The sequence below is a fragment of the Dendronephthya gigantea genome, unplaced genomic scaffold, assembly GCF_004324835.1.
Source record: "Dendronephthya gigantea isolate DGI-Jeju-01 unplaced genomic scaffold, DenGig_1.0 000003F, whole genome shotgun sequence".
Lineage (NCBI taxonomy): Eukaryota > Metazoa > Cnidaria > Anthozoa > Malacalcyonacea > Nephtheidae > Dendronephthya > Dendronephthya gigantea.
In genome coordinates this window covers 240091-292500 of record NW_021163013.1, presented here as the reverse complement: position 1 = coordinate 292500, position 52410 = coordinate 240091, and the positions used below count along the sequence as shown (strand labels likewise).

The 52410-nt window shown below is 35.4% G+C and overlaps 1 protein-coding gene and 2 long non-coding RNA genes across 3 annotated transcripts in view; 1 reads left to right on the top strand and 2 right to left on the bottom strand.

The window, feature by feature from the left end:
* Window positions 1–9852, bottom strand: part of LOC114541914 — a 16336-nt gene extending 6484 nt beyond the window's left edge. Inside the window, exon 1 of the long non-coding RNA XR_003689399.1 lies at window positions 9798–9852. This is a non-coding gene — a long non-coding RNA (uncharacterized LOC114541914). The remainder of the gene's footprint in view (window positions 1–9797) is intronic.
* Window positions 9853–17567: 7715 nt separating this feature from the next.
* Window positions 17568–18938, top strand: LOC114539104. The gene is made up of 5 exons (XM_028559869.1): window positions 17568–17639; window positions 18047–18269; window positions 18348–18434; window positions 18524–18724; window positions 18793–18938. Exons 2-5 carry the CDS (start codon window positions 18074–18076, stop codon window positions 18936–18938), a joined length of 630 nt encoding a protein of 209 aa, XP_028415670.1. The 5' UTR covers window positions 17568–17639; window positions 18047–18073.
* Window positions 18939–34616: 15678 nt separating this feature from the next.
* On the bottom strand, window positions 34617–36281 carry LOC114542520. Its single transcript, XR_003689672.1, has 3 exons — window positions 36189–36281; window positions 35163–35969; window positions 34617–34902 (listed from the first exon to the last, which is right to left on the bottom strand). It is a non-coding gene; the product is annotated as an uncharacterized LOC114542520 (long non-coding RNA).
* Window positions 36282–52410: the final 16129 nt, after the last annotated feature.

The window sequence follows — 52410 nt, the reverse complement described above, 5'->3', positions numbered from 1 at the left end:
TTTGGTGCTATTTTGACTCCAATTTTAGAGTTGTATTAACTCCTCGGTGGAGTAACGAGGTCTAACGCATTATATATTCATAATGGAGATTTGAAAACAAGGAGTGAAGATTGGTGATGCACATCGCGTTAATGATAGTTTTTTATTGAAATTGAACAAAATTTTGTATTGAAATCATTTACTACATCAGAATACGTGATGAAAAGAATGCCTCGGATAGTTGTGGTAAGTTTATAACGATAAATGTCATAGAATCAACCGTTAGATAGCGAAATACATGGTCGATCGGCTGGAATAAAGCATTACTACCGATCATTATATATCGAATTATAATGACCAAAACGTCAATGTTTATAACGATAAAGGAGCATATACGTTGCTTAAACATTATCTCACATTACTCTAACATCTAAATCACAAAAAATTTCGAAATCACATTTTCAACAGACTGTATAAAATAGCTCACTTGATATATTATCATAGAAATATGAATTGCCCAAGTTTACATTTTATTTGGTACTTTAAAACATGATTTATTCATGAATTATTCAGTAAAAACTATGTTTAAAAAGTACCAGAAATGGGTTTTATAATATTACAAGGTCCCACATTACATGGTTATTTTAGGGTGATCCTGGATATAAAAATAAAGAAGATTCATTACAAAATAATTAATAAAAAAACAGGAAAATCTTTGGTATTTGATTTATTATTGAATAAACAAGCATGCTTGGATTTCTTGCACATTAATTGTCTGAAAGTTGGTTGATATTTGAGTGTAATGCTCAAATGCATTAGCTATTTAAGTACTATAAAAATTTGATTGCTCCATTTTTGGATAAGTTTTAACATATAAGAGAGTTAAGTGGCATTTAAAACCTTGATGATATCTTTTATGCTACAAATTTTTAAGTAATCCATCTCTCAAAACTGACCCTTAAACATGTTGTATATATATAATTAACAAGCTATATTCTCATCAGGCTATAAATACAATTTTTTGTTCATATTATTTGTCAAAGAACCATGCATTGAACAGTGCAGATCATGTGAATCAAGCATGGAACAGTGCAGATAATTTAGAGCCATAATTATACATAATATGTATTGCAAGGCTAATTAATCTATGATTTGATGTTGCTGGTTATTTTGCATAAATGTTATTGAGGTCTACAAGTGGGACATTGGAAAAGACAAATAAATTAATTGTTTTTCATATATGAAAATTTAACTTTCATGAGCCATCAAGAATGTTAATTCAAAAGGTCAAATATTTTAAAATTGATTTCTGATTAAACTGAAAAAGTAAGTGTTTTGTTAGGTACAACAGAGTATGCTCATAAATTAATAAAGTACAAAACATTAGTGATAGTGTCTTAACATTAACTTTCCTTTCAAATTTTGGCAGTTGATTTTAAAATCAAGAAAAAATGACTCAACTAATCAAGAAAAAGAAAACCTCATGATGTGAGTTGAATTGCCAGGGATACCTATGCTAAGACTTCAGGTCTTTATATAGCTCAGTGGCCGGGTCTTTCTTGTCGAAATATTTGCAAAGTACACACGAAGCCCTCGCTCGCTCCGTGAAAAGTGCTCATTCTCGGTACTATTCATTCGAAAATGGTAAACTCAATAGAGGACTACCAACTGTGGATGCGTAAAGCTGGATTTGGCGACTACTGCGAGCTATTTCAAGGTAAATATTTAAAGTTATTCTTGCATTTAGTTTTCCCGCCTTTTCATTGTGTTAACTTGGCCTGCAAAAAAAGACAAATTTATTGCAAGATTCCGTTAGTTTGATTCTAAAACGTTTTTCAAATAGTTGTTTCTATAATTTTTGATGCTGGTCGATTTATTTTTTCCTGTGGGGCTGTTGGGAAAATAGTTTTTCAGTCGCAAAAATGACACGGAAGTGTTTTTGTATTTCTGATCAGGATGAATACATGATGTCGCGAGCCTCCGATATTTACCTTAAAAGTTCCTGGGATATTTAAATAGTCTATAACAATTCGCATTCGTATCTTTAGAAGCAGTATAAGGACTGAGGTCCACAATGCCCGGTAGAGGGTAGAAGAAGCAGTGCCAATGTTAATGGGAAACTCAAAGACAAAGTGGGTTGAAGGATTATTAAAATTTCTCAAGATTTGGGATGCATTTCAATTCCAGAAAGCCCTAACCTAGCAAAACGATGTTGAAAACAACTCTAAAAAAAACTGTTCAATTTTCAATGGACGAAGCAACTTATCCTGATAACACTGGAGGCAGCAAATCTAGGCATGTGGAATATTTTTTTCGTATTTTTTTTATATTAGCTAAGCCTAAATTACTTGAAATTATTCCTTCCTTATACTCACATGCTTCTGCTTATTTGTTTGAGTATGTTTGCATTTTGGATCACGTAGAACATGTAGATTTTGCAGGTCTGTTGAACAATGTGCTCTAGTGTATGCATACACAGCACACTACTCAAATTTACACTCATATACATGCAATTTTTCTATTTGTTCGTAGAATGAAGAGTCGTTTCGTGCAATTGGCACAACAGAAAACCTCCGCAAATTTTACTACGAGGCAAATTGTAAAAGAAGAAACGTGGATCAGAATTGCTTACAGCCAGATCATCATCTTGGTTGAGTGAGTCTTAGCTTAGTAGAACTGAACAGCAAGTGCCCTAATGACTATACCATTGTGTTTCATGCGTGCATGCATGCTACTCAACCTAAAAACGTTTTCTTTAATTTTTGTGGGTAGCCTGCGCATGCGCGGCTAACCACTATGTAGTCAAAAAAGTGTCCGGATGTATGTTTCTGTGTGGGTGCCACATCTTCGGCAATCGTCGGATATACGAAAGATGACGAACGGTACGTTCTACTTCCGGAAAATTTCGTTGTTTTTGAAGGACGGAAGCAACCGAAGTTATATTTAATACGTTTGTCAAATTCTAAAGCGAAGTTGAGTACTTTAAAGACGAAAAAGCGGTGATCGGTGAGCGTTAATTGAATCTACAACTACAAAGTTACACTAATAGAAAATGAATAAAACATTACCTTATTCGGCAAATGGTAGTAACAAGTTGCCCTGTTTTATAACTTATAATGCAATATTTCACCTGTCAATTTCTTGCTTGTGGACATGCAGCTATTAAACCAAATACATTACCTTATTGCAAATGGTAGTAACAAGTTGCCCTGTTTTATAAATCATAATTCGGCAAATAGTAGTAACAAGTTGCCCTGCTTTATAAATTATAATTCAATATTTCACCTGTCAATTTCTTGCTTGTGGACATGCAGCTATTAAACCAAATGCATTATCTTAATGCAAATGGTAGTAACAAGTTGCCCTGTTTTATAAATTATAATTCGGCAAATGGTAGTAACAAGTTGCCCTGTTTTATAAATTATAATGCAATATTTCACCTGTCAATTTCTTGCTTGTGAAAATGCAGCTATTAAACCAAATACATTACCTTATTGCAAATGGTAGTAACAAGTTGCCCTGTTTTATAAATTATAATGCAATATTTCACTTGTCAATTTCTTGCTTGTGGACATGCGGCTATTAAACCAAATGCTTTGGAGTTAAAAAAACAAAACTGTTAACAAAAGTGCATTTCAACTGATCAAAAATCTTTAAAATATTGTTCAGATACATAGATAAGTCCTGAAAGATTGTTAATTTGAAACGTTTGAAACAATTTTGGACTCTTTGTTATGTGACTGTAAAATGATCTGGCAAATCAAGTAGTTTATCCTCAAAGAAATCTTTGTTAAGATCTTTATCCTTCTGAACTAAGCTTTATGTTATCAGACAATGTGTGCCACCATCCTGGAACCTCACTCTCTTTTTTTGTTCTGTTCACCTATTCTGCTTAAAAAAATTCATTTCCTATCTCTTGTAAAAATGCTTTTATATATGTTTTGATCTGTCGTAAAATGTATTTAATACAATAAAATATTATGTATAGATTGTGTAATAAATCGACTTTGTTATAACTGTATTCAACCAGCTAACTATAGGGCGTTTATTCCGTTGTCTATGTCATTAGAACATAAGACTAGAAAATAATATTTTATTGCATCAGTTGATATTTACTCGCCACTATAGCAGCTTTATCGCATTAATAATGTTTTACAGGCTACCCACATGTACGCATTGCGTACCTATTTTTTGCAAATGTGCATGTGTATTAAAATGTAAATAAAAAGTATTAAAGAACTATAGTATAGAAGCAATTCCTTTAATGCGTAGTTAACTAGCTGTACTCAAACGGAAACGTAATTGATCTCATGTGTTCAATGTTATAGTAATAAAATTATATAATAACGATATTTGTGCTGCTTGTTTGTTGATTCGGTATTATTAAGGTTTTTCACTATATAGGTGGAGATGGAAATCTTCGATGGAACGGATTTTTTCGCTCAATCCTCTTTTCAATTGTGAAATTAAACCGAAGCAGATTCACCTGATAGATCACAATTGAAAAGAAAATCAAGCGAAAAATGTCTTTCCATCGAAGTAATTTACCTTTAGGTGAGCTTTTAAAAATTTACAATTAATTATTTTAAAACCTGTGTCTTTTAATCCCTTATTGGTATTAAGTAAATTTAACACCCTAAACGGCCGGGATTAAATTTTTAATACCCAACCGGTTCATTTTAACACCCAAATAGGTGTCATTTTAATCACAAAATCGGGGTTAAATCTTAATACCTATGGGGGGATCACTTTAACCCCAAAAAAAGCTTATTTTAGACTTTGTAACCCCTATATGTGTAATATCTATAATTGCTTTTATAAACCTTGAACTAGCCTATATAATGATATTATCTTCTCACATGCACTGGAAATAGCTACATTTATAATAGCGAAAAAACCTCAGGGGCCGGTTGTATAAAACTCTCAACTACATTTTAAATAGTTAAATCGTAGTTAACAAGAAAATACATTATTCTGATTGTCCAATTCTGCCAGTAATTATAGTTAAAAGTTAACTACCTTTTTATACAACCGGCCCAAGGATTTTGGGGCCTATTGACCCAAGTGATTATTTTAAAATGATATTTTTCTGGCAATGCAAGATAGCAAATCACAATGCAGCGGCATCATGTCTTCGATAATACTTTATTAAAAGATCCTCGACAGACATGCACATATTTTGAAACGAGAACCGCTAGATAAAAATTATGTTGTAATCAGTGATATATAGGGATCTCACTTTGGTATTCGACCCATTTTGCTTGCCTTCGATACATAGAATAATAGAATATACTTTTATGTGTAGTTTTATACGATTAACTTTACAAAGGTTCTGACTGTCGTATAGAAATATTTAATATTCACGTCTATATAGCGGAAACGTTTGAGTGGTTAGCTGAAACCTGTTTACGTCTGTAATAAATCATACTTATTTAAACGTTCAATTCACGGCTCTACAAAAACGTGTTTACGGCCCTACCAAAACGTTTTTACAGCTCTACCAAAATGTTTTCACTATATCGGTCAAAACGTTTTCACGGATCTCAAATCTATTCAGCCCGGCTAAAGTTCGAAAGACGCAAGGCAGAAAATCCGGTATTTCCGGATAATCCAAAAAATATCAAGCGTACTAGAAATACATGCATGCAGCAACCCCTCGCCATTTCAAACGAAGCAAAATATTTCCTGAGCTAGCCAGACCTAACCTTCAATATTACGAAATATCCTAAATGTAAAGCCGATAGCTGATGTTTCAAATTTTTCAGAAACAAACACAGTTGTAAAGGTGAAGTGAAATCACCCGTTTTCCTGCTGCTTTCCGTTGCATTAAGTTATAGACTTTCACAGTTTAAGTGAGAGTTAATACTTCACTATTACACTATAGCTAAACCTTCAAAACATCAAAACAGCACAAATAATATAAATAACTAAGCAGTGAGCGTCGAATGTTGTTTTTCGATTATTAAATTCATGCAGTGATTGCAGTCGACTCTATCAACTTTAAAGCGATATTTGTTATATTAAAACTCCGAATTACACTTTTAAGAACTCTTTTTGAAGTTAAAACGATAATGTAAAGCCTTAAATAGTCGGTTACGTCTTCGCAAAACCGAGCAAAACGACATACTGTACCAAGGTCATAAAATGTATTCGTACAGCAAACACAAAATAAACTTCGAAATAAACAAAATAGACTCCTACCATTTCAAGGATTATAAACGAGTTGTTCCTTTTCACCGCTAATTCTTCCAGTTCTGATAATATTTTAAACTCTTCCCAGTGTTTTATCTGTTATTTGATTCCACATTTCATATTGTGTTTTCGAAACATTTTTAAAAAAATTGTTTGCAAAATACAATTTTGACACAAATGATAGCGATATTATCTTTATTGAACGACGTTACGATGCTAAAACGTGCATCATTTTCAAGTTATGATAATTACATTTAAATTGCGTTGATTTTAAACGGTTCATGTCACGTTAGTATATATTGCGCGAGCATGCTTAAGATCATGCAGTTGATTAGATAAATTATATTAATTACATAAATTAGATCTAAATTTTGTCATTCTTAAATTATATATATATACGTATATACGAACACACACAAAAACATACATATATACAGAAACTAAACATTTCCAGATTAAGTATAAAGTTTAGAACGAATAGAGTCCGATTGAGTGTTCAAAGATGGTGATAGTTCCTTAATATGCAACATCTCGAAAAGAAGGCAGTCATACTTTCCTTGGCATTTCCGAAGAATTGAAAAGCAACTCTCAAGTTTTCGACGTATCTTCACCATGACATTCGCTTACATGTTTCCCGATTACCGACGGTAGCCAACATAATCTGCATCGCACAGATCACATTTATATCTATATACAACGCGCTGTTGATTTACAATTGGTGGTTTTACCATAGGCAGCCCAGACTTTGACTTGCGCGTGTGATACTCGCGCGCGTGTCGCGCTTACGTTGTTTACTTCGTCTATATATTATGACAAGGTAGGAAAGAGTTTATCAAAATATGACAGATATACCTTCGTAAATGTATAATTATCTAAAAAATTGCTTGAAGAAACGCCACAAAAACTACAACCTAATAATCACCGATGATTAAACTACATTATCCTGCAGTTTCCATGTTTTTAAACAACATCTAAAGCCTTCAAATTAGCGAAATAAAACAGGAATTCATACGGAATTTTGAGAAAACTATCCGAGGGTCACTCCGCCTAAGGAAACGTCATCTTTTTTGAAATATTAGCTAAACGCTCATTGGCTTACCTGCAGGACTACCAATGAGAACCAATGAGCGTTTAGCTAATATTTCAAAAAAGATGACGTTTCCTTAGGCGGAGTGACCCTCGGATAGTTTTCTCAAAATTCCGTATGAATTCCTGTTTTATTTCGCTAATTTGAAGGCTTTAGATGTTGTTTAAAAACATGGAAACTGCAGGATAATGTAGTTTAATCATCGGTGATTATTAGGTTGTAGTTTTTGTGGCGTTTCTTCAAGCAATTTTTTAGATAATTATACATTTACGAAGGTATATCTGTCATATTTTGATAAACTCTTTCCTACCTTGTCATAATATATAGACGAAGTAAACAACATAAGCGCGACACGCGCGCGAGTATTACACGCGCAAGTCTAAGTCTGGGCTGCCTATGGTTTTACTTCACGGACTTTTGACTCATCCTTAAGCTTTCTACTCTTAAAAATGGGCTTTAATAACACAAGCGGTCACAAGCGAACACAAGCGGTCGGTAATCGGGAAACATGTAAGCGAATGTCATGGTGAAGATACGTCGAGAATTGAGAGTTGCTTTTCAATTCTTCGGAAATGCCAAGGAAAGTATGACTGCCTTCTTTTCGAGATGTTGCATATTAAGGAACTATCACCATCTTTGAACACTCAATCGGACTCTATTCGTTCTAAACTTTATACTTAATCTGGAAATGTTTAGTTTCTGTATATATGTATGTTTTTGTGTGTGTTCGTATATACGTATATATATAATTTTAGTAGACTAAGAATGACAAAATTTAGATCTAATTTATGTAATTAATATAATTTATCTAATCAACTGCATGATCTTAAGCATGCTCGCGCATATATACTAACGTGACATGAACCGTTTAAAATCAACGCAATTTAAATGTAATTATCATAACTTGAAAATGATGCACGTTTTAGCATCGAAACGTCGTTCAATAAAGATAATATCGCTATCATTTGTGTCAAAATTGTATTCAAAGAGATTTTTGATAAAGAGTTTGCAAAATGACAGTTAAATTGCTGCCGTTTTTCACTGAAACACAAACGTTTCGTCTTAGCCAATCAGCAAGTTGCTAATTACCAGTCGTCACTCGTTCAAATTTTGCGCGTGCGCACAAGTACCATGACCATTGAACGGCCATGGTCCAAATTTAGGCGACTTTGGATTCCGCTATGTTCTCCCGGGTCCCGAGTGTAATTCCTAATCTCCGGGCGGAAATAGTACCGTCGCACGGTGCTCCGCACCGGCTCACATCCGCTGAGAGCGGTTAAACACACCCCTTACAAAAATGTTCTATAGAATATCCCATTAAAATCCTCTACTGAATATCCTATAGACTAGGTTACCTGCAAGGTAGGATTGCTGCGGGCATTAAAAAAAATTGAACCAAATATTATATAAGAACAGGATTGGCAAAACTGTACAATTGTTAAAAAAATATTACAAAAGCGTTGAAATTTGTGAAATATGTGTCACACGATCACGTCGCAACTAATTTAACAAAGGACGTGTTAAGGTGAAATTTTTCTTGCAACTTGGAATTCTGCTTGTAATCAGTACAGTAAGTCAATATGAAAATATGCCATATGGATTGGAAAATATCAACGCAAAACACGTGCTTTGGCATTCTACATTTCTCAAGAGTAGAACTCTAAAGTGAACAAAATAAGAATGTAAGTGACTCCTTTTGCAGGGCAATCCACCTTTGATGTATTCGGCGACCCTTCAGCATCGTCGTCGTGCCTTAAATAGTTCAAAGAATTGCTATACTCGTTTGCTGTATTTTCGTATATGGCAGATTGCCCAGACCCACTGCGACGATGAAACACGAGGCTCAATGACAAAGATGTAAAAATAAACTTCGATAATCAAACTAAACTGTGGTCTAACAATAAGATAAAATAGGAAATACTATTAAGCGCAGAGGTGCAAATGAAATCGAAGATATAATCAGTTCCTTCAAAGAATTGCTACTCATTTACTATATTTACATGCGGCAAGCGACAACGAAACACGAGCCGCAATAACAAATATGTAAAACATAACACCTGGATTTTTAATTTTAAACACAAAATTGCAGCTTTTCCTGAGCTTTTTACCCCTAGTAAACCTCACACTAAATTAAGCGCAGTACCGTAGTGCAAATGAAACCGAGAATACAAACAGTTTAATAGTTAAAATAAATGAAATTCGAATACGGCAGACTGCCCAGGCACACTATGACGATGAAACACGAGGCGCAATGACAAAGATGAAGAAATAAACTTGGATTATCAACACTGAGTCAAAATAAGTCCAAACAGGCAAAACAATCAACAATATACTTAAAATACGATTTGATAGTCAATACTGTATATCGCGCGTCGTACGATATGCTAAACGAAAAATCTAGACATCAATGCGCGAATATTTATATTGTGAATCAAAACAAATTACAGTAGAAATCAGGCAAAACGACAAGCAAAGGTCAACCTTATAATAAATGAAAACAAAGGCGAATGAAAAACAGAATGTATGTTAAATCTGGTACCTCTTCCAGACTTGGACGTTTGACTTTTAATCATATCGGTATTTAATCCATATCACTGAAACGTGAGATTAATTTGTGCACAACTGCGCATACAAACAGGCCTGATACAACTGCGTCACTGCGCACAACCACAATGCAACGCAACCCTAAAAATTTACTTTTCACTGCCTACTACCAGCCTCGTACCCAGGCGCTTTATTGGAAAACATAAAGGCTGCATTCAGCGTAATATAGAGATCTGTGGCTAAAATGTGCAAGCGCGCAGGGGTGCTTGGGGAGGACGCGACGGGAGAACGAAGCGCCTGGCAGAATACGCAGATTTCCGTCTCCTTTTTTGCAAAAAGTGAGAAATGCGTGAAGGCTACAATATGTAGATATATTTTGAAGAAGAATTGAACCTGCGATCAAAATTATGGATGATTTGGAACGATCGTTTCAAAAACTATCATTTGAAGGTAGCTTTATACTGAATTTTTTTTATTTTACGACTATTTTGACAAATCTCGTTTCGTAAACAGTGTATGAGTATACTCCTCTGTGTTACTATGCAGTCGCGCAGTATTTAACACTATTTAAATTCGTCTTAATTTCCTTACAAAAGTATCGTCAAGCTCGGAGGAGGAAAGGTATACGTTTGGTATCGAAGAATCAAGAATTGAGTGTTAGAGGCGAGTGCTTAGTTGCCTTGAGATTTAAATATTTCCACTATTGATATTAATTAAACAATAATACATTTTTATTTTCATTCTATATCAAATATGGTATCAAGTTGCAATTTATATGCGTGTTACTAGTGATATACAATAACAAACTCCAGGTCAGATTGTTACCAGCACCCCACAGAAAGAGGAAGGAAAAGAATCATTTCAGCAGGGAAACATGCTTTAACCCCAATGCTTGGAGTTTGTGTGAATTTAACAATAAACATAAGTACATATTATATATCAAGACTCGATTGTCAGAAATTGGGACTGTTATTCATAAATTATACATATTTATGCTCTTCATAGGTAGTGGAAGATATAAATCACCAAATTTATGCTCTGAACTAGAAAGGTTGTTGGACTAATGACTATTGTGAAGACTCCAGTGTCCATGAAAAACAGACATTATTAATGAGTTTACATGGCATTCTGATAATAAAAATAATACTTTGACTCGGGAATTAAAGAAATTTTCCCACATTCTACAAAAAAGAAAATAGTTGTTGGATGTGAAAATATTTATCTCCTTTTGAGAGTATAATGTAGTAAATAGGACTATGGAATATAATTTATACATGTATTATAGTAATTTCTTGGATTTGCTTTGTAGTACACCAGTTGAATTTCATGTACAGTACAGTATACCAAAGAGTGTTGGTGTTGTAAAGGAATATTAATGAATAACTCTCTACATAGGTTTCAATAGTTAATTTTTCTTAACATTTTATACAGTTATTTACACTAATTTGTTAATAAAACCACATGGTAGTAAACCATAATATTTCTGTAATGCAGAATGATAATATTTCTGTAATGCAGAATGAACTTAATGTAATGGAAAATGGCTTAGATGAACAGAATCAACTGCTGCTATTACTGCATTAGATGATGGAAACATTGAACTGGCTAATGAGCTTTGCAAAAGACCATAATGTGAAATTGCAACAATTTTTCAAATTAAACTCAGCATGATAAAAACGTACCAGGTCAAAGTCAAAATTCTTAGTGTTTCTGGAGGTGTTAAAATAACAGATTCCCAAGAAAAACAAATTAATAAAGAAGTCAAACAGATGGAAGAAATGTGCAACCTAAATCTGATGTAAATCATTGCATATTCGAGTAGATTCTCTTCTTTCAGCGCTCGTAAATAACTGTTTGTGCCTTAATATTCAGAAATGATGAATAATACAACGCAGTGACAATTTTTGCACAAAATCTTTCCCAAATGTACCGCCCGGTGATAGGGTGTACGGCAATTTGCTCATTTGCATCTATGAATATGAATAAGTCGTCCGCCGGCGCCATATTTGTTGCATATTCTGCCAGGCCCTTCATTTGTCGCGTCCTCCCCAAGCACCCCTGCGCGCTCGCACATTTTAGCCACAGATCTCTATATTACGCTGAATGCAGCCTTTATGTTTTCGAATAAAGCGCCTGGGTACGAGGCTGGCCTACTACGCCAAAACAGCTGGGCATTTTGTTGTCGCTGTCTAAAAATTGCAGGCGCATTTCTTCAAGAAGAATTTTAATTCTTCGAACGCCATTGAAAAACATGTATTTTGAGGAGCTTTTTCTCCTTTTTTACTGGTTTGTTCATGGAAATAAAAGGGTGTATTCAAAGATTACGTCCTCGTGCTTGCATACAAGGGTATAACGACATTCTCGCGTAAATATTTGCGAAGGATTTTTATTTGCAAATGGGCGACAAGTTGAAGTATTTCACTCATTGTCAAAGTTTCAGGACCAGGTTACAGCAGTATGCAAACAACGAATTAACCCTATTTTACTCTTGACAGAAGCTGACATATTGTTGTTTCCGCAGGTGTGTTCATTAATCTATTTGTCCCTTCTCACGCGAAATAATAAGTACCTTAACATTCATTTTTCTATAGAAATAACACCTTTTCTTCTTTCGATTTCGTGAAAACTGACCTTTGCCTTCAGTTATAAAGTATATTTTATGAAAGTTAAATCATGTTTTGTTTTATTGAAACATTAGCCACTCATGGGAAAAATGCTCTAGATGTTGTAATTTCACAAACCACTTATGCTCTGAAAATGCCATGTTGTAACATACTTACGAACTTCCTTCTGTATGAGTTTGTTATGATGTAAAAATTGCTGCAAAAGTGATTTTAATATGTCCAAGTATTGGTTGTTATGAATTATGAAAAGTCCTATTGATTTGGTAAGTTTTAAGAATCTAACCGCAAACTTTAATATGGGCATGCTTGCTTTGTGAAATTATGTGATGATGTGGCACATATATAAAAATATTTTAAAATTTTTACCAGTGCCTCTCTCCGAAACATGGCTTAAAACTATCCATATTGTTCAAACTTCATAAAAAAGTTAGTGGGCATGCTGAGAAAAATGCGCACAATACTTATTTTTGTCTGTAAACAAACATATAAATTAGCCTGTGGGATATGTTACTTCCTATTTCTGATCATTTAACTAGAGTATAATAAAATTATTTGAGCAAAAATTTAGTATAACATTGCTTGCATCAAAATACAATAATGGGGAATCTTTAGAACCTTTCATTTTCCTAAGGGAGGTGGAAATATATATGTTTGAGCTCAATTTGGCCTGAGACTGTTGCTATAGCTGTCCATATTTCACTTTATTTTATAAAAATTATTAAATAAATGATGTAGAGGAGTCGAGATTGTTTGCATAGCACAGTTGTATATATTTTATAAATTGATTAATATGGAAAGATCAACATCTGATAAAATGAACATAACTATTTTGGTTTCAATACTCTCATGCCATAGTTCCAATGTGAAAATTCTGTTGCCTTTTTTAAGTTAATGTCCAGCTGAAAGCTGACAAATGACTGAAGCTTCCTGCAATAAATGCTTCCTTAACTGCTAACTAACCAACGACGACCACATTGTGAGTGAAATTCTTAATTCCCACACGAAAGTGACGAACAAAGTTGTGAGTGTGACAAACCAACATATTGTTTGCTAATTTAGATCATCGGATGCTTTCTCAATGCCATGTTTTGTACCACAAGATACAACAAAACCAGCAGTTACACGTACATGATATTCTTCTTTTCGTAAAGTGCCGAATTTTTTCTTTTACTGCAAAAGATATTCAACTATCTTCACTCCTATCAGCCGCCATTATTTAATTATACGATGTGCGTGGATGCCAAGTTCGCGCATGCTCCGTACAAAATGCCCAGCTGTTCTACGCCAATTAGACTGCTGCTACGCTCGCTCGCTTCAGGCTCGCTCGCTCCGCATCAAATATTCTAAGGGATTTTGGAACCTATTCTATGAAACTTTCTACAACATGTTCTATAGCACCTTTAATGGAATATTCTATAACATATGCCATGTTTATAGAATATTCAATAGAATATCCTTCAGAACATTCATTAGAATGTTCTATAGAATACTGGTATTCTATGGAACATTCTAACACATATTCTATGACATCCTATATGAAATGTTCCATAAAATATGTTCAATCTATGGAATATTCCATTAATGATCCTGTTGAATATGTGATAAAATGTTCCATAGAATATGTATTCTATAGTATATTTTATAGGATAATCTATTAAATATGCTATTGGATGATAAATGGTATATTCAATATTCGTCCACGTTTTGACTTTGAAATATATCACTTTATAACATCATAATCAAAACTTCTTTCTGGCAAGAGTGAGACATACAAACAAATAAAATGTTCCCAATATGTAACAAATTTATTTACTTAAAGTTCAATTGATGCAAAGATTTAATGAAAATGCCTTGCTTAAATTACATATAAATAAATCTATAGATTAAAGAAATTGAAATACATATATTATACAACAAAGAATAAAAAACAAGTCCTATAAGTGTCCATATAACTTTAATCTGCATGTGGAACTCTAGTTCTGGTAAATCTGTCAAATAATCATTTTGTTTCGTAGATAAAACAACTGCAGCCGGTTGTTTGAAGGCTGTTTATCTTAAATGGTGGCTTAAGTGAAAATTATATACATTTCACACATTTTGAGGGGGATTCAATTGAAATATTATGGACTAAGTAATTGAAAACAATATGGTGTCACTCAAATTGAAATATTTTAGCTTGGTTTTTATGAATGTATAAATTTAATCAATATTTTCTAGATAAAATTATTACCATACTGCAGTTTTCCCACCAAATAAAATGACTGTGCAAAAAAATAGCAAAAATTTAACTAGGCTATAATATTATACTAAATATATTTACATGTACAGAACATGTAAATAGTAGAAAATGGAATGTCATATAGTTACTGATGTCCAGATGCTTTCATCTTGGCTTTCTCAACTTGCACAATATTATTAATCTTTGGTGCCATAACTTGTCATATGTCAACCTCTTTTCCCCCAAACCTTTTTGCACCATACTTTAGACACAGCTAGAAAAAGTAAAACTCATTAATAACTTAACCAAGATATGTATATAAGATATATTAACTTGGACCAGACATAATTACTAACAATTATACTGCTTACCATATATACTCTTAACTTTCTCGGCATTGCATAAACAAAATCTTTTACATTTAATTAAATTGCTTTAATAGAGCTCCATTTTGACCTTTGGTTAGTGTGATGTTTGGACATAAGGAAATCTGTAAATTTTAACAATAAATACACAATTAGGTTTACACTTGAGACCTAGCTTATATTTAATTCACTTTTAATGATATATAAAATTTATCTAGAGCTAGTTGGAATGGCTCTATTTATAGTGGCATAAATAAAAGGTGTAAATAAAATGTTCAAATAAAACGTTTAATCTAAAGGTGAATAAAAATTTATAAGATTAATAATGGTATAGAGAACATATGTTGCCGATACAAACATATAGCATTTATAGCATATACAAAACACACTCACCACTGAATTCCAATACTTTAGCTACACATGTTGTTGTAGATGGGTCAATGAACTTTTGATTATTTTCTTAACTTTAGAAATTTCTCATTGCCATGGCACTTCTTTCTCGCGATCATAGTCACCTTTCAGGCATTCACAAAATTATCCATATCTTCTGATTTTTCTCGCATAATACAGCGCGTTATGATTCCTCTTTGACAAATTCAAAGAATGCGTATTTTATGTTAAAATACGAAAGAAAAACGCACTAAATTCTACCAGTATCAGTTATAAAACGTTGAATAAACGGATGACAAACTACATACAAAGACGCGCTCAAAATTTGAAAATAATGCGTGGCGGTTAAACAAGTCCCACATAACTTTGCGGGCTTGTTTGGCCCAACGCCCGCCATCTTACCTGCGAACGGGCATATATTATGAAACAGATATGAGATATGTCATATGTGTGAAATATCCGTGATTTGTCCTTACAAAACGAATGATTTCTGCTGAGAATTTTAACTTTAAGACTTAAAAAGTATGTCGAGAGAACCTTACAAAAATTGCGAATATGATTCTCGACCAACGAATAGTGTACTAAAAATATTATATTTTAAATTGCATGAAGGTCACATTCTGTATAACATATATTCTATAGAATATTGTGTACAGCATGTTCTATAGAATATATTATTGGATATTTAATGTGAATGTGCAATAGAATATTCTATAGGATCTCTAAATTCTATAGAATATGGCAATGGAATATGCTATAGAATAAGAAGTCCTATAGAATATTCTATGGGATTTAGAATATGCTATAGCATATTCTATAGGATTCTATAGAACATTTTGTAGCTAAAAGTTTATTTTCTAGGTAGATATAACAGACAAAACGACATCCAGAGTTAAAATAATTCATAAACAATTCAATGTGGTGAATTCATATAATTATATAATTGTTTGCAATATTTTGGCAAACATTGTGTTTCACAATTCGCGCAACAAATCTCTTCTAAAAGATTTTCCCAGCAAGTTAATTGTCGATCGATAATTCTAAAACAACTTAATTTGTGACTTTGGAAAGTACCGAAATATTTTGAACTTTGAAGACTATTAAAGTGCCCAGTCATAAAATTGGAATTTAAATTTTTTAAATCTATGGTTGAAATGAGTTAGTAAGTTCTAAAACAGATTTGAATTTGCATCTTTAGTTTTCAAGTTACTGCCGTCTAAGCATCGAAATTTGCAAACGGGAAAACCTTAAAACCGCGCAAAAGAGACTGGCGCGAAACACTGCGTTTGACGTCACAATAGGGACTCGTTCAATTTGACTATTTAGAAGCTCTATTGCGTTCAACTCGACTATTTAGAATCAAACAGCGCAAAGAGGACACGCGATCTAAAAATGCCGAATAGATGTGTAGTAGGAGGTTGTTCGAATGTCACTGATAAAGAAAAGGGCATTTCGCTTCATTTTATACCTTTCGCTGGAGACGAAAGGCCCGAAGCAAGAAAGAGGCGCAAACAGTGGGTTGACTTCGTGCGCATAAAGCGAGCAAAATGGAATCCAACACAGAACTCGACTACTCGAGTATTTGTTCGGAACATTTTGCTAAAGAGGTCTTTACAGAGATGTTCTCCAAACTCTCCGGTAAAAAAGCGCGGTTGGCTTCGGACGAAATTGGAGTCGTCGCGATTCCGAAATATACAACTTCTTCTGAAGACAAACCTTTGTCTGCGAGGTCAAAGAGAATGGTTAGTAGTTTTCAGTTTTTGCTTTCTAATACTGATTTTACTTTTTACTATAAAATTCACTGTTTCTATTGCTTAATGTATAAAGTGACGAATGTATATGAAAATAGGTTGTGAAAGAAGCTATTTCAACGCATTCAACCGATGCTGGTAGCAGTAACGCAACAGATGTAAATCAGCCAGAACAAATTGAGTTGACATTAGAACACGAAAGGAGTGCTAACTTAGCAGATGAAAATTTGCTAGTGGAATCTAAAAAAGATGTGAGTGATTATAGTTAAACAGCTAAATAATGTTGTGTTATGCATGGTAGTGACTAAACTCAGTAATATATATAGCGCACTGATGCTTTTTAATATTTCTTGAAGAATAACATGTCGACCCAAACAAGTGGTTGTTTTGGCTGTGCGTATTTGGTGAAAGAAAGACGAAAAACGTGGAACAAGTACATTACGCTGAAAGAAAAGTACGATGCTATGATAAAGGAAAAACGTTCTAAAGGTATATCCACGTTTGATTTTAAAATTATGTTTTGTTGGCACCGCAGGGAAAACCCATGACACGTTTCAAATTTCCAGCTTAATATCGGTATTTCATAATGTCACTGTCGAGACTCTATAAGTCTGTAAGAAATGGTCAACTTGAAGGGTTTTTTCGCGAAACACTTTGAAAAGATATAAAGTCAGCATATAAGATTTAGCTGTGAAAACAAGCCAGAGGCATGCGTGATTCAAGGCATGCGTGATTTAAGGCATGCGTTATTCAATTACTGCTATATATAACACCTTGTACAAATACCTGCACCCACGCAGGTCAGGGAAACCTCAAATAAAATGGCAAACCACAGTTCAAAAGTGGCAAAGTACAGCGAATTTTATGTGCGCGTCACAAATCTCTCATTTATTTAGGTATTCAATGCAGTATACTTTTAGACAATGACGACCAACATAAAGGCAAAATATCAAGAACAGCAACTATGTTTGACTCTGAGCCTGAAACCGGCGGTGATGACACTGATACAACGGGAGACGAAACCACATGCACAGAAGATGAAAAACAGGAAACAGGAAATGACGCTCTTCATTCCGAAGAGGATATGGAATCTGACCAAGAGAGCGATGCTAAAAATAGGTAATGTCTTAGGCACGTAATCACGAATTGTTCGGTTTATTCAGAATAGTATACATAAAAATCAATTTTCTTTTGTAGGGATTCCCTTGGCAGTGAAAATTTCATACCCAAAGTTTAAAGACGGTCAGGCCACTGTGAGAGATGTCAAAAAAAACCAAAATTTTGGTATATTACATCACACTATATTGAAAGTTGTTCCAAAGAATTGCTATATTTTGATGATTATTATTATATGAATTATTTTTCTTACTTAGAATACGTTGACGACATCTACCAAACATTTGTTCGGGCGTATTCACAAAAACAACTTGCAGAAGCATGCGTTGCACTAGATGCCATGACACCAGAACCGATGAACACCATGTTCGAAAATAAAGAAGAGAGAATGTTGGCTGTGGAAAAACAAAAGGCTAGAAGAAGCCTTGTTGTTGAAAACGTACCATCAACAACACCAAGTAGGTGCATTTAAAACACTATGCATTATAGGAAAGTAAGCTTATTTGTAATTAGTATATTTTTTTAGTTTCAGTAGTTCTTGCACAAGAAGAGGCTGCAAAAATTGCTAAGTCAGCTAAAAGAGCTCCTCCGAGATGCGCAGTTTGCAAGAACCCGATGAAAGGGCACAAAAAGATAAAAGACTGCCCGAAAAATCAGAAGCCGTCCCAGTAGCAATCCACCTTTCCGACGGTCAAACACTTATCAAAAACACGTGATCATATGACAAAAATTCGGACAAACACATGGTCGGACATACTATAGTTTATATGGAGTGTCAGGATCACATTGCGTTTTAAAGCTCTTTATATGTCTCAAAATGTAGAGGAAATACGATTTCGGCCGTTTCTTACCTTACGATAGTGTTGTCTAACGCTCACGATTCGAAAATGGTTAGCAAAATGACATTGAACGAGCTAAAAACATACCTTCGCGAGCGCGGTGTTAGCGTCACTTAAAACCCGCGTTGGTATATAAATGTTGCAATAAACAACAATAGTAACTCCGAATAAAGTAAGCATTTTCATTCAACGTTTCGACTTTATTTAGTCATCATCAGGAATGATTAATTTACATGTGCATGCGTTGTATATACTATATGTAATCACTCGCCATCCGTCATTAAAAACCGGAGCTCAATCATGGCACAAAGGCATCCAAACAACTATCGGTTTTCTCTTGAACAATATCAAATTACATATAGTATATACTATATGTAATCACTCGCCATCCGTCATCAAAAACCGGAGCTTAATCATGGCACAAAGGCATCCAAACAACTATCGGTTTTCTCTTGAACAATATCAAATTACATATAGTGTATACTATATTATACAACGCATGCACATGTAAATTAATCATTCCTGATGATGACTAAATAAAGTCGAAACGTTGAATGAAAATGCTTACTTTATTCGGAGTTACTATTGTTGTTTATTGCAATATTTATATACCAACGCGGGTTTTAAGTGACGCTAACACCGCGCTCGCGAAGGTATGTTTTTAGCTCGTTCAATGTCATTTTGCTAACCTTTTTCGAATCGTGAGCGTTAGAAAACACTATTGTAAGGTAAGAAACGGCCGAAATCGTATTTCCTCTACATTTTGAGACATATAAAGAGCTTTAAAACGCAATGTGATCCTGACACTCCATATAAACTATAGTATGTCCGACCATGTGTTTGTCCGAATTTTTGTCATTTGATCACGTGTTTTTGATTAGTGTTTGACCGTCGGAAAGGTGGATTGAAACCGTGCCATTAGTTTAATTGTCATTCACATCTTGTAGATTATTCTTATTTTCAATTTATCATGTTCCAATAATTTAATAATAAGAAATAAGTTTCCAAACTCTTGTTTCCAGATCATGTTCCGATTCGAGATGGTTTACGAGAGAAAAAAAAACTAATGTTACAACTACATTCTCTGTTTCACCTCAAAAAAGAGGAAATGCGCGTCACCCAGTCTATATCCGCTCTATATATACGTTGCTAGATAAAATTTCCATTCTGATTTTCGTTAGCACATGCATGAAGCTTCAACGCACACATCCGTATATAAAATTGGTCTTTATTTTTATAATAGTTTAAATAAAGTTATACTTAAGAACTGTCTTCCTCTACAAATCCAATGTTAATGTTGAACTATCTCACAGTAAATTGATAATATATTTCAAAGTCTCACGCCTCAGACCTGGGTAAAAAGTGCAAGTTATTAAAATATTGATACTGATATTCACCACATTGAATTGTTTATGAATTATTTTAATTCTGGATGTCGTTTTGTCTGTTATATCTACCGAGAAAATAAACTTTTAGCTACATATTGTGTGTTTAACCGCTCTCAGCGGATGTGTGTCAAAGGTCATCTTGGCGCTCAAGTGGTCGTATTTCACCCTGTTTCAACGGCGCAAATTTAGAGTTCCCAAAAAAACTTTTGGCGTCATTCTAGAGGCCATGAGTTACTCTTATTGGAAAATAGAACAACTTTCCAAAAAAACATGCATCATGCTGGATTTATCGCGCTCGAAAATTGCTTAAATCGGGTGTCACAAAATGTCTGATAGGAAGATTAAATTTCAAAAACCTGTCAAAAATTCTACATTATTTCGATTGTTTTGAAAATCACAAGAAAGTGGAAGTATTTACCTACCTTTAATGTGATATATTTGGTTTGGGGAACAATGCTGTGTTTCCCCGTCACATTGCGCTGAAGCGCAGCCCTATTTTCCTACCTATTTTCTTGGTCTGAGAGCCTCTCCGCAAAAACGAGCTCCCCCCAGCCTCAATATTCGTTCAATCGATCTTAAAATTATTTTTCGTTAATAAGCGACCCATAATGATGACTTCGGTAACGGTTGATATTTACGCGGAGCCGCTCTTATCAGCGAGTGCTTTTTTGCTATTTATTATTTATAAAAACATACATAAAAACAATATTATATACCTGTCTATGGCGCCAATTTCGCTGTCTTCATTCCAAAAGTATCCATCGAGTTTTCTTGCATCTGTAAATATGAAGCACCCAAGTACAACAACGAAAACAAAGATCTAAAAGACAAAAAAAGAAAAAGAAATAAATTTTTACATTGTTTTGGAAATCAGGTTTGAAACTGTTTGGTATAACTAAGACGACCAAATAGCAGAACCATTGTCGAGAGTATCAACGAAAACTTCGATCCAATCGTTTCATCCTCAAATCCGCCGTCAAGTTTTCTCTCGGTAACAACAATATGAATAATAAACGACAATTCAATAATCAAGCGGTACCCGAGGTTCACACAGGACCAGGCAAATTTAGAATCGAGCTTGAATTCATCTAGTTTGCCCTTGTGAACACGTAGAATGGCTCGCATATATTTGGTAAATCAGGTGATAAAAAGTGCATGTTTAGTTTAAATACCTTCATCATCTCTTACGGTTCTTCAACGATCTTGCCTTTCTTCGTCAGGTATCAACTGCAATAACTTTTGATGAGAATTCGAAACAGTAGGAAATAAGAGTCGATTTATATCTTTAGCGTGCGGTGAGCTGACGTGAAGACGGCCTTGCGTCAATGCAGCTGTAACTTTAAAGCTACTCGAGTATGTTGCATTACACTGTAAATTCAAAAGGGTAGTTTTGACCCCTAGGGGTCATTTCCGTCCTTTTTCAATAGGGTAGTTTTGACTCGACTGAAGGGTTGTTTCAACTCTAAGGGTAGTTTTGACTCTATGGTGGGGTCAAAACGACTCTACAATAGAGTCTTGCTGCTCTACCAAAAGATAATGTTACTCTTCGAAGGAGCCAATTTGACTCTAATTAAGAATTTTTTAATTCTTTTATAATATAAGAAGAAATTATAGGGCAACAACAAAATTTATTTATTTGATCAATAATAAAATTCTCCTTACATGTTATTTGAGATGTTGCTTAGCAACAAAAACTTCAAAAGCCAGAAGCCAACCTCGTGCCCAGGGTCTTCTGTGTTCATGGCGAGGGGAACGGCCAACGAAGACCCTGGTCAAATTCGCAGGAATCTGCCACCTGATTGGTCAATCTCCACGAGAAGATTAATTGGCTTGTCTCTATAATATATTGTTTAAAGTCATCTTTGATGACTAAGGTCGCGGCCACACTAGCGCTTGTGCTTGAAGATTACCACCGGATTAGCGTGCTTGCGTGAACACCTTGCTAATCTCGTGTTGGAATGTAAGCCAAGCACCTCGCGGTCACACTCGAAAACGTATGCGTGCTTGCTCGTTGATGTTGACAGATAAATTATCTAATAATCTAAAGTCTATTAAAAATAACTTTGTAGATTTCATATAGGGTTTCAGTTTTAAATATTTGGCGCTCAAAATGGAGAACGAGTCCTTGCTATTGCTTTATTACCAACACCAAAGAAAGCGCGTTTCTGCTAGACGCAGATCGCTTGTTAGAAGGAGAAGACGGTTGTTTCTTGCATTGCGAAGAATCAACCAAAATATAATGTATTTTCAGTACGTCCGGACCATAACACTAGCAATAATGGCTATTGCTAGAATTGTAAGTCAAATAAATCAACGCCAATTTTGGGAGATTCCAAGACCATGACTGGGTTGGTTTGAGGTGATATTTGGAGACGAACGTCAATCCGGCTACTGGAAGCAGCATTTTCGTATGCGCAAAGAAACATTCTTACGACTGGTAGATTTTGTGACCCCAGAAATCGCCAAGGAAAACACCGTTTTTCGGGTGGCTATCCCGCCCCATAAGCGAGTCGCTATTGCGTTATGCCTACTGGCGGTTGGTTCAAGCTTTCGCGCTATTACCGCTATAGCTGCTCATTTCAATGTTGGAAAGTCGACCTGTGTCACAATCACGAAGGAATTTTGCCAAGCGCTCAAGGCATTACATCAAATTTCCCGTCAGATGTGATGAAACTACGAGAGCGTTAGCGGTATTTCAAGATAATTGCAGGTTCCCGCAAGCAGTCGGAGCAATAGATGGTACCCATATTGAAATTATTGCACCGGAGGAGCCTTTCGACTATTTCGATAGACATCATCGCTATAGTGTTATATTGCAGGCAGTCGTAGGGCAAAACCTCACGTTTTTGGACACCGCAATTGGTTATCCAGGTAGCATGCATGATGCACGAGTTCTGCGCTCGAGTGATATTTTTCAGAAGGCACAGAATGGTGAGATTTTAACGGAACCACTTGCTAGAATCAACGGAGTTCAAGTTCGGCCTTTGCTGCTTGGTGATGGTGCATACCCTCTACTACCTTGGTTAATGAAGCCTTACCCTAACGGTGCTAATCTTAATCGTTCACAACGCCGATTTAACAAGACTCTCTCTTCAGCTAGATCGACCGTTGAAAGGGCATTCGGAATCCTTAAGGCCAGATGGAGAATACTTTTGAAAAGGCTGGACAACCGATTTGAAAACATTCCAGACGTAATATTGTCATGCTGCATATTACATAATTTTTGCCAAGAGGCTGGTGAGGAGTTTGACGACGAGGAGATTTTACGAAGAATTATTCGTGTAGACAGGGAATATTTAGAAACAAGGCGGCAAGAAAACATTGTTCATAATCCAACTGCTGAACGTATTCGCTTGTTAATCGAACAGAGTTTAACCTAAATATGTCCAAGTTATGCTACGACAATCGTAGTACCATGCGTGTAATTATATAATCTATGAATTTTGAATACAATATACAATAATATTTAATAATAATAATCTTTAAGATCACTTGATAACTTTTCTAAAATTATTAGAATATAATCCATGTTCAAAATATAATTATCTTTATCAATTAAAAAATGTTTATGTTTTTTTAACAGTTCATCAAGTATCATCTATCTTTTCATAATTTCAGCCATTCTTAAAAAAAACTCCTGATCTCTTCTTCGAGACTCCTCATCCAGCTTCCTCTGATCTGCTTCAAGCTTTATGAGAAGATCTTCGCTTCGCTTTTGAGCATTCTCCATCATTTTCAACTGAGAGTTTTGCATCTCAACTAGCTTTTCAGTCAAGTCGATCATAGCACTTGCCGTGGTAATCCGACCTTTCTTAGCTTTTTTTTTGTCTTTCTTTGGCGCTTTTCGTTTGGGCCGCGGTCCAGCATTTAGAGAACTCTCCAATTCTGAATCACTCGCATCTCGCCTGTCGTACTCTTGGTCAGATTCTTCGGAATCATTGAATGACTGGTCTTGCAAAGATGAAGACGAGTCCCCAAATATGGCTTGCCCACTCTGGATTATCCCTGGCATTGTCACAACGGCCCGAGTACCGAGAACTTCGTCAAACGAGTCGAAGTATGGGCTGGTTTGGGGTGGCCTTCCAGTTGCTTTGTTATTTGTCTTTGCGTCTTTGTCAGTAAGCCTTTTTTAAGTTACGAAGCTTGTCCTTGCATTGTTTGGCGGTTTTTTGCTCCCAGCCTTGTTCACTGCCTCTACAATTTTATTCCAAGCCTCAGTCGCTCTAGAACTTTCTACCTCCTCGATCCTTTCCTTCCACTCGCTTACCAGCACACTCGTTTGCGCTTCGCCCCATTTCGATGACGATTTGGCGCCATTTCTATCGGTGTTTATTGCTGTTGATGAAGCGCCGTTTTCGTCAATATTTGTAGAAAAACTCCGTATTCTGTTCTCGTTCGAGCAGGTCGAAGGGCCATCGGAACTGTTACCAGGAGCAGACAGAGATTGTACGCGTTGCGGTGGGACAGCCGGACAGGAGCTCGAGGAAAATATGGGTAGAATGGTGGTGGTTGTGGTTGGCGCCCAAATATCCAACTGGCTTCTGGCGTCGCACGAGCAAAAGCAGAATTGCTTTCCTGCCCATCAAAAGCGTTCGGGAACAAGAACGCAGCATCGTTTCTTTCATCGAATCTGTCTGGTGTTTGCGACCTTGTGTTTGTGACCTTCAACGGGAAAACATACGTAACGATATTTCGTTGAAACGGCTAAACGAACGGATAACGCACGGTTAGAGAACGATCTGTGATAACGTTTCAACGAATCTAGAAAACGTTTTGACGAACTTAGCTAAAAATCTGAACGTCGAGAATACGAACGGATAAATAAACGTTCAATCAGAAGCGTTCGAACGATTTAGGCGATTTACGTTTATATGAAGGCTTGATGCGCGTGATATGATTGACGCCAAATGAATTATTAGATCTACATACTTCCTATATCACATTATTTTATACTTTAAATGCATATATACATTTGCGTTTTGCGACAAGATTCGGGTTAAGCGTTAGAAAGCCTTCAGCCTCCACTCCACAGACAAAATCAATGTATATGAGTGATTAAAGCCGCAAACATAGACGTAAACTTGCATGCATCCGTTTTATTAACAGTTAACACGGCTGTAAACCAGGCCTGGCTTTAAAAGAAGATTGACATAAATGGCCTGCCTTCCATAATAATATCACAGGTAATGTCATCCGTCACCGTCTCAGTTTGGTTGAGTTTCAGCTACTGCATGGATACATATTTTATGTTAAACTAAACACAAGAGATTCAAATCTGGAAAGCAAAATTTAGAGAAAATCCATCTTTCGACTTATGTACTTAATTCTCATCGACTGCACTAAATACCATACGGTAAAGGTACCCTCTTAGATTGGAATTTGCACTGTTGAATTCAAACAGGATTATATAGAAATAGTGTGAAATATTTTTACCATTGATATCAAGGCTGAGTGTATAATTTATTCTCACTTGTTTTTTATTAAAAATGGCAGGGAAAATATCGAATATACGCTAAAGACAATGTTGAAAATAATTATACTTATCACAGTAGCGCATATTGAAACTGGATTTCCCTGAGGTTAGTCAATGTTCCTCCAAGGAAGCTTCTGGTTCTTATTCTGTTAAAGGCCTAGCACTGAGAAACTAGACATTTTTAAGGCGACACAGCCGACACTAGAGAATGCATGTCCCGTATACTATACTGTGCTGCACACTATAGAGTGCATGCGCTGTATATAGTTTACAGAGTAAGTAAAAAAACAATTCTGGCCATGCAGTGATGGAAACAGTCACATTATTGCATGCGCTACAAAGCCAAAAATACTTCGCTGCCAGTATCTGCATGCAACTATAGTCTATCAACTATAGTCCAGCCGTAACATATAATCTAGAATTAAGATTAGCGGCACCTTCAAGCAGGATTTACCTGAGTTTAGTTTAAGTACCTTCGGTAGAATTAGCATTCGGCTATTCCTGTTTAAAACATGGCATTGCAAGAGGACACCATTATTTCACTGTCTATAATAATTTTTTTTAACCGATGTTACCGATCGATATATAAGTGTAGCCTGTTCACAGATTAATTAATATAGCCCTTGCGAAAACGATATAATAAGTAAGAAAGATATTCTTTGTAGCGCATGCAATAATGTGACTGTTTCAATCACTGCATGGCCAGAATTATTTTTTTAGTTACTCTGTATACTATAAGTCTATATACAGCGCACTCTATAGTGTGCAGCACAGTATAGTATACGGGACATGCATTCTCTAGTGTCGGCTGTGTCGCCTTAAAAATGTCTAGTTTCTAGCCCCGTTTACACTACACTCAATTTATTGGCACGGCACGGCTAAAATGGGCACCTGTATACCCACTTCCTCTGTACTCGGCCTTTGTTTTAGTAGCCTGAACACTAATAAAACTGGGTACGGGTGCCCATTTTAGCCGTGCCGTGCCGTGGCGATAAATTCAGTGTAGTGTAAAGGGGGCTTATAGTCACGCTTTCGCATATACAAGGTGCCCTTTATGCCATCGAAAATGGTATGGTATTTAGTGCAGTCGATGAGAAGTACATAAGTCGAAAGATGGATTTTCTCTAAATTTTGCTTTCCAGATTCGGAATTTTTCCAGTTTTAGAATTGCCGAAACCGTCCACTGATTAGATTCCATTGTATATTTGCTTATACTCTTTGAAAATTCATTAGTGCAAGGATCAAGTTGTTTACAGATGATAACCACACATTAATACATAAAATTACATAATATCGTTAAATACATATATATATATATATATATATATATATATATATATATATATATATATATATATATATATATAATTAAATACATAATATCGCATACGCAAAGCACGTTTTTATGCAACCAGCGTAAAAACGTGTTTTCATGTTGTCAAAACTAATTTGATGTATGTATATATACTTCATTTTTGTTTCGATGTTCTTTTCATTAGGCAGGGATTCGTTGAAGTGTTTATTAAAGTTTCATATGTAGCTCAGTTGATTTGTAATGAAAATAAACCAGGGAATCACACAGGCATGCGTGATTGAACCACACGTAAACACATTGTAGAAATTGTAGGGCAGTAAAATGTATTAGGGTGAACTGTATGTGTGCAATTATACAAATGACGATCATCTAGGACGAAACTTAAGGAAAAAAGTTATATGTTATGCAAAAGTACAATTGCCACATTACTACCATATAGAATCTATTTGTAATTTGAATACTGTATAGTGTATATCTAGCGTAATGATATTATGTTCTGGGGTCACAGAAAGCAAGTCGCGCAATCAAAATCATAAGAAAACATTTGCTATTTACTGACATCTACGATCAAGTCTTCGTTGTAGTTTCGATGCGATGATCGTTATACGATCGCTCCATTTCGCGATAGCTTTTCAGCTTATAATCGGCATCTGGTTTGTTAATGTATGGTCCGAAGTGTTCTTACTGCCTGACAAGGCAGACATTGACCCGCGTTCATGGTCTTAACTTTTGTTTTTTCTTGGCAGCAAAACAATTCTAATCGGTGTCATTCCTTTGGTAACTTCTCAATAGCTAAATTTGATAAAGACATATTTCTGCCACGTTAAATAACCGAATTTAGCTGGCATGAAATCGCTTCTCTTCTACTACATACTATTATTTATCAAAAGGCGCAATGTGCAATATGCCTACACCTATATTTATATACACGTGAAAATCCGCCTTTAATTTCAATCCCATTAATGTATTGCGCAGTAATATTATAATAAAATATTTGATAAAGTGTATAAGCTCGGATATTCGAGGGGGTATTCACCTAGTGCACACATTATGTTCGGATACAGCAATACTTGTAGCGGCTATAGAGAGCCGCGCTCAAGCCTAAGGGCATTACCTTAATAATATATTTTGTTTAAATTTCATTGTCTATGGGCTGCACTGCTGTCAAAATAAAATGATGCCTTGCAAACTTAGGTCGCTAACACCTAGCTGAGATACAATTTTCCAGGTCAAGGACTCTATTTTACAAACAGCGCGTGCGAGGCACTACAAACTACAGATTTCGAGCATGCATGGAAAATTTCAGCACATCAAGTTGTTAATTGAAATCCGTTTATACTACATCTTGACAGGTTGCGAAAAAACAACTGTCTGGTACGAGGAAATGTTTCCATGAGACATATAATCGCTATTAAATCGGCTAGGGCTATGAAATCTCATAGCATAAAATTTGAAACTGATCATTTTGTTGATTGCATGCACCATCGCCATATTTCCTTCGCAAGGCTATAGCCCCATTTACACTACACTCGATTTATTGGTACGGCACGGCTAAAATGGGTACCCGTGCCCATTTCATTTGCGCTCGGCCTTTGTTTTGCCTTTGGTAGCTTGAACACTAATAAAATTGGGTACGGGTACCAATTTTAGCCGTGCCGTGCCGATAAATTGACTGTAGTGTAAACGGGGCTTAAAGCTGCAATGTCGCTATTTCTGTCCCCATACTTTTCCATGTAAGTTATATATATTTTGTGAGCATACGACCACATATGCATGTGTTATGATGTTTAACGAGTACCGCAAGTCATTAACTATTCCCTAATTAATACTTGTGATATTATAAATTAACTAAATTCTTGGTGGTATACGTCACTCTATTCAGTAGGAAATATTTAATTTCGCTCCCCGTCCATATGTTAGAGCAATTAACTATATAGTCAACTGTGCAACATTGCCTAAGCTATACCTGCATGAGCCTAACAATAGTAACCTAAGGAAACAAAACGCATAACTTGGTGGGGTAATTTTCGAAATCTTCTTTTCAAATGACCGGCAATCCGCAAGGTCCGAATTTCCGCCCTGTAAAACAACTTAATCACTCAACCCCGGCAGCAAGAGTGCACAGTATTTTCACTAAAGCATATAGCAATAGCAGAGTGCAAATAAATTTTTCTGTAAAGCATATATAGCAGTGCTGCCGCCCATATAGAAACGACAATTTCATGCATGCACAGGGGAGTTTATACTCACTAACTCACCATTTTAAGAAAAAGCCCTATCCTCAACATCTTCGAGACATCTACTTGCGACACAATTTGTGCCCCCTGCTTATAGTAAAATAACTAATCAAGATTTCGCCAGATGCATAATTAACACATGCATGAAAACGTTAATCCATTTGGTCTAGCAAAGTCTTTTTCCGGCCTTGCCTGTGCTAATATAATTATATCTGTTTCGAGGACGCATCTACCCACATATTTTTTGAAAAATGTCAGCAAAGTTTGTACACAATTGTTGTTTCAATATGAGTAAATGCATCGTATTAAATTGTGACCACCAAGCTATAACAACTATACTCTAACCTCGACTCTAACCTCATACCAAGCCATTTTGAAGGTCTGGCAACCTTTCATCTCATGTTTATTCACATTGGAATGATTGGGTGATCTTGGCCCAGCTCGATTCCTCCGGTCATGATAAGCAATATATAATCCATTCCATTTTACTCACGTTGACATACATACATAAAATGCAAGAGACAGGTTAATGATAATAGATAATTATAAAGTGTTATATACTGAATAAATTCTGACGTATATAGTAAATGTTTCATTTAGTGATCATACCTTTAGGCACGTGGTAAAACGCCTTGACTTCTCCATAGATGTCTATACCGAGCAAAGATTTGGGACAGTGCTTCGCGAAATTATTGGTAAAGATCTTCACCCGCGCGCTCATAAACTGGCACTGGCAGCCTTCACCTCGGAATGTAAGATATTAAATCAAAAATAGTCAATATTTACCTGTTGTCCAAGCAGCTGTCAAATATACATTCTAATATAACAATTAATAGAGTTGATTTTTGCTGGCATGCCTAAATGTGTTGTGCATTTTAGATCAGCGGGCTAAAATACATTTCAGCTCGGCAAATTTATCAATATAATGTTCATTTTCTGATGAATTAATGACTTGCATGCCTTAAAAAAGCGAAGTTCTTTCAAATGCGGCACTATATATAGCGAAAAATCTGAGAGCTATAGGTCGAACTTAATGTTTGTAATTATTATCGTAAAATATTGCATTATAGGCTTACGCTGTGTTGCACTACAGTATGTCATGCAGCTTGCATGGCAGCTTGCCCTTTGGGGAGTTTGGGCTTGTGCCAGCGCTAAAAATCAACCTAATAAAACACGGAATTTCAAGACGACGTCTTTGATTATTTATGCTGAATTGTTTAATATCCACAAAGCCTAAATGGTATAATATAGATTATAATTTCTGGTTTGTTACTTGTCACACGGCTCTAATCATGTTCAACAGATGGTATATGCATGGTTTGTGTTTTGTGCATTATCAAAGTCTAGCTAGGGCTGCTGGGCTAAATTTTAGTGAGCAATATTATGATGTTCATTGTGCGTCTTCTTTGTGGTTTGATTAGTTGCATAACTCTCATACAATCTCTATCATTTGGAAAATTTGAGCCTTTCCGCGTTCCTAATCGAGGGAAATCAAATTATAACCAAACAATTAAGACGCCTGCTCAGCCTCTCAGGCGTTTGCTCCGCATGCAGCGAAATATAATGCAGTTAGGGAAAATGTTGCCTCTAAAGCAAAGTTCTCATAAGCAATTAAGCACATAGTTCTTAGTTTATCAATCGCAATCATGTGCGATGACCATTGAATAAAGAGAAAACAAATCAGGATATTTACGCTCTATTATACTAAAATGTATAATCTCCCTTTCCTTGGATCGCACTGAAAATTTCAATCACAATGTGCTGAAATGTGCATACATCAATACACATATGAAGTGAATTTTGTGCATTGAAAGTCTATAAATAAATTTGAAAAATGTATGAGTTTTATTCATGCCAGATCCAGTCTTTTTCTATAAAAAAATATATCGTTTACAAGTAAGATAATATCAGGCCTGATAATATGTAACACGCAAAATCTCTCAATTGATTTTAATATCCGATTTTGTCTGTTTTCATACATTTAGAGACTTCCGACAGTTATGCAATTTAATTAGCACCTTCCCAAGGCATATGGCTCGTAATGCTCAATATAATTATATAGCTTGCGACGTTGTTGTTGCGCGTGGTGAACTTTGGTTTTATGGAAGCTACAGAAGTATTAAAGTACAGATTGTAATGATTGCATTACCGGCTTTCGAAAAACGATAAATTTTTGAAAGAAAGCTGTTTGAGTTTTTGACGTGAAATTTGAGTTAATGAAATAATAGCATGCTTTATAGCCTTTCATGTCTGCATGACGCTCGACGAAATCATGAAGCTCACGAAATAGACGAAATAGCATTCGAACGATTCGGCTGATATTATATAACCCCATTACAAGCCTACTATTCTAGGATTATTTCTGTGTAACGCATTCTGCGCTTCTCCAAGAGCCAAAGTCCAATGCCATTGAACGAAATTCCGGCAAACGTTTCAACGAACGATGAACGATCTCGAAAATCGTTTCAACAGACCTCGGTCTTTTATGTACGTACTGTCAAGACCTCGGTCTGATATTTTTCTAGTATATATATAGTATGTATTTACACTAGTTTATAAATTATTAGTATATGCTACAAATATTTAATCTTAATCTAAGTCTAGAAAATCCTTAAGAAGTTTCTTTTTTAGATTTTTTTTAAAAGTAATAAAATTTGTACAAAGTTTCATGTCTTGGTCCAACGAATTCCACACACTAACAGCTCTGTAGTAGAATGTCTTTTGACCACCCGATGCAGTTTTGAAAAGTGGGATATCATTTATCATAGTGGGATATCAAGACTCTGTTTATTGCGTGCATGTTGAACGTCCAGATATTTGTTCTCAAGAGACCAATTGTTTAGTTAGATGTTCTGGTGCACAGCCTGTCATACATTTAAAAGCAAGTGTGGCATCTCGTATATATAATTGTTTTTCAATGGGAAGGCAGCGCAGATTCTTGAGTGTGGGCGTGATATGAACAAATTTCCTTACTCCACTGATTATTTGAACTGCAAAATTCTGCACTAGCTGCAACTTACGTACATTTCTGGCCAGAAGAACAATACAATACCTTGTCCCATCATCTCTAGGCTGATTTTCATTAGGGGCGTGTTTAAATTTAAAAAAAACAGTTAATATGACTACAAAACGGTATGGTAGAAAATGCGGGTGCGGATAGGCGGATGCGGATAGATTCTTGCGGATAATGGTAGAAAATGCGGGTAGATTCTTGCGGATAATGGTAGAAAATGCGGGTAAATTCTTGCGGATAATGGTAGAAAATGCGGGTAAATTTGTACGGATAATGGTAGAAAATGCGGGTAAATTCGTGCAGATAATGGTAGAAAATGCGGGTAAATTCGTGCGGATAATGGTAGAAAATGCGGGTAAATTATTTTAAATTAAATTATATGTGTGCTTTAGCTAGCGTTTCCAGGCCCTGTCTTTTGGATTGTCTATGGTATTACTTCACGTCCGCGTCGTAGGTTACAGCCACACGAGCCGAGCCGTACACGAGAGCTAATACTATGGTTACTAGCTGAGCTAAAGACCTCGCGTGGCTGCTAGCTTAGCAAGTTACCGGGATTGTTTTCGTGAGGAATTCGCCCCGAGAGGCAAGTTTCTCACGTGTGCGGATGGTTTTTGGGCTGAGCTGACCTCGGATAATCTGTGCCTCTGAGCTCACTGCCTCGCGATGGCGATCATAGCGTTAGCTGTGTTTAAAAACAACTATATTAAAGTGTGTATAAGTGGCGCGTTAATAATTTTGATAGTTAATAATTCGCGTATATATGATTTATTATATGCCTGTCAAGTCTTCTCGTTTTTGAGTGGATTATTGCCGTTTGTATCTGCTGGGATCTACTTTCTCCAAAATCAGCAAGCTTGCATATAATTGGCCTCTCTGAAAACACTCTCATCCTGCACTCTTCGTTTGTCATATGGCAATAGCGTTGGTTACTAACCAATACATTTTTAGCTTTCAAGTCACGATGAGCGACTCCCTTTTCGTGTAGGTATGCCAACCCTACCGAAATGTCATGGGCAATTTGCACGGGCAAATTATCTTTAAAGCACTCGAAACCGTCACTTTTGTCCATGAAGTTTAGAAATGCCGTCAGACTGGTTATCTGTTTTGACAACTCGAAAGGAGAAAAGTCAAAACACACGAACTCCATTATAATTGCCTGTGGAATGTGGCAAAATGCTTTAAATTTTACTATGTTTTCATGGTCCACGGCGTTCATCAATTTTGCCTCTTTGAGAAAACATTCTTCGTCGTCTTCGGACTCGCTACCGAGAAGTTTTTTTACAACAACAATTTCATCGCGAAATTTTGCTTTCGACACTGTCCCAAAAGCCCCATGTCCAACAACTTCTAAAGTTTCAACTTGAGCGTATTTAAACGATGGCAAATTATAGTTTTCTTGACGTGTTTTTGTCTTTAAAGTTAGAAGCTTAAAAGCCATGTCTGAAGTTTAATAAACAGAAGCCTGAAGCTGTTGGACTTTGTTACATTTCGTAAGTCCTTAGCGTTGTAACGGATATCGGATAATGGATTAACTGTAAATATAGACTAAACTAATGGAATAAGGAAAAGCAAGTTGCCGCGGATGCACCATTGTAAGTGCTTCCGAGATTAATATATAAATATAGCAGGTAATAATAGAAAATAGCGAATTCAAGGCATTTTGCCGCTTGCCTTTTAAATACCTTTCAATTTTGAAGGTCGTGGACGAAATAGGCCGTAGGATGAGCATCCAAAAGATGCAATTCCGTTGCACCCCTCGTGAAACTACATAATTTTCACATGAATCAATAGATAAAAACTTACTTTATCAGAATCCGTCGCTCCCCAAGTGAAACAGGTGCACAAATGGGAAAAAAATCCCTCCAAAGTTTGCTATATTCGCGCTTCGAAATATTCGAACCGCCATTGTTTTAGTAGCAAATACGCATGCGCTTGTCAGCCAAACTCGCACTGCGCACGCGCAGACAGGAAAAATGGATTTTCCCTGTGGGTTTCCCCCGATTTCCCGTGTAAAAATAACAAAATAAAATCACGGAATAAAGATCAAACCTTGTAATATTAACGAATAAATACACACACAATAAATATTGTTAAAACACATTGTACATTTTGCTTGCTCATATGCTAAATCACTTCAATTTATTGGCTATTGTTTCAAAATACCGTTTTAACGTATAATTCTACTTATTAACATCTTAATTCAATAAAAATTTGTGAGGTAAAAAACCCACCTGTATCAAACAGGACGGAGAATATATAAATATACATACAACTCACACAATCAAGAAACAAGTTAAATATTTCGCTTAAATATAGCCTTGGCCAAACGCATTATCCCATGCAAGAGTAGTTGGAACATCACTAACAAAGCCTGGAGGAATAGCAGAATCATTGGATATATTCATCTGTGCAAGGGCAGTTTCATGGCACAATACAAATGAGTGTGACATGCAATGTCCAAAGCCACTCAATAGAGAAATTACTGAGGCTGAACCTGTCAGTTGTCTAAGTGCCATGGCAAGTGCTATGCTCTTGGGTGTAAGATTCCTTCCCCCAGATGCTAAATTCACAAGGTCTTGTACAATTGATGTTAGTTTGGAACTGTTCTTGCCCTCAATTGGCAGTACTCACTTAAAGTTGGCTCTGAAGAGAATCCACAAGTCCAAGCCAATACATTAAAAAGTTCACATGGAACCACTTTTTGCACATTATCTATTGTCAAATCAGATGCCAATGGTGGCCAAGGAAGATTCAGTTTTGGTATATCTTGGACCTTTTGGCAAAGAATCAATGCAGCATTGTATAGAATTTGTAACTCATTGACTTTAGAATTTCCCTCAGTTTCTGTGTTGGAATTCAGATCATCATCATCAATGGTACCGGTATAGCTCTCTTCATCAAAGTCTTCATCGTTGTTTTCTGACTTGTTTGACATATGTTCCTCAACCAATTCGGAAGAATCCAAATTTTCCACATATACAATCTCACTAACATTTCTCATTTTCGGTACATAGAACACAAGTTGGGGATAACTTTTCATCAGTCGTTGCTTGAGTTTAAAAGCTCTATATTTAGATGCATCCACATTCTCGGTGTCCTTAGCAATGATAACAAATTTCTCCAGCAATCTTTCATGTACCTTATTTGCTTATTTGCGATGACCTCAGTCTCGATTACTTTCTTACAGAAGACATCATAAGACTTCTCGTACACTGTAGATCTTTCAGTCTCCAATTGCTTCTTTGTCTCTCTGGTGAGAAAATTTGTATGATTGCAGTAGCAAACTTTGTGATAGCGGACTTCCAGTGCTACACAGTCTTTCCCCCGGATTTACACGAGTATCCGTTCATCATTCTTTCTCTCGGCAGCTGTACGTAGAAGACCAGCATCAATTGTTTCTGCCAACATGAGTGGGGTTCTTCTTCTCTTCTTAGTCACCTGGTGTGAACAAAACTATTAAACTTAATATCTGCTAATAACACAGTTGGATGTTTGTAGCATTAGAAACTACTTTACCCTAAGACTAAATAAACTTAATTGACCACAATTCAAGATATTTTAAAACCAAACTCGAGAATGCTGTGCTACTAGTGCACATTGCACCAGCTACTAGTGCACATTGCACTAGTATAATTATATCTATCAAAATGACCATACCTTGTCTAGTGAGAACTAAGAGGAATCTCTTCCACAAACAATACATATCTCTGGAAGTACATGCTCGTTTCTTTTAGGCAGGGTCTTATTAACGTCTGCGACTTGATTGTCGTGTAATTTTTCGCCTTGGTTCCATTGGTTCCACTTTCACATGTAGTCCTTCGGTAGGAGTTACAGTTTCAGAGCTAGTGCCTTCTCCTTTTTCTTCCTTTCGCTGTTGTCTACGGATCTTCTCTTCATCACAAAATCTCTTCCAGCATTTTATGATTGTACCATTCTCAGTTAATGCTGTCAGGGTTCTTCTCCATGTATGAATTGACAGATCCGTCATCGATGTTTTCGTAAGATTTCTTAGCTATTTCAGCTTGTTGACATTTAAGTTTGGCCCATTTTGGACCTACACTCAAGAAATTTCTTAAGCCTTTGGCGTGTAACTTTGCAAAGTTGCTCCGTAACGCCATCAAAATGAATAAAACATGAGGATATTCGAGTGTTATAAATATCTTCAGCCATGATTATTTTGCATAACTCGAAGCATGTGCGTGCTTATGCGCGTGCGCAGTGCGAGTTTGGCTGACAAGCGCATGCGCATTTGCTACTAAAACAATGGCGATTTGAATATTTCGAAGCGCGAATATAGCAAACTTTGGAGGGATTGTTTTCCCAATTGTGCACCTGTTTCGCTTGGGGAGCGACGGATTCTGATAAAGTAAGTTTTTATCTATTGATTCATGTGAAAATTATGTAGTTTCACGAGGGGTGCAACGGAATCCGTTTTCTAAGCATCTTTTGGATGCTCATCCTACGGCCTAAAAGCGACAGACTCGAATGAAATCGCTTTCCCGAAGGAACATGATTATTATGATGACTTTGTGCCAAGTCAAAAAGGACCGGGATTTAAAATGATTTATTTCGTGCCCACCCGCACCGTGCAAGATCGAAATAATTAAATCTGTAAGAATGGATTGATAATAATATAAGTTAGTACGACAGATAATTTCAAGTACGCTTCATAAAAATGTCTTTAAAATAGCTGATTCAGTTACTCAATTAGTTTAATAAAGGTAAAGAGTTGACAGTTTCTTGTCAAAACATGCCTCTTGTGCGAAATATCTGTAAAATAACAGTTAAATTTCGATTGTTTGATGATAAAATAATTTACCCGCATTTTCTACCATTATCCGCAAGAATTTACCCGCATTTTCTACCATTATCCGCACGAATTTACCCGCATTTTCTACCATTATCCGCAAGAATCTATCCGCATCCGCCTATCCACACCCGCATTTTCTACCATACCCTACAAAACAGGACAATATACACACATGCAGACAGTTTCACACATAGATAAATTATATGAATAAGTAGGATGCGTTTCAGTGTCAAACAACAATTGATTTGAACAGCTGATTCCAAAGCATAACGCCGCTATATTTGAAACTTTTTTTAAGGTACTCTCGATTTGGCCTAGGGAAACTTAGGTCTGTTGCAGAGTTTCGGAAGTGATAATTAGATCAATTTCTCTTCTCACGAAAGACTCCCGAAGAGCAGTGTTTCATTAAGTATCTTGTACATCAATACTGACTTGGCACCAGACCGTCTATAGTTTCAAGTGTGTCCCAATTAAGAAAGATTGTTAAGAAGATCGATTGATGATGTATCATAATTTGCATCCGTTAAGACCCTCGCTGCGCGAAACTGAAATTTTTGCAACTTGTCTCTGAGCAGATTACCAAAAGTATTCCATTATTGCAACATTATCAACAGATATTGGGGAAAATTTGAAAGATGTATCTGAGGCCTGATTTCTATTATAGTTTATGGGCTGATTATCTTCATTGCCACAGGACTCATCAATACATTTTGCCAGCTTTGACCCGATACTATAGTAAAATAGTTATTAAGTGCATCCGCAATACATTTGGGATCGGAAACTGGTGTATCATCAACCAACAGCTCACTCACGTTGTTGGATTTATTATTCTTACCCAGTAAATAATTAATTAGTTTCCAGGTCTTTTTAGGATCATTCGTATTAGTACATTCAGTGATTCTATCATGAAAATATTTTAATTTTGATTTTCGCATTTCAACATTCACTTTATTTCTCAAAAAATGATAGTTTTCCCAGTGTGACTGTTAAGCATGTTTTATTGCATGTTTTTTGCAATAATCTCTTTTTCTTATCATGTGTTTTATTTCCGGATCGAGTGATCCATGGGACAGAATTTCCTTTTACCCGCTTACGTCGGATCGGCGCATGCATATTTAATATCTCATTAAATATGAAGCGTTTGTGGATGAGAAGAGAAGACTTGTGCAAAAAACTTTTTAAATTAATAGTTAACGATGAAAATCATAAACTCCATCATCTTTTACCTATGAAAGTTCCGGATATGTACAATCTTAGAGGTTCGAAACAATTTTACATTCCTAACTATCGTACAAACAGATATAGGGACACGTTTATAATATCCAGTCTCTTAAATGAATAGTAAATTATATAGATTTTTTTACTAGTAGTGTACAGTATAATTTTTATAATGTTTTTAAATTGTTGTATAGCCTCATGCAATTCAGACGATTGACTACCATATGAGTATTATTAAACGGTTTATCTATCTATGTATCTCTAGGTGAAAAATAGGGTGCTTTTGTAACCTTTTCTCCCTAACGATATTATTAGCCGATAATTTTGCAGAAAAGTTTCGTGTTTTTTTTACAAAATTGAAATTTCATGTCATTTTGTGCTTCATAGAAAAAATTGGGCAGTTTCAATAAATGGAAAAGTTTCTGTGCCCTTAAGAACACAATAGAGGTTACAAAAGATCCTTGTGCAGTGCTTACGTCTTAAATGAATAAAATATCGATTTGTTTGCATGGAATTGTAATAAATACACTAAATAAGACATTTTAGTTGATTATCTTCATAAGCACTACCCTTTATTATCGTTTTTCTGTTTTATTCAAATTTTCAAGTGGGAATATTATGAACCTTTCCCAGGCTGACATCCCATTTTCATGAAATTGAAAATTGATATACGAAATGGGGTTCTACTACTAAATTTCATCAAAATTCGACAAAATTTGGACTGAATGTCAGAGTTGGTTATTTATAAAAGGCATTAAAATTTGGGACTGATCGGATATTTCCTTCCTATGATTTTTTAATTGTTTTTGGCCAAGTGCAAGGTTAAAAAAGATCCCTATTGCAAGAAATTCAAAGTTTTTCAGAATTAAGCGCACGAATGAGGTGAGGTCCTTTTAATAATTTTTGACGAAAGTACATATTATAAGCAACTCGTATAGAAGTTTTGGTGGAAATTTACTTCACTTTAAGGTTCTGAAATAAGGGTTTTAAAAGCCTCTGATCTCATTTATGAAACTGGATTGTTAAGAACTGTTCGAACATTAACCCCTAAAAAATGATTATTTTCGCTCTGAAATGCAATTATTTTTGATAAATCTGCATTTAACAAAGGACTAAAAATTGCTTTAAGCCTACCTGAGTGATTCATCAATTTCTTTCTTAAATCAATTTTTTTCGACAGAATTTCTGAAATTTTGGCAATCCTTTATAAACCTTGCATATCAGAACAAAGCTCTTGGGCGAAACAATGAATGCAAGTTCATTTATTTTATTTTTTAATATCTTAAAAACTTGGAAAACCGATTGGAACTGGTTTTTAACTAGAAATCCCCCTTTCATTGAAAACTAGAAGTCCGTCTTTTCGTCTACTTAATGACAGCTTGTGGGATATGCCTTGTTTTGTTTTCAAAATTTGGATAGTCATGTAACCCCAATACTTTTCTAAAAAAATTAAAAATTAAAATTACAAAGACACAGAAAGGCAGAAATGGTTTTTTCGTTCCTATTTCCAGACCCCCTTTACTCGCGGTTTGCTCGCGATATTTGCAAATTAGTATCACACAACAGCTGGGCATTTTGTTGTCGCTGTCCAACAATTGCGGGCGCATTTCTTTAAGAAGAATTTTAATTCTTCGAACGCCAAAAACATGTATTTTGAGGAGCTTTTTCTCCTTTTTTACTGGTTTGTTCATGGAAATAAAAGGTTGTATTCAAAGATTACGTTCCCGTGCTTGCATACAAGGGTATAACGACATTCTTGGGTAAATATTTGCGAAGGATTTTTATTTGCAAATGGGCGACAAGTTGAAGTATTTCACTCATTGTCAAAGTTTCAGGACCAGGTTACAGCAGTATGCAAACAACGAATTAACCCTATTTTACTCTTGACAGAAGCTGACATATTGTTGTTTCCGCAGGTGTGTTCATTAATCTATTTGTCCCTTCTCACGCGAAATAATAAGTACCTTAACATGCATTTTTCTATAGAAATAACACCTTTTCCTCTAGGTTTAAAGGTACTGAAGATCATGTCATAAAAGGTTCTAAAAATTCGCCATTATTGTATTTTGATGCAAGCAATGTTATACTAAATTTTTGCTCAAATAATTTTATTATACTCCAGTTAAATGATCAGAAATACGAAGTAATATATCCCGCAGGTTAATTTATATGTTTGTTTACAGACAAAAATAAGTATTGTGCGCATTTTTCTCCGCATGCCCACTAACTTTTTTATGAAGTTTGAACAATATGGATAGTTTTTAGCCATGTTTCGGAGAGAGGCACTGGTAAAAATTTTAAAATATTTTTAAATATGTGCCACAGCATCACATAATTTCACAAAGCAAGTATGCCCATATTAAAGTTTGCGGTTAGATTCTTAAAACTTACCAAATCAATAGGACTTTTCATAATTCATAACAACCAATACTTGGACATAATAAAATCACTTTTGCAGCAATTTTTACATCATAACAAACTCATATAGAAGGAAGTTCGTAAGTATGTTACAACATGGCATTTTCAGAGCATGAGTGGTTTGTGAAATTACAACATCTAGAGCATTTTTCCCATGAGTGGCTAATGTTTCAATAAAACAAAACATGATTTAACTTTCATAAAATATACTTTATAACTGAAGGCAAAGGTCAGTTTTCACGAAATCGAAAGAGGAAAAGGTGTTATTTCTATAGAAAAATGCATGTTAAGGTACTTATTATTTCGCGTGAGAAGGGACAAATAGATTAATGAACACACCTGCGGAAACAACAATATGTCAGCTTCTGTCAAGAGTAAAATAGGGTTAATTCGTTGTTTGCATACTGCTGTAACCTGGTCCTGAAACTTTGACAATGAGTGAAATACTTCAACTTGTCGCCCATTTGCAAATAAAAATCCTTCGCAAATATTTACACAAGAATGTCGTTATACCCTTGTATGCAAGCACGGGAACGTAATCTTTGAATACACCGTATTATTTCCATGAACAAACCAGTAAAAAAGGAGAAAAAGCTCCTCAAAATACATGTTTTTCAATGGCGTTCGAAGAATTAAAATTCTTCTTGAAGAAATGCGCCCGCAATTTTTAGACAGCGACAACAAAATGCCCAGCCACAGATTACCCAAGATTACCCAGATGTCTCACTTCTGATTAAAAAAGCGTAAGCGCTTGCTCAGCAAGTGACTAGAGGCATTCCCCCCCCCGAAATTTCAAAATGGAGCCGAACTATTTTATACATGGAAAAAAACCTCCTCTCATTTGCTAGAGAAGGCGACTGTGTAGTTAAGTTTGTGTCTGAATCCATCATCATCTATACGCGCTTTGGAAAAGTGAGTTTAGAGTACCTCGTTTTCAATATTGTACGAGTGTTTTATCTTTTTTCGATTGTCGTAGGAGCGGAAAATTATATTAAGCAGTGGAAATCTCCATAATTTCAAACATATTTCTTTTAAAAAGTGTTTGAATATCTTTACATTGAATGGAACTTCCTGTACAAATCAATAAATGTACATATATTCCATGTGGTGTGGCCCAGCTGTTGTATCACGCTAGTATTGTTGCTTGGACTCTGTGTATCTTTCGGTGGTTTTCTTCAGTTTTTTTCGTATCTTTGTGATTTGGCGTGTACAGAGGAAGATCCTAGTTGTATCTAAAAGTGTGCAGCTAAGGTAAGACGATTTTGACTACATCTTAGTGATCTTACGCGTAGTATTTTAATTATTTTGTTTATCATAGCCGAGCATGGCGTCGACAGTCTCACTTAAATATAAAAGGAAATATTGTAGATCGTTTCTAAATTCAAGTGAATAGGAGTTACACTGAGTTTAGCATGCGATTACACTTATATGTAGAAAATTGAATTAAGTTATTTTATATATTTGTGATCTACACATTAAAATCGTTGTGCATGATTGCTTTACATAGTTTTCAAATGTGCATCAGTGAATTTCACACTTATGTGATTTCTTATGGTTTTATGGTATCAATTATCAAGTCACAATGGCACTTCAAAATATATCCCAGCTTGTTCTATAATATTTACACATGATTCTATAATATTGGCTGTTTGCTTACATGATTCTATAGTATTGACTGTTTGCTTACCTGATTGAGTTGATTCTATAATATTGACTGTTTGTGTTACATGATTCTATAATATTTACTGTTTGCTGACATGATTCTATAGCATTGACTGTTTGCTTACATGATTCTATAATGTTGAGTGTTTGCTTACATAATTCGATAATATTGACTGTTTGTGTTACATGCTTCTATAATATTGACTGTTTGCTTACATGATTCTATAGTATTGACTGTTTGCTTAGCTGATTGAGTTGATTCTATACTATTGACTGTTTACTTACATGATTCTATAATATTGACTGTTTGCTTACATGATTCGATTAGCTGTTTTGTTCAGTGAGACTTTTTTTTTAACTGTAACTATGGAACCAGTTGGCTTATATCAATAATTAGCCCAGCAAAATACTTGTTTTGTTTCACTTTATAAGTTACAGAAGTTTAATGTGTGCCTGAACTCTTCTTAGCTACTTGAGGGGGGCTAGATGTGTTTTTTCATAGTTTAATTATTTGTTTTCAAACACAAAACACTACTTTAAACTAATGTGTAGCTCTAAATAATGATTCTACATGCTTAGTTTTATATAGAACTTAGTTCAGGGTGCATTAATATTACTCTTCTTCATTTTTATGTGATATGGTTAAGGGGTTTACTTGTTACAGAAAGTTTTCATCTGGCAACTTAGGGAATCGAAATAATTTAGCTTTTTTGTTCAGTGAGACATGTTTTTTAACTGTAACTATGGAACCAGTTCGCTTATATCAATGATTAGCCCAGCAAAATACTTATGTTGTTTCACTTTATAAGTTTCAGAAGTTTCATGTATGCCTGAACTCTTCTTAGCTACTTAAGGGGGCTAGATGTGTTTTTTCATAGTTTAGTTATTCGTTTTTAAACACAAAACACTACTTTAAACAAATGTGTAGCTCTAAATAATGTTCCTACATGCTTAGTTTTATATAGAACTTAATTCAGGGTGCATTAGCATTACTCTACTTCATTTTTATGTGATATGGTTAAAGGGTTTACTTGTTACAGAGAGTTTTTACCTGGCAACTTAATGAATCGAATTAATTTAGCTGTTTTGTTCAGTGAGACATGTTTTTTAACTGTAACTTTGGAACCAGTTTCTTATATCAATGATTAGCCGAGTAAAATACTTGTCTTGTTTCACTTTATAAGTTACAGAAGTTTCATGTGTGCCTGAACTCGTCTTAGCTACTTAAGGGGGCTAGATGTGTTTTTTCATAGTTTAATTATTTGTTTTCAAACACAAAACACTACTTTAAACTAATGTGTAGCTCTAAATAATGATTCTACATGCTTAGTTTTTATATAGAACTTAATTCAGGGTGCATTAATATTACTCTAATTCATTTTTATGTGATATGGTTAACAGGTTTACTTGTTACAGAGAGTTTTCACCTGGCAACTTAGGGAATCGAATTAATTTAGCTGTTTTGTTCAGTGAGACATGTTTTTTAACTATAACTATGGAACCAGTTGCTTATATCAATGATTAGCCGAGCAAAATACTTATCTTGTTTCGCTTTATAAGTTACAGAAGTTTCACGTGTGCTTGAACTCTTCTTAGCTACTTAAGGGGGCTAGATGTGTTTTTTCATAGTTTAAGTATTTGTTTTCAAACACAAAAGACTATATACTTAAAACTAATGTGTAGCTCTAAATAATGTTCATACATGCCTAGTTTTATATAAAACTTAATTCAGGGTGCATTAATATTACGCTTCTTCATTTTTATGCGATATAGTTAAGGGGTTTACTTGTTACAGAGAGTTTTCACCTGGCAACTTAATGAATCGAATTAATTTAGCTTTTTTGTTCAGTGAGACATGTTTTTTAACTGTAACTATGGAACCAGTTGGCTTATATCAATTATTAGCCCAGCAAAATACTTGTCTTGTTTCACTTTATAAGTTACATTAATATACTCAGATAAGGCCCAACGAGGCTAGGCGAGGCTTAGTGAATACTATGACTATAGTAACCTAACTAGTTATGCCCGCTGCGGATGGGTAGGGATGGAGACGGCAGCACGGCGAAGCGAACGAGCTCGGCGAAGCGAACGAGGTTGGCGATGCGTAGTCTTTACTGTCATTTTCAATCATGCGTACGTCCATCAGATATGGAACCTAAACGGTACCCTCTCCATCCCGTGATCACACTGTCACACGGAATCACAGAAGTGAAAGCCGTGGAAGGAAAACATGAACACACGCGATGCACACATAGTAAATAATTCGATACATACCGTAGGAATCTTTGCAAACCAACTGAACCTAGAGAAGCTAAACTAAAAACAACAAGACGCCGTTCTGGCGTTAACTCCGGCGCACGTGCCAGTCTTCAATATAGAGCTTCTGAACATAAACAATACAGTTCGCGTATTGTTTCGCATACATATTCGCATTTAGATGCCTTGCGAACCTAAATGTTCGATCGCGAAATTCAGAAGCACATCGCAGTATAGAAGTTCAATTGTTCAAAAATGTAAATAAACCGCATAATACATTCGCTTCGTCTTACACTTTGCCTTTGGAATTCGCGCTTATATAGTTGTATTAAATCTTCGATCCTGTGCAAACTACGCGACGTGTCAACGCGCCCATACACAACCACATCATCTTGTTAAACGGCGAAATAGCAGCGATATTATTAAAATAGGACCAGAATCTACATGTATTAAATATATTCTTACTCCAATTCAATCTAAACTTGATCGAAGAGCATGAAAACAACGGTTTATTTGTTCCTCTTGAAGGAATTGCCGTATCATGCGAGCGAAATCGAATCGCGCATCGGAAAATTAGCCAAAGCTGTGCACCACAACTCTTAGGAGATAAGACTGGGACGTAGATAAATACAGTCACATACACACTTTAATTACTAGAATGTTTCCCGCCATTTCAGACTTGCGACGACGAAAAATAAAAAAAAACAAAAAAAAAAAAAAAAAAAAAAAAAAAAAAAACAAAAAAAAAACAAAACCGGGGCGAATTTTCAACTCCGTCGCTGACGCCGGAGTAATAAATGGAAACCATCCCCCGACGGGTGGAATGTCAGGGGAGGAAGGCGGGGCGAACGAAGCGATAATAAGCAGATAAACAACAAGGCAAGCCATATAAATACTAAGGCCCGGGGAAAATACCCCTGTGCCAAACACCCACGCGAGGGCCAACTCTTCGATATTAACTTCTTTTATTATACTAATAAATACATGAAGTTTCATGTGTGCCTGATCTCGTCTTAGCTACTTAAGGGGGCTAGATGTGTTTTTTCATAGTTAATATATTTGTTTTCAAACACAAAACACTACTTGAAACTAATGTGTAGCTCTAAATAATGATTCTACTTGCTTAGTTTTATATAGAACTTAATTCAGGGTGCATTAATATTACTCTTCATCATTTTTATGTGATATGGTTAAGGGGTTTACTTGTTATAGAGAGTTTTCACCTGGCAAATTAGCGAATCGAATTAATTTAGCTTTTTTTTCAGTGAGACATGTTTTTTAACTGTAACTATGGAACCAGTTGGCTTATATCAATGATTAGCCTAGCAAAATACTTGTCTTGTTTCACTTTATAAGTTACAGAAGTTTCATGTGTGCCTGAACTCTTTTTAGCTACTTAAGGGGGCTAGATGTGTTTTTTCATAGTTTAATTATTTGTTTTCAAACACAAAACACTACTTTAAACTAATGTGCAGCTGCAGCTAAATAATGTTCCTACATGCTTAGTTTTATATAAAACTTAATTCAGGGTGCATTAATATTACGCTTCTTCATTTTTATGCGATATAGTTAAGGGGTTTACTTGTTACAGAGAGTTTTCACCTGGCAACTTAATGAATCGAATTAATTTAGCTTTTTTGTTCAGTGAGACATGTTTTTTAACTGTAACTATGGAACCAGTTGGCTTATATCAATAATTAGCCCAGCAAAATACTTGTCTTGTTTCTCGTCTTAGCTGCTTAAAGGGGCTAGATGTGTTTTTTCATAGTTAATATATTTGTTTTCAAACACAAAACACTACTTTAAACTAATGTGTAGCTCTAAATAATGATTCTACTTGCTTAGTTTTATATAGAACTTAATTCAGGGTGCATTGATATTACTCTTCTTCATTTTTATGTGATATGGTTAACGGGTTTACTTGTTATAGAGAGTTTTCACCTGGCAACTAGCGGAATCGAATTAATTTAGCTGTTTTTTTCAGTGAGACATGTTTTTTAACTGTAACTATGGAACCAGTTGGCTTATATCAATGATTAGCCTAGCAAAATACTTGTCTTGTTTCACTTTATAAGTTACAGAAGTTTCATGTGTGCCTGAACTCTTTTTAGCTACTTAAGGGGGCTAGATGTCTTTTTTCATAGTTTAATTATTTGTTTTCAAACACAAAACACTACTTTAAACTAATGTGCAGCTGCAGCTAAATAATGTCCCTACATGCTTAGTTTTATGTAGAACTTAGTTCAGGGTGCATTAGTATTACTCTTCTTCATTTTTTTGTGATATGGTTAAGGGGTTTACTTGTTACAGAAAGTTTTCACCTGGCAACTTAGGGAATCGAATTAATTTAGCTGTTTTGTTCAGTGAGACATGTTTTTTAACTGTAACTATGGAACCAGTTGCTTATATGAATGATTAGCCGAGCAAAATACTTGTCTTGTTTCACTTTATAAGTTACAGAAGTTTCATGTGTGCCTGAACTCGTCTTAGCTACTTAAGGGGGCTAGATGTGTTTTTTCATACTTTAAGTATTTGTTTTTCAACACAAAACACTATTTTAACTATTGTGTAGCTCTAAATAATGTTCCTATATGCTTAGCTTTTATATAGAACTTAATTCAGGGTGCATTAATATTACTCTAATTCATTTTTATGTGATATGGTTAAGTGGTTTACGTGTTACAGAGAGTTTTCACCTGGCAACTTATTGGGAATCGAATTAATTTAGCTGTTTTGTTCAGTGAGACATGTTTTTTAACTGTAACTATGGAACCAGTTCGCTTATATCAATGATTAGCCCAGCAAAATACTTATCTTGTTTCACTTTATAAGTTTCAGAAGTTTCATGTGTGCCTGAACTCGTCTTAGCTACTTAAGAGGGCTAGATGTGTTTTTTCATACTTTAAGTATTTGTTTTCCAGCACAAGACACTACTTTAAACTATTGTGTAGCTCTAAATAATGTTCCTATATGCTTAGTTTTTATATAGAACTTAATTCAGGGTGCATTAATATTACTCTAATTCATTTTTATGTGATATGGTTAAGTGGTTTACTTGTTACAGAGAGTTTTCACCTGGCAACTTATAGGGAATCGAATTAATTTAGCTGGTTTGTTCAGTGAGACATGTTTTTTAACTGTAACTATGGTACCAGTTGGCTTATATCAATGATTAGCCAGCAAAATACTTGTCTTGTTTCACTTTATAAGTTACAGAAGTTTCATGTGTGCCTGAACTCTTCTTAGCTACTTAAGAGGGCTAGATGTGTTTTTTCATAGTTTAATTATTTGTTTTCAAACACAAAACACTACTTTAAACTAATGTGTAGCTGCAGCTAAATAATGTTCCTACATGCTTAGTTTTATATAGAACTTAATTCAGGGTTCATTAATGTTACTCTTCTTCATTTTTATGTGATATGGTTAAGGGGTTTACAGAGAGTTTTCACCTGGCAACTTAGGGAATCGAATTAATTTAGCTGTTTTGTTCAGTGAGACAGGTTTTTTAACTGTAACTATGGAACCAGTTGGCTTATATCAATGATTAGCCCAGCAAAATACTTCTCTTGTATCCCTTTATAAGTTAAAGAAGTTTCATGTGTGCTTGAAATCTTCTTACCTACTTAAGGGGGCTAGATGTGTTTTTTCATAGTTTAATTATTTTTTTTCAAACTCGAAAGACTACTTAAAACTAATGTGTTGCTCTAAATAATGTTCATACATGCCTAGTTTTATATAGAACTTAATTCGAGGTGCATTAATATTACGCTTCTTCATTTTTATGTGATATAGTTAAGGGGTGTACTTGTTACAGAGAGTTTTCACCTGGCAACTTAGGGAATCGAATTAATTTAGCTGTTTTGTTCAGTAAGACATGTTTTTTAACTGTAACTATGGAACCAGTTGGCTTATATCAATGATTAGCCCAGCAAAATACTTATCTTGTTTCACTTTATAAGTTACAGAAGTTTGATGTATGCCTGAACTCTTCTTAGCTACTTAAGGGGGCTAGATGTGTTTTTTCATATAGTTTAATTATTTTTTTCAAACTCGAAAGACTACTTAAAACTAATGTGTTGCTCTAAATAATGTTCATACATGCCTAGTTTTATATAGAACTTAATTCAAGGTGCATTAATATTACGCTTCTTCATTTTTATGTGATATAGTTAAGGGGTGTACTTGTTACAGAGAGTTTTCACCTGGCAACTTAGGGAATCGAATTAATTTAGCTGTTTTGTTCAGTAAGACATGTTTTTTAACTGTAACTATGGAACCAGTTGGCTTATATCAATGATTAGCCCAGCAAAATACTTATCTTGTTTCACTTTATAAGTTTCAGAAGTTTCATGTGTGCCTGATGTTGTCTTAGCTACCTAAGGGGGCTAGATGTGTTTTTTCATAGTTTATATATTTGTTTTCAAACACAAAACACCACTTGAAACTAATGTGTAGCTCTAAATAATGATTCTACATGCTTAGTTTTATATAGAACTTAGTTCAGGGTGCATTAATATTACTCTTCTTCATTTTTATGTGATATGGTTAAGGGGTTTACTTGTTACAGAAAGTTTTCATCTGGCAACTTAGGGAATCGAAATAATTTAGCTTTTTTGTTCAGTGAGACATGTTTTTTAACTGTAACTATGGAACCAGTTCGCTTATATCAATGATTAGCCCAGCAAAATACTTATGTTGTTTCACTTTATATGTTTCAGAAGTTTCATGTATGCCTGAACTCTTCTTAGCTACTTAAGGGGGCTAGATGTGTTTTTTTATAGTTTAGTTATTCGTTTTTAAACACAAAACACTACTTTAAACAAATGTGTAGCTCTAAATAATGTTCCTACATGCTTAGTTTTATATAGAACTTAATTCAGGGTGCATTAACATTACTCTACTTCATTTTTAGTGCAAAGTTTCTGTGAAACTTTGCAGTATTGTGGTGAGTGGCGAAAATTCACATCAGACAGTCAGACAGTCAGTCAGTCATAGTGTAAACTCCGGGGGGCGGAGTGTTTTTATGCGTATAGTAGCTTTTTGTATATAATCAGTAATTTAAAGTTTTTAAATCAGTTTAACTTGCTTTATTTATTAATTCTCTACATCCCTTTTGCTAAGTTCACCAAAATATTGAGGAATTTTGACGGTTACTGTAAATTTTAAAGCATTGCTTTTCCGCGGTTTGGGTTTTGTTTCAAAGGGATTTGCGTAGATTTACCCCCGGAACACCCGATTTTTTCCTATACGTCGCAACTGCGCATGTGCCGTCGAGCCTTCAACATTATTCACGATGTAAAGAAACGAGGAGCGACGAGCATTGCTTCAAAACATTCCGAGCGTAAAAATCGTGCAATTCTTTGAGAATCTACGCAATTTATCAACTTATGTTATGAATTACGAGCATTCAATTCGACACAAATATAATTTGGAAGGTTTATTCCATAAATAGAGCTAATAGGTTAGGAAGAAACGACGCTGTGTTGTTTATGTATTGATAGATCTCTTACACGAATGACGAATATATATTATGTCGATATATAGCAAGTCGATACCTGGTATTCTGCATACAGTAAATAAATGATACTATACAAAACGGACATTTTGTGCAGTAATCAAATCATTTTGGCGGTATACAGTATTGATTATATGTATATTGTTTTGTATCGATTTAGCTACGCGTCGAAGTATCCACATCATAGACATAATATGCACCGCGGTTTATTTACATTATTTACAACGCAACTATTTTGGCTATTCTTATGAAATGACGATAAATTGTTGCCATCATATAAATGTAGTGAATGTAGTCACAGTTGTTTGACGAAGAAAAGTGTTAAAGTATGTGCTCATATATCCAATTAAACAAAAATAGACTAGTGATGATTAACGTAATAAAGACTAACCATATAGACTAACCAAAAATAAGACCCCAGTAATCGAAAATAGATTCAGATATAAATACATATATATAAATAAGTATAGAGAAAACTATGTAACCAAAAAGGGATATTCAGACTGAACAGTCACATACCATACCATAAAAGTATATTCATTCTCTTATGAAAACTGTATTCCATTTATAGTAAAATAACTGTGTAAAGATAGATTAATCCAAATTGCTGTAACCATATAAATACGAGTGATTCTGTAACAAATACATTAGATGAAAAAGCTTCCAAACGTTGTATGTTGTGCTTCTGACTCAAGATAGAGAGATGGCAACATTACGAAACTTAACAGGTTATGGGCCCAGGAAAGGGCTAATCTTCGATGGAGACGAACGCAAATATGAGTTATGGGAAGTAAAGTTTTTGGGGTACATGAGACTCCAGAAGCTTTACCAAATGTTCGTCCCTCCTGCAGATGAGGAAGAACTAGATACGGCAAAGAATGCAGATGCATTCGCCGAGCTCGTCCAGTGTCTGGATGATAGAAGTCTGTCTCTTATAATAAGAGAAGCGAAAGATAATGGTAGACGAGCCCTTGGCGTTCTTAGAGAACATTACCAGGGAAAGGGCAAGCCGAGAATCATTGCCTTATATACGGAACTGACTTCCTTGAAGATGGCAGAAAATGAGACGAGTACAGATTACATTATACGCGCAGAAACGGCTGCGACATCACTGAAGGCCGCTGAGGAAGTTATTAGCGAAGGGCTGTTGGTCGCGATGGCACTCAAAGGTTTGCCTGCAAGCTACAAAACATTCTCCACGGTCGTAATACAGCGGGAGAAACAAATGACTTTCACTGAATTTAAGATCGCTTTGCGAAATTACGAAGAGAGCGAGAAAACCAACAGAAGAGAAAACGCGAAAGACAACGTTATGTACGTGAACCAAAAGCATAGCGGGCAGAAATTCGAAGGGAAGTGCTTTAAATGCGACAAGAAAGGGCACAAGAGCGCTGATTGTTGGACGAGAAGTGAAAAATGGTGTAACAGATGCAAGACCAAGACCCACAACACGAAGGATTGTAGAAAAACGAAAGACAGTGCGAACACGGCAGCAGAGACACAAACATTTGCATTTACAGTAAAAGATCATGTAAATAGAGATAAAGTTCAAGGAGGTAAGGTCGATACGAATTTATTAGTAGATACTGGGGCAACAAGTCACATAATTAATGATAAGTCAAAGTTCGTTAGTTTTGATGATAAGTTTAACCCCACTAACCACCTAATCGAACTAGCCGACGGCAGTAGGGCAAACGTAGTTGTTGGTAAAGGAGACGCCAAAGTGAAGCTGTACGACGCCTCAGGTAAGTTACAAGATGTCATGCTAAACAATGCTTTGTACATTCCCTCCTATGGGCAAAACATATTCTCTGTCCCTGCAGAAATAGATAGAGGGGCTTGCATTAATTTAGGCCAACAGGTAAGTCAATATAAGGACCCCGAAGGTGTAGTGTATAATATAGAGCAGAAAGGGCGTTTATATTATTTGAACAGTATATCTTCATCACAAAATACTGCTTCATCTCTGATGGAATGGCATAAGATACTAGGCCACTGCA

Coding starts and splice junctions, on each gene's coding strand:
- LOC114539104 (XM_028559869.1), top strand. CDS start 18,074: ATGACGACCAACATAAAGGCAAAATATCAAGAACAGCAACTATGTTTG. Junction 18,270..18,347: donor GAGAGCGATGCTAAAAATAG/GTAATGTCTTAG, acceptor TTTCTTTTGTAG/GGATTCCCTTGGCAGTGAAA. Junction 18,725..18,792: donor CGTACCATCAACAACACCAA/GTAGGTGCATTT, acceptor ATATTTTTTTAG/TTTCAGTAGTTCTTGCACAA.